Below are 71,707 nucleotides of genomic sequence, written 5' to 3'. Positions count from 1 at the left end.
AAACTTTGATATGCAAATAGTTTTTTTTACATTTTAAGTAAACAATTTATGTCAAGTTTGCTCTCAAAAATGGCAGGGAAAAATGCACAGCAAAACGAAAATATGAAGATGAACATCTTCGATTTTAACAGAGTGGGAAAGTTTATATTTTTTTGCTGAACGTAATGACAAGTCATTCTGCCTTATGTCAGGCATCATTAGTGCATTTCAAAGTTTCAAATCTTAAGCAAAACTTCAGCTCACTCCATGCTAACATCAACCAGGAATTTCCAAAAGGGACTGAACTTCACAAACACTGTTGTAAATTATTATATTTTTGTTTGTGGACTTGGTTAAACTGAGAGTTTGTGTGTGTGAGACAGTGCACAGAATGTTCATTGTTGAAATTGACTGGCCTGTGGTCTCAGTACTGTAGGAGTCAATTTCTGTCATTATCATGTTGGTGTGTGACATTTACAATAAATCTGGCTGAGCAGAGGTAGGGGTATGTGTGTGTGAGAGAGAGAGGAAGGGATGGGTGATGTTCGTATATGCTCATGTGTATGAAGTGGCTCTTTGCGGTAACACAGTAAAAAATGGTATCTTGACTTGTTGGCCACCCCTGACATTCACCAATAATACTCTGCCTATTTGCTTATGCACATTCTGGTAAATTCATAATTTTTCTTGGTAAATTTATCTCTTTTCTTGGAGCATTGTTTACCACCATACAATTCTAATTTACATGTATGAAAAATATTCTTTGATTGCACCTTTTTTTGTGGTTGCAAGGGAGAAAGAGAGCTAACACTAAATAACAGAACCACACATATCAAAGTAATATCTAATTGTGAATTTATATATTTTGTTGACTATGTCCATTACTTTTTTCCTAGTATTTCCCATTAAACACTCTTATGTATGCAATTGTCAGATACTACCTGTTGGACGATTCTAGGCCCCGCTCATCTGCAGTATTATTGTGCGTAGTCTTACAAGCCAATGAATACAAGGTTCTATACATTTGTTTTAGATGTGTCACATAATATGATATTCCAGTTTCAAGGTACTATAGTGCAACTTTCCTGCTGCCACATTGCTTTTTAACCATGGAGCCCTCTAATTTGTGTACGTGTTATGACAATGGCTAATATAGTTCTATATCAATAGCAGATCTGATATTGTTGGCCTGACATCTTTAGGCATACACCTTGTGTATGTTGTTCCCTTTTCCCCTACCAATAGTGCTGAGCATGGATGGAGTACAACTGTTTTAAATGAATCTGATCCACTTCATACTTAACATCTGTATAACCTGCTCTATCTCCTTTATTTTAATGATAACATAAGCACTCAATGAAAGTTGTGTCCCCAAAATCTTGAAGATACAGAAAACAAAATCTTGTTTTTAAGAATGTCTTAGCACTTGTGTAGGGTGTCTTCTGTACTGAAGTCTGCTCTATCTACTGAGTTTATCATGACACATCTTTTGATTGTTAGTTTTGGTTATGTGAGTATCACACCATAACCAGTTCTACTGGAATTTTACATGACAAGTGATTGACTGGCCAAAGTGAATTGAGGATGTATGATGTGTATAGGGAATGAAGGGATGAAGTGTGTGATTTTGGTGCTTTCTGAATAGTATCCACATGGGCTAGCTTTATTTTATGGCATTGTGCCTTAAGTACCATTCCTAAGTATTATATTTTTAGTTTACAGCATTGTAGCTTCTTTTTATCGACTTTATGCCCATTTGTGCGAATTATATTTAACACAATATAAATTAGTAAATTGTCAAAATACATTAGCAATGAGTTTGGAATTTGTAAATTTGCTAAGTCATGAACCAGTACTTCCGTGAATAATTCCCCATATCTTTGTAATAATTTAGTGTGTATTGTTCATGATATGTAAATGCAAACAGAAATTGTTACTCTGGCTGTAATGGTACACAGAAGAGGCAGATGTCAATTATGCTATACCACTTATACCACTAGTATTTTTGGAAACTAGTGGTATAAGTGGTATAGCATAATTGACATCTGCCTCTTATTATTAAATTTTTTAAGCTCTCTCTGTTTCTCACTCAACTGATTCTTTTAACTAACTCCACTGTCACCTGTAATTGTGTGTGCTTACTAATTATTACATGAGTTGCCACTGTTTGTTCAATTGCTTTGTGACATACTAAACATTGCCTATTAAGTGACAAGTGAATGTATGGATTATTTGTAGGCCTCCATTTCTGATCTTTTTTCCTGACCATTGGCTCTAAATCTTTAAAATTTTACAATTTTACTCGATCATTAGGGTAAAATATGGTAAAAGTATTTTGCACTTGATACCAGCCCTTGACTTTGTTAGGCAGCTCTACAGAAACTGCCAAAGCTTGTTGTTCAATATTATGTCTAATGTTTTGTTATTGTTTATATGTCCATTTAGCTGTTCAAGAGTGTTTCATACTGTTAATATATTCCAACTTCATTATATTTTATAGTGCAACGCCAAGGATCTTTTGCTTCTCGACAATCTAGGCACTATTATATGTTTTCCCACAATCCTGACCCATATATATATATATATATATATATATATATATATATATATATATATATATATATATATATATATATATACAGTGCCCTCCACAATTATTGACACCCCTGTTTAAGATGTGGTCGTGGACTTCTAAAAATTCTCCTTTTTTTTTAAAACAACATAGAACCCAAATGCAAAAAAAGAGAAAAATCCAACCTTTCATTTAAGTACATAACTTTGGTGGTAAAAAAAATCATACATTTAGGAAAAAAAAACTTGAAATCATGTGTGGCACAATTACTGGCACCCCTAACAATTCCTCTGAAAAAATTTTTTATATATTTTTCTGTAGTTGCTAAGGTTGGTCAGGGTATCTAGGGACTTTTAATAAGTAATTCATGATTTCCTGTTTCCCTGGGGTATAAATATGACGTGACACAGAGGCCTAATTCTCTTACCCATTTGTCAACATGGCAAAGACAAGAGAACACACCATTCAAGTAAGGCAGATGTGTGTCGACCTTCATAAGTCAGGCAATGGCTACAAGAAAATAGCCACCGCCTTAACTTGCCGGTATCTACAGTCAGAGGAATCATTAAGAAGTTTAAAACAACTGGAACAGTGACAAACAAGGCTGGAAGAGGTCCCAAGTTTATCTTGCCACAATGCACAGTGAGAAGGATGGTAAGAGAAGTAAAAAAATTTCCCAAGCTCACCGTCACAGAATTGCATCAAAGAGTGGCATCTTGGGGTCACAGAGTCTCCAAAACAACCATCAGACGCTCTCTACATGCCAACAAGCTGTTTGGGAGGCATGCAAGGAAAAAGCCTTTTCTCACTAACACTCACAAACGTAAATGTCTGGAGTTTGCTAAGCGGTACTGGGACTTCAACTGGGATCGTGTGCTTTGGTCAGATGAAACTAAGATTGAGCTTTTGGCAACAAACACTCTAAGTGGGTCTGGCGTAAAACAAAAGATGAGTATGCGAAAAGCACCTCATGCCCACTGTGAAGTATGGTGGAGGATCTGTGATGCTGTGGGCCTGTTTCTCTTCCAAAGGCCCTGGGAACCTTGTTAGGGTGCATGGCATTATGAACGCTTTGAAGTACCAGGATATTTTAAATAAAAACCTGATGGCCTCTGCCAGAAAGCTGAAGATGGGTCGTCATTGGGTCTTTCAGCAGGATAATGATCCAAAACATGTGGCAAAATCTACACAAAAGTGGTTCAGCAGTCACAAACTCAAGGTCCTCCCATGGCCATCTCAGTCCCCAGACCTCAACCCAATCGAAAACCTGTGGGGCGAGCTAAAGAGAAGAGTGCATAAGAGAGGACCCAGGACACTGGATGATCTAGAAAGATTGTGCAAAGAAGAATGGTCAAAATCCTCTCTCTGTGTTCTCCAATCTTGTGAAATGTTATAGGAGGAGATTAAGTGCTGTCTTGTTGGCAAAAGGAGGTTGTACAAAGTATTAACATCAGGGGTGCCAATAATTGTGGCACACATGATTTCAAGTTTTTCTCTTTTTCTAAATGTGTGATTTTTTACCACCAAAGTAATGTACTTAAATAAAGGTTGGATTTTTCTTTTTTGCATTTGGGTTCTATGTTGTTTTAAAAAGGAGAATTTTTGAAGTCCACGACCACATCTTAAACAGGGTGCCAATAATTGTGGAGGCACTGTATATATATATATATATATATACAGTGCCTCCACAATTATTGGCACCCTGTTTAAGATGTGGTCGTGGACTTCTAAAAATTCTCCTTTTTTTGTTCCCTTTGCAAAACCGAAATTTCGTACCACGGCAGCACAACTGCTTTGCACGAGCACCTCAAAAGAAAACATCCTGGCGCTCTCCGACCTCAAAAGGACAAGCCATCTTTGTAAGTGTTTATTATTAAAATTAGTTTTAAGAGTAATTGTTGTGTTCTTACCTGCTGTGTTTTGGTCAAGAATTAATTAATATATGCTTGGTAATAATGGTAATGCTAATCGCTAATGGTATAAACTGTAAGCATATACTGTATAGATTACTTTGGCAACAATAAAGCAAACTTTAACTTTCAATTTACATTTACTGGTTGTTGGAAGTTGTTTATGCACATAGACTTAAAATTAACTACTATATTTACATTAACAGTTCGCTGTAATCTAGTATTGTACGTGAAGATATAGATAAATAGGCTAATAGTGCATTTTTGTTTACTTTTGGCACAAGCCAATTAAATAAAACAATCACAAGTACATGATTAATAAATTCTCATTAGTTAAAAAGAGTTTAAAATGCTTTCTGTATTTCATAATAAAATGACAAATTCACAACACTTTCTGAAATACAATCAATATTGTAATCAAAGTAATCTAACATTGTAATTAATCACATTCAGTTCATTAAAAAATATGCAGATTTACTACCCTCTTTGAAATACAGTACAGTTTATATGTTGTTAGCATTCATAGATTTCATGTTTAAATTGGTTCCTTATGTTAATTATTGTGTTTGTTTTTTCTCAGGAAGAGGCAAAGCTGTGTACAAGATTTCTTTCATAAAAAGGATGTCACTGTTTGCACGCCCCAAATGGCCTTACACTTCATGAATTTTTGAACAGTGTTGAGCAGTGCTTTTGTTGAATTTATATGGCATTATTCATGCCTGATGCTAAAGTATTGTTTACATTTTATTTTTGGCACTTTATTTTTGTATACTGTAAAAACATTGAAGTATTTTTTAGAAAAAATGTAATAAAAGTTAAAATATTAAATTAGAAGTTGTACTTATCATTTTTTTGTAAAGTTATCCAAAGGATTAAACTGCTAATAAAAAAAGAACACTAGATTAAGCAAAAAATAAAAATAATCGTTAGAGTAGTCGACTAATCGAAAAAAATAATCGTTAGATTAGTCGACAGAAAAAATAATTGTTAGTTGCAGCTCTAATATATATATATATATATATATATATATATATATATATATATATATATATATATATATATATATACACAGTGAGGAAAATAAGTATTTGAACACCCTGCTATTTTGCAAGTTCTCCCACTTAGAAATCATGAAGGGGTCTGTAATTGTCATCATAGGTGCATGTCCACTGTGAGAGACATAATCTAAAAAAAAAATCCAGAAATCACAATATATGATTTTTAAACTATTTATTTGTATGATACAGCTGCAAATAAGTATTTGAACACCTGTCTATCAGCTAGAATTCTGACCCTCAAAGACCTGTTAGTCTGCCTTTAAAATGTCCACCTCCACTACATTTATTATCCTAAATTAGATGCACCTGTTTGAGGTCGTTAGCTGCATAAAGACACCTGTCCACCCTATACAATCAGTAAGAATCCAACTACTAACATGGCCAAGACCAAAGAGCTGTCCAAAGACACTAGAGACACTAGAGACACTAAATTGTACACCTCCACAAGGCTGGAAAGGGCTACGGGGAAATTGCCAAGCAGCTTGGTGAAAAAAGTTCCACTGTTGGAGCAATCATTAGAAAATGGAAGAAGCTAAACATGACTGTCAATCTCCCTCAGACTGGGGCTCCATGCAAGATCTCACCTCGTGGGGTCTCAATGATCCCAAGGAAGGTGAGAAATCAGCCCAGAACTACACGGGAGGAGCTGGTCAAAGACATAAAAAGAGCTGGGACCACCGTTTCCAAGGTTACTGTTGGTAATACACTAAGACAGGAGTGGCCAACCAGTCAGAGACCGAGAGCCACATTTTTTACTGTGTTACCGCAAAGAGCCACACACACACACACACACACACACACACACACACACACACACACACACACACACACACACACACACACACCTCTGCTCAGCCAGATTTATTGTAAATGTCACACACCAACATAATGACAGAAATTGACTCCTACAGTTCTAAGACCACAGGACAGTCATTTTCAACAATGAACATTGTGTGCACTGTCTCACACACACAAACTCAGTTTAACCAAGTCCACAAAAAAATATATAATAATTTACAATAGTGTTTTTCTTTTACTGTGCATGTTACTTAGTGGGACTTTTGGCATTCCTTGCCTTGAACAATCCCCTTCAAATCTGCTTCGTATTCCGTTGTTGCCACTCGAAGCAATTCTTTCACGTGTGTCAGTCAGAACAGATCGATGCTTTGATTTCACGTGTTTTCAGGGTAGAAAACACAGACTTTGTTTTTTTTTTTCATGTGCGTGTTCACTTCGCTTGAGTTCAATACGGTATTTTCGTCAAATGCGCATGTGCGTGAGATAAATATACCGCAGGGGTGGGCAATTAATTTTTACAAGGGGCCACATGAGAAACCTGAATTGTGTCAGAGGGCCACACCAACGATAATATTTTAGGGATGCACCCAAATAAAAAATTCAATTCAAACGGCAATGAAATCCATAATTTTTTGTGTTCTGCCTTTTGCCTTGGCACCATCACTGGAAAACTTTCCTGCCTTTTCAAAAACGTCCTCTACAGACGGAGTGCGCATGCTCAGATTGACTTTACTTTTCTGCGCCGCGTTCTTCTCATATTTAGAATGGCAATCGGGATGTTTGGATTTCAGGTGATAAACTAAACCCGACTTGGAGAAACTCTTTGCAGATACACCCCCCTCTTGAAACTTCAGCATTGCATGTTTTGCCAATCGCTCTCCGCACACCGCAGACACGTTGCTCTTATCCGTGTGCTGCTGCGCTTTTTTATTGCGTCATTACAATTGTGTTTCTGCCGTGTTGTTTCGGTGATTTAGGTATTTCCGAAAATTCTCGGTGCATCCCTGTAATTTATGATTGGCCTCATGCCAAGGTCTGATATACTGCAAAGTTTCCCAGTAGGGGCAAGCTCATTTAAGTCTTAAAAATACCGTATTGAACGTAAGCATAGCGAACACGCACATTAAAAATCAAACACACACAAACTTCGAAAGGAACGTAAGAGCCGCATGAAACCAGCCAAAGAGCCGCATGCGGCTCGCGAGCCGCGGGTTGGCCACCCCTGCACTAAGACATCATGGTTTGAAATCATGCATGGCAAGGAAGGTCCCCCTGCTTAAACCAGCACATGTCCAGGCACATCTTAAGTTTGCCAATGACCATTTGGATGATCCAGAGGAGTCATGGGAGAAAGTCATGTGGTCAGATGAGACCAAAATAGAACATTTGGGTCATAATTCCACTAAACGTGTTTGGAGTAAGAAGAATGATGAGTACCATCCCAAGAACACCATCCCTACTGTGAAGCATGGGGGTGGTAGCATCATGCTTTGGGGGTGTTTTTCTGCACATGGGACAGGGCGACTGCACTGTATTAAGGAGAGAATGACCGGGGCCATGTATTGCGAGATTTTGGGGAACAACCTCCTTCCCTCAGTTAGAGCATTGAAGATGGGTCGAGGCTGGGTCTTCCAACATGACAATGACCCGAAGCACACAGCCAGGAAAACCAAGGAGTGGCTTTGTAAGAAGCATATCAAGGTTCTCCATTAGGTCTCCAGACCTAAACCCAATAGAGAATCTTTAGAGGGAGCTCAAACTCTGTGTTTCTCAGCGACAGGCCTGAAACCTGACTGATCTAGAGAAGATCTATGAGGAGGAGTGGGCCAAAAACCCTCCTGCAGTGTGTGCAAACCTGGTGAAAAACTACAGGAAACGTTTGACCTCTGTAATTGCAAACAAAGGCTACTGTACCAAATATTAACATTGACTTTCTCAGGTGTTCAAATACTTATTTGCAGCTGTATCTTACAAATAAATAGTTAAAAAATCATACATTGTGATTTCTGGATTTTTTTTTTTAGATTATGTCTCTCACAGTGGACATGCACCTACGATGACAATTTCAGACCCCTCCATGATTTCGAAGTGGGAGAACTTGCAAAATAGCAGGGTGTTCAAATACTTATTTTCCTCACTGTATATATATCTATATATCTATATATATCTATCTATCTATATATCTATATATATCTATCTATCTATATATCTATATATATATATATATATATATATATATATATATATATATATATATATACATATATATATATATATATATATATATATATATATATATACACACACACACACACACACACACACACACACACACACACATACACAAAAAAATAATAATACGTACATTTAAAAAAGAGAGAGATAGAAAGAGAGAGAGATTCACCAGACCATAGGAAACAAAAACATAAATGAAAGAGACTTGAGACCTTGAGAAACCTAAAGGAAATTGACCATTAAAGACGTAGGCAGGTGAAAAGCATGTACAGTATTGTTCAAAATAATAGCAGTACAATGTGACTTACCAGAATAATCCAGGTTTTTAGTATATTTTTTATTGCTACGTGGCAAACAAGTTACCAGTAGGTGCAGTAGATTCTCAGAAAACAAACAAGACCCAGCATTAATGATATGCACGCTCGTAAGGCTGTGCAATTGGGCAATTAGTTGAAAGGGGTGTGTTAAAAAAAAAAAAAGTGTGGCATTCAATCACTGAGGTCATCAATTTTGTGAAAAAAACAGGTGTGAATCAGGTGGCCCCTATTTAAGGATGAAGCCAGCACTTGTTGAACATGCATTTGAAAGCCTGAGGAAAATGGGTCGTTCAAGACATTGTTCAGAAGAACAGCGTACTTTGATTAAAAAGTTGATTGGAGAGGGGAAAACCTATAAAGAGGTGCAAAAATTATGGGCTGTTCAGCTAAAATGATCTCCAGTGCCTCAAAATGGAGAGCAAAACCAGAGAGATGTGGAAGAAAACGGAAGACAACCATCAAAATGGATCGAAGAATAACCAGAATGGCAAAGGCTCAGCCAATGATCAGCTCCAGGATGATCAAAGACAGTCTGGAGTTACCTGTAAGTACTGTGACAGTTAGAAGACGTCTGTGTGAAGCTGATCTATTTTCAAGAATGCCCATAAAGTCCCTCTGTTAAAAAAGGCATGTGCAGAAGAGGTTATAATTTGCCAAAGATCACATCAACTGGCCTAAAGAGAAATGGAGGAACATTTTGTGGACTGATGAGAGTAAAATTGTTCTTTTTGGGTCCAAGGGCCACAGACAGTTTGTGAGACGACCCCCAAACTCTGAATTCAAGCCACAGTACACAGTGAAGACAGTGAAGCATGGTGGTGCAAGCATCATGATATGGGCATGTTTCTCCTACTATGGTGTTGGGCCTATTTATCGCATACCAGGGATCATGGATCAGTTTGCATATGTCAAAATACTTGAAGAGGTCATGTTGCCTTATGCTGAAGAGGACATGCCCTTGAAATGGTTGTTTCAACAAGACAATGACCCCAAACACACTAGTAAACGAGCAAAGTCTTGGTTCCAAACCAACAAAATTAATGTTATGGAGTGGCCAGCCCAATCCCCGGACCTTAATCCAATCGAGAACTTGTGGGGTGATATCAAAAATGCTGTTTCTGAAGCAAAACCAAGAAATGTAAATGAATTGTGGAATGTTGTTAAAGAATCATGGAGTGGAATAACAGCTGAGAGGTACCACAAGTTGGTTGACTCCATGCCACGCAGATGTGAAGCAGTTTTAAAAAACTGTGGTCATACAACTAAATATTAGTTTAGTGATTCACAGGATTGCTAAATCCTAGAAACAAAAATGTTTGTACAAAATAGTTTTGAGTTTGTTCAGTCAACGGCATACACTGCTATTTTTTTTAACACACATTTTTTAACTAATTGCCCAATTGCACAGCCTTACGAGCGTGCATATCATGAATGCTGGGTCTTGTTTGTTTTTTTGAAAATCTACTGCACCAACTGGTAACTTGTTTGCCAAGTAGCAATAAAAAAATATACTAAAAACCTGGATTATTCTGGTTAGTCACATTGTACTGCTATTATTTTGAATACTGTATAAATTTGTCCATTCCAGCAGTAAACCAACAAGGTATTCCTGTATACATTTTCTACATGAATTTTGATTTAAGGTACCAGGTTTTAAACTTAATCCTTTTATTTTTATTGTTCTGTTTGATTCTTAAAAATCCAAGCTTATTGTTATCCAGTATTACAGTATACTCTTAAAAACACATCTGGTGACAGGAATGACATTAATGTTGGCTTACTAAAACACACTGAATAGTGAAACAATGTTTTATAACTAATGTGTATAATACATTTGAATAACATTTTTGCTTTGTTGAATTGTATCGATGATAAAACCATTCTTACACCCACCCTGGAGTTACATATTGCTTTAGTATTTTAGTGTGTTTTGTAAAGTATGCAGTATCGGCATGTTGTTCTTGTTAAGGTTGTCTGCCATTAATGCACTGTATATTTAAAAAAATGTAGTTCAAAATTATTACAGTGAAACCCGGTTATCTTGCCCTCGGTTACCTCGACAACCCTATTAAGTCGACGTTTTTGAAGTGGAACCGCCAAATTCTCGCTTTTTCTAAGCATTTTTTATCGGTTATGTCGACTTTTTTTATGTCGCCGAACCCTAATATCTCGAACACAAGGGGGGAAAAATTCGCCATTTAACGTCGGTTATCTCGGTGCAGCCGCAGAAGAACTCGCGGAAGTGGCGGAATAATCAAGTCTTACAGCTGCTACAGGTGTTGTATTGTATACTGGTGTTAGGCGTGGTGTGGAGGCGGAAGCCGGAGTAACGGCAAACAAAAACTTTATTTAACAAAGGCAGAGCCAACACAAAATACCCGCGTAGATCGGGATAATCCGGCAAACGGCAGTCCAATAATAACATCAACGGTGCGTTATCGAGGAAGCGCGGCGCAGAGGAAGCGACGGGGGGAGCGTCGAAGGTCTGAGGTGCGCTGGGGAAGGAAAACGCAGCCGTGGAGTAAGCGAGGAGTCCGGGAGGAGATGGTATGTAGCGGGTGCAGCATACACACAACCACGCATGAATGCATATAATAATGGACCCCGAGTGTGGGTGAGTGAGCGGTTTATATGGGAGCCGGGAGTGAGTGAGTAACGCGCTTCAGCTGTGCATGATTTGCTCTGCGAGCTTGTTAGCGCGCGGAGGCAATGACAGCCTCTGAAGGAGGCATGGCAGGTGGATTCCTGACAACTGGTGAATCTCTGCTGTTAGTTAGTGCACATATGCCTTTTGTTGTTAAATGTTATGCGATGAACGGGAGGCGAAAGCCGCGCTTGGCAGCGCGGAACGTGGGATGAGCAAAAGCATAGAATGAACAACGGCAGGATCGGGGGGGAATCCGCGATGCGCTTTGGGAAGAAATGGCAAATCAAATGCAGCCGTTGAGAGAGTGCCGGTGGGAAGGCATGTACCGGGATACACATGAGCGATAACAACGGCCGCCGTGAACCAACATATACCAACAATAACGGACAGTGAGAGTGTGGAAGTTTAAATAGGAGCTGGTGATGATGATAAACGAGCACCATATGTGCGCGATTGAAGCGGAGCTTCAGAGAAAGCGGCCGAGAAAGCACCTGACACGCTGAAGGGGGCCGAAGGGGGCGTGGCAGGTGGATTCCTGACAGCTAAACATGTACTGTATGTATTTTTATAGCATGCCTTCATCAAACAAATCGCGGCAACGCTGTTGTGTAAAAAACCCCTTCAAAAACACGTGCATGCACATTCTCATTTATTAACGCACATCATGTACCTAAAGAAATTTCAAGCACATATATATATATAACCGCCATTTTGATTTTCGTTTATCTCGATCATCGGTTACCTCGATGCTTTTTGGCGACCCCCTAGGACATCGACATAACCGGGTTCCACTGTATTCGAAATAGCTCAAGTATAAATCAAACTAATCTAAGAGAAAATTATGTGCACATAAACTGCATGAATAATAATAATTTATAAAAAATTATAGCATCTTTCCATGTTGTTGTGTATTCATTAATATATTACTCTGATTACAAGTATAATTATTCTTCTGACTATCAGTTTCTAATTTCTTTAAATACAGGAAAAGAAAAAGAAAACAGTGCTTATATAATGATGTTATTCTGGGCACATTAATAATACAGGAGGGATTCACTAGTTGAACAGTTTTTTGACAATCATAAAGAGAGTCTGGAAGTCTGGAACAGGAACTTGTGTTATTCCATAAACTTGCAATATACTAATGCAATCCTGAAAAATTTGATTTGCCATTTCAAAATAATAATAGAAACCTTCTTCTGCCTCCTCCCTTGCTTCCTCTTCATGTTGCTGAGTTTTCTTCTTTTTTTCTATCTCAAATGTTTCTCCTTTAAACTTTTTCCTCAGATCTTCTATCTCATTTTGTCTCTCTGCTTCATTTTCTTTCAGGATTCGTTGTTTCTCTGCTTCTATTGCTCTCTCTGCCTCCTGAAGCATCTCTGTACTGTAATGTCCTCCACCGTTTACAGTGACCATTTTATCAATTTGGTCCAGGAGCTGGATGACTTGTTTTGGATTCTTATCTTCATTATTAAACACATGGTATCCACCATTGCATTCCCCAAGAAAACTCAAAAGCTTTGAATTGTTGCGTACGAATTTATGAATATTTTCCTCTTTCAGTTGATCTCCATAAGTGAAGAGAGCCATAGTGTACAGGGGGGACTTTTCCCCAAAAATTGCTTGAAATGTCTTAACTGTTTTTTTATCTTCATCTGTAAATCTGCCTATTTTATTCACAACTAAAAAGACATGAGGTCCTGGAGCAGAGAATGGAATGCACAGTTTAATCCGACTGATCACCTCATCTGCAGATAATTCAGTATCAAACAGACCTGGAGAGTCGATAACAGACACTTTTCTGCCATGAATAATTGTATGGGCTTTTTCACACCATGAGGTTACAGATGAAGAGGAGGTTTTAGATTTAAAAGCCTTTTTTCCAAGAATGGTGTTTCCTGTTGCACTCTTGCCCACACCGGTCTTTCCGATAAGCAGAATCCGAAGTTCATCACTGAATTCTTCTACTGTTAGAACATAACTTTACTTCATTTTTTTGTTGTGTTGCATGTTTGGGATATTTCATGTCATCTTACATTAATATACATACCTTGTTGACTTGAAGGGCTGCTCTGTTGCTTAAGGATCTGTTGGATTAAGGCATTTTGAGTGGTATGTTTTAGTTGTTCAATGCAAAAACTAGTGACAGACTGTAAGTACAATAATTATGAATGCAAATGTGGGCGCAAACATCAAACATGTGTTGGGCATTTATTATCTACAATGCTTCATTATCTAATTATAATAAAAGATTTATTATAATTAGTTAATGTGTATTAATGGAAACAACGCTAAAACTCCATGTGTGTGCCAATCCTGAGGTCAAATTACTTGGTTTTAGTTTCTGATCATGCTCTCCCTGTGCTTACATAATTTTGCTTTGACTTGACTGGTTTTCTGCTACCTCCTAAGAACATGCCAGTATTTAAACTGGTTATGAAAATTATAAATTAGCATGTGAAGCCTGGTGGGTGTGTGGGCAGGGTGTATTCCTAGTATAACCGAGCGTTTTCAAAAAGGGGCAAGTTCCCCTAAAATACTTTTCTCTAAGAAAATAATGGAAACGGAAGCAGGATTCTGTGAAACGACCAGTCCGACTTTTTATTGTGCTTCATGTTAAGAACAGCATCACTGTGCGCAGGTGTGGTAATATAATCTCTCTTGCTTACAGTCCCGAGGGAAAAAAAAAGAAAACTATAACAACTATAAAATGAACACAGCCCCCTCTTGAGCTATCACACACAATTACACCCAAAAAGTATTTTACACTAGCTTTAAGTATTTCTGGCTATCTGATTAGGTTTTAATTTTTTTTTTTAATTAATAAGCCAAATCAGTTCTTGGTCACGGTCTATGGTTCATGTTTTTTTTTATCTGTTCTCATTTTCACATTTCCCTTATTCACAGTTTTGTTCTTGTATTGATGTACATTAATTTTGTGACATTAGGTCACCTTCCTGCACATAATAAAACTTTAGGCTCAATAGGATTCTTACCTGAATTCAATGATGGTGCTACAGTGGCTTAGGGCTCCAATTGCCATGAACAGTTTTGCATTTAAGTGTCACTCAGTGAACAGCTGATAACCCCATCGCTGATAGAATATAATGTATGGACATTCTGGGTCACCCAGATGAGGATGGGTTCATTTTTCATGTTTCATGTTTGATTTTTCTCAAGGTGTTTTTCTCTTACTATCTCAGGGAGTTTGTCCTTGCCTCTGTCATCATTGGCTTGCTCATTATGGATACATTTATAGGAACTAATTTATATTGATAAAATTTATATTTGCAATCTATTTATTTATGTAAAGCTGCTTCAAGGCAATATTCATTAAAAGCAAACTAAAGAAAACCTAATTCGATTCTGTGCATGCTTTCCTTGTGTTTAAATAGGTTAGCTTTGGGATGTCTGGTGCTACTTTCAACAACATGCCCGTATGTACACCGGTTATGCAAAATTGCCCAAGATATAAATTAGCACGTAAAGGTGTGTGTAAATGTGTACTCCTAGCTGTAGCTAAGTATTCCTGGTCAGTCTGTTGTGTTCTTTGCTTTAACAGTTAATTATGATGGAGTATTTACTAACTTTAATGCACCTTTTAATGCTAGAATTTGGGCCCCCTTATTGCACATAATGTAACTTCAGGCTTAATAACAGAAGTGTTATATGAGTAATGATAATTTATCCTACCTGAAACTCAAAAGCTGAAACAAACACAAAACATGCCAACAGCCTTGTCTTGTACTTCTTTATGTGTCCTGTGAGCTTACTTTTGGAAACTGCATCAGATAAAAAACAATTATTTTTAGGCCTAAATAAATAAAAATAAAATGCAGCAATAAATGTACCTATGGTAATAAAAGCAACTTATTAAAAAAAAAAAAAACAAATCAATTACAATTAAACATAAATAATCATAAACTTGGCATACGACAAAATGACTTGCAATTTTTCTTCTCACCTGCCATTGTACTTGTGGATCTTAGAGACTCTCAGCTGTGTCTAACACACTGTCTCCCAGAGGCAGGTCTTGTTTTACCTGAATGATCATTTTCAGTTTCATTTATTGTCCAGCGCAATGTTTACACAAAACAGAAACTTATGTTACATTGGCCAAGCTGAAATTAGGTGTGGTCATATTTTTGCTTTATTGTGAGATTCAAATAACTTAAGACAATGACAAAAGAATCCAAGTTGGATTTGGGCAGGCATATTTAATGTTTTTTTATACTCTGACACACACACACACACACACACACACATAGAGAAGTCAAGGAGGCCAGACCTCGACCTCTTAAAAGCTGTGGAGGAAGGCAGTTCCTACAGTATGTCAAGTGAGGAGTTATCCTGGTTCTTGGAACACTGAACAAACATTTAAACGTCATACTTATCCTTAGTTTTACCTCATTTGGGATTAGTAAAACATATTCTACACCAAACACATTATGGGAAAAAATATGACATAGTGGTTATATGGTTCTATGCCACTCTCCTACAACAATCTATTTCATCCTGGTAAAATTTTACAATTACCAAATAGAATAAATCAGATTACAGACTTATCTGTCTGGTTATTAAGCATTTTCTAATTTATATAAGTAATTAGCTACATTTAGTAAACATGAATTTCAGTTGTGTTAATACTTTCTGTTTAGCTATAGTACAGTTACATAACAATTTTCTCAGTTTTTACCTCATACCGATATAAAGGCTGCTGTTTTTCCTTTAAAATATGATAAAAAGAATTGAAAGATAAATTCAAACAATTGTTCACATTTTCACAAGTGAGATCGCAGGTCAGCATTACATTTCTAATCCTGTTTCGTTGTGACTTAAAAGATGCTATATATAATGTCTAAAGTAATGTTGTTGTGTCTAAACATACATATTAATTTATCATTATTTTATGTTTTATTTACATAAAAAAAAAAAAAAAGATCCAGATCAGAGGAGTGATGTGGAACAATGTACAGAGGAGGTCTGCTGCTCTGGAGTGCCATAAAGCAGTGGTTCTCAAACATTTTCAGCAGTAGGCCCCTTGTGCTTGATGTATTCTTCTTTCTTTCTCTGGAAAAAATCCTTACTTTTATTCCCGGATGAGTTGTAATGAGATGTCGATTGAGTTCATATGGTTTTAGCACTTTAACTGGTAAAATATTCAAGCACAGTGTACAATGTGGTCTGCTGTCACAATAATACATATAAATAATACATATAAATACAATAATACATAAAGCTATATATTATGGACAAGATTTTAAATTTACACAGTTTCATTTTTTTTTTCATGCAAGGCTCTTCTGTATTAACCTTCTCAGCTGAGACACTGCATCGTCTATCTAAAAACGTATCCATTTCAAAGAGTCTTAACATTTATCAGCGTTTTCATGGCTAACTGTTCTGTGCACTAGTACATCAACTGAGGTTTTGGTGATGTTTCAGCATAGTGTGCTGCGTAAAATTTATATTATATTAGAATTTGTTCTATTTCTAATTAATTTTTATTTTTATTCATGATAGTTTACATAGGTTGACAATCCTGAAATAAAGGTAAAATAAATTTTTTTATAATTATAGATTCTAGAATTTCTATGCGGCCCCCTAGCGACATCTGGTGGACTGCCACGGGGCCGCAGCCCCCAGTTTGAGAATCACTGCCATAAGGATTTACCAGCAATTACAACATCTACTGAAATACTTTGTGCAGTGTAAGGGTTTATGTTTAGATTTAATGTTGTGGACAAGTTAGTATCTGTTTCTGCCTATGACACATCTTCGTGCCATTGTTCAGCCTTTGTCTCTCTCTTTTTCTATTTCACAAGCTTAACACCTGACTGTTGCATGTCCAGACTGAAGCAGAGGGTGGATCTGTGATGATTTGGATGCAATATCATGGCATTCCCTATGCACACTGCATATGCAAGATGGATGAGATAGACGAGACTACAGAGACATTCTGGAGGATTTTTACACCCAATGGTTTAAACATGATTATACTATGAAGGTGGTTCAGTGAAGGTACTTATAGGATGATAAGACACCAATACACACAGCAAGAGTGGTGACAGAGTGGTTTGATAAACATTAATCACCAGATCTGAATATTATTCAGGTACTTCAGGGTGTTTTGGAAGAGAAAATCCACCAGCATCATGTAGTGACCTGGCAACTGTTCTGCAAGAGGAATGACTCAAAGGCCCTCTGGTCATTGAACAGGACATATTCATCATTCTCAAGATGAACTGATGTTGTATTAGTTACAAAAGTACACTCTACACCATACCAAAAATTACTGTGATTTAAAACCATGTGCATTTAATTCTGAATACTTCAGAAATAAGCTTGTTTTTGTTGGTGCCTAAGTTACAAGCTATATGAACAATATGTGGAAAGATGAACCCAAATTTTAATCTAACAGAAGAACTTGTGTAATGGAGAACATGAAATGTTCTGGGCTGAATTGGGCTTTTTGGACTTGCTGCTGGTCCGAAAGAAAATATCTGTCGCAGGTACAATAAGTAAAATGTAAAACTAACAATTAGATTTGTTTTACACTATTATCTCTGTATGAGTTTAGTGAGTAATTTGTGGGATTAGTGAGACAGGTCTTTTCTAGGTGGTATTAGGTTCAGTAGGTGGTGCTATGCTTTAACAAATGAAATTTACTTCTCTCACACTGGCATGGTAAAGGTTGTGATAAACGTCATGTCATGTGTACTGAAACTTCTCCCCATAATATTTAGTTGACTTTAGGTTTTAAGTCAGTTTCCATTTGTCCGTAATTTTCCTTTTAATTTTCAAAATTTGTAAGGTTGTATTTACTTTTGTATAGGTTAGTTTAAGTTCTATTGTCTTTTAAAGGTTAGCCTTAATGTTAGACGTTTTAAAGCTTTAAAGAAGTGGACTGCCAGCTCAGATAAAAAATTTACCTTTTGACATTTTTCCTATTTTTGCATTTGAATAGCCAACAGAGAGAAAATGTCCAGAACTGGAGAACAAAGTAAAAGGTAAAACTTCCAATCTTTTACCTAATATTTTTTTATTGCCTTGTGAACATATGGGTCACAATACTGCCAGGGATACTATTATATTTCTTTTCGATTGTGTTCTCTAACTAGAGAACTGTTTTTAAGGCATGTATACTGCAGTAATACTCTTACCAACATTTTTATAATAGTTATCATATTTCAGCTAATATAGTCAACATACAGTACAATTACAACATTGTCAGCGATTGACAGTTAAAAAAAATATATTCTATAAACTGTATTAATCATTTATTTTCTGTTTTACTATATGATTCTTGTAATTTAGATAGAGATATAAATACAATACTTTAGTTTAAAATATCCCAGTATGCACCTACAGTCCCTGACAAAAGTCTTGTCGCTTGTGTACAAATTGACCTGAAGTGCCACTGAAATATATTTCCAATCAAGATTTTTTTTACAAGAAATGGCTCATTTTAATCTTAACAGCTTTTGTAATAATGTTTCAGTGCAAATCGAAACTGTCAAAAAGTATTCTAATATTCACAGCTTGGTAAAGCCCATTGAGTCAATTTTTGCAAAGACATAAGTGTTGTCGCCTTGTCATATGAGCTTCACCTGTGATCAATTAGGTCTCAGGTGTGTATAAAAAGAACCCCAGTACACTAAACCTTCACATCAAATGCAACTAGATTTAAAGTTTTGATTATCAAGAGGCTGAAGACCAGATCCACTGCTAAAGTTGCAGACACCGTCAATGTGTCTCAGCTTTAAGTACAGAGGATAAAAAAATTATTTGAAGAGACTGGAGACATTTTTCAGAAGCCCAGGTCAGGCAGACCCCGCAAGACAACTGCTCGAGGGGACTGTTTCTTGGCTCGAAAATCCAAGGCCAGCCCATTTTCCACTGCAGCAGAGCTTCATGAAACCTGGTCACCTGAAGTCCCTGTGTCAACCAGAACAGTTTGTCGGATTCGGTCTCGAAATGGCCTCCATGGTTGAATCAGTGCCCAGAAGCCAGCAGTAAACAAAAGACAATTGAAAAACCGTGTGGCATTCGCCAAGGCCCATAGCCTGCTAAAAGGATGGACGCTGGAAAAGTGGCAGAAGGTGGATTTTTCAGATGAATCTTTTGTTGAATTACACCACAGTCGCCGCAAATATTGCAGGAGACCTACTGGAGCCCGCATGGATCCGAGATTCACTCAGAAAACAGTGAAGTTTGGTGGCGGAAAAATCATGGTCTGGGGTTACATCCAGTATGGGGGTGTGCGAGAGATCTGCCAAAAGAGGCCAAAATCTGCAGCAGGATGGTGCCCCATCGCATACTTCCACCTCCACATCAAAGTTCCTCAAGGCGAAGAAGATCAAGATGCTAAAGGATTGGCCAGCCCAATCACCAGACATGAACATCATTGAGCATATGTGGGGTAGGATCAAAGAGGAGGCATGGAAGACGAAACCAAAAAATATTGATGAACTCTGGGAGGCATGCAAGACTGCTTTCTTTGCTATTCCTGATGACTTCACCAATAAGTTGTATGAATCCTTGCCAAACCGCATGGATGCAGTCCTTCAAGCTCATGGAAGTCATACAAGATATTACATTTAGATCTCACAGCACCACTACTTAATTTGCTGACATATTTTTGTATTTGCAGTAAATTTGTAAAATTTCTGTATAGGCGACAAAACTTTTGTCCTGCCAAAATTTGATCTTTCTGTCTTGATTAAATGATAAATCTTTTTTCAGTGAAACTAATTTATTTTAGTGCATTAAACATCATTTGGGAGGGTTTTAGCTTTTCATATGAGATAATTCTAACACCAAATGATTAATTAAAAGCAGAGGTGGCAAACGTACAAACATCCTTTACTTAAGTAGAAGTACAGATACTCATGTTTTAAAACACTCTGGTAAAAGTTGAAGTACTGATTACTTTGTACTTCGTTACATCCCACCTCTGGATAAATGTAGGTTAAAAAAATAAATTGAATGCAACTATTTTATCAAATTTGACTCAAACTCAAACCTTTATTCAACAGAATCAACAAATAACATGTTTGCATTAATGCGATGAGTGATACTGAGATCACTGAGGAGAGGAAAAAAGCGTGATCTCCTCTTCAATAGTTGCAAAATCCCTGAAACGCTGTTGAAACTCCTCAGCCAATGATGAGATGTTTGCGGCATACCTCCTCATTTGCGCATTGATATTGTGCGCTGGAAAACGGGTCATTATTTCTTGCAGAAATCGGAAATGTGTGGTAGTGGGTGGTTTTGAAAAAGTAGCAGCTTGGTCCGAAAGGCTTTGATATGTGAATACAGTTGGCTTACCACTAGGGCTGGGCGATAAATCGATTTAGGTTTACCCTAACCCTAACCCTAATCCGATCTGTTTTAATAAAAATCGGTTTTCTCTTTAATGTCCGCCGGCGCTCCCCTCTGGGCTCCCAGCAAACAGAGAAGAACTCGTTCCCAAGAAAGGCACAGTATCCTCTGTAATTTGGAATTGGTTCGGTGTTGTTGCGTCAGACGCAGCACAAACAACACCCCGCTGCAAAGTGTGTTTTAAGGCTGTTGCATGCAAAGGTAGCAGTACCACAAATTTTCTGCAGCACCTGAAACAGAGGCAGTGGGAGAGATGTAGTCCTAAGAAGTGAACAAGACAGCGGCAGCACAAGCACACCCGCCAAAATACAACCTACAGTCTTACAAACATTTACAAACTGTGTTCCGTATGATAAAAATGGGGCCCGGTGGAAAGCGATCACGGATGCAGTGGCAATGTATATCGCAAAAGATATGGTGCCCATATATACTGTGGAAAAGCCGGGGTTTATTCATATGCTAAAAGTTTTGGACCCCAGGTATGTGCTACCAAGCCGCAAATATTTTTCTGAAGTTGCCTTGCCTCAGCTATATAATAATACATGCCAAAGGATTGCTAAGGAGTTGGAAGCGGAGACATTTTATAATATCACCAGAATCGCCTTCTTTCACCTTAGAAATATTGCTAAGATTAGAAATATGATGTCGTTACAGGATGCAGAAAAACTGGTTCATGCTTTTGTTACTTCTAGATTAGACTACTGTAACGCTTTACTGTCTGGGTGTGCGAGTAAGTGCATCAATAAGCTTCAGTTAATCCAGAATGCAGCAGCAAGGGTCCTCACTAGATCTAGGAAATATGACCACATCACCCCTGTTTTAATCAGTCTACACTGGCTCCCAATCAAATCTCGCATTGACTATAAAATATTACTACTGACGTATAAAGCACTCAATGGTCTCGCACCGCAGTATCTGAGTGAACTTCTGTACCAGTATGATCCTCCACGCCTACTTAGATCAAAAGGTGCTGGCTATCTGTTGGTTCCTCAAATAATGAAGACTACAGCAGGGGGCAGATCTTTCTCTTATAAAGCCCCACAGTTATGGAACAGCCTTCCAATCAGTGTTCGGGACTCAGACACAGTCTCAGTGTTCAAGTCGAGGTTGAAAACGTATTTATTTAGTCAAGCCTTTTATCAGTAGATTTCTCTTAGGTAAAGGCACAGATCTGGAGGGAACATGGATATAGAGTGTTTGGTGAACTGGTATATTTGTATGCTGTCGCCCCTCACATTCACACGCTCACTCAGGTTTGTTGACGGTGGTGTGGTGGGTCGTCTCTTATCCCAGAGATCCCTCATGTCTGTGTTACCTTCTGGTTCTCCCTTTTAGTTATGCTGCCATAGCGAGTCTTGCCGGAGTCCAAACTGCACAGTGACATTAACTTTCGTACACCAATAGTTACACTTAATAATCCATATCCTTCTCTTCCCGTCACCCTCTCTCTCTCTCTCTCTCTCTCTCTCTCTCTCTCTTTCGGTCGAGTTAAACATGCTCCTGAGGCTCCAGTGACCACTGTTCCTGCCCCTCTCCCTCCTTGGATCTTCACACTTCTGTGCAGCTCGGACGGTCTCTTAATTCGGAGTAGAACGGGTGCTTTGAGGACGGATTGGACTGTAGTTGGTGTCGGCGGTCTGCTGCACTGACTCGGGAGTGCAGTTTGCTTCTGATCATCATCACTGTACCCCACAACATTGTATATCTGCTTCAAATGGACATTTGGTGCAACCCAGATGAGGATGGGTTCCCTCTTGAGTCTGGTTCCTCTCAAGGTTTCTTCCTTATGCCATCTCGGGGAGTTTTTCCTTGCCACAGTTGCTCATCAGGGACAAACATACTTACAAAGAACATATTTATGTTTAATCACCACATTATCTGTGTAAAGCTGCTTTGAGACAATGTTCATTGTTAAAAGCGCTATACAAATAAAAATGAATTGAATTGAATTGAATTTTACTCCGCCACAGCAAATTTATAGTTCAGTCGAACGATGCAGCCCTATATGAGTTTAATGGTGCACTTCGACGACTGGACTCTGCGTGGCGTCTGCCTCCAAACGGCGTACTTTTCTGACGACCACAAAGGGGAAATAATTGGCCAGGGGCTAAAAGATGCTCTGAGCTCTTGGAACCTCGTTGAAGACCGACTAACCTGTATGACTACAGACAGCGGCACCAACATGATCAAAGCTCTGAATGACAACGAGTGGCCCAACCTCCAGTGCTTTGGACGCAGATTGCACAATGCTATAGGTAAGAGTCTAATGGCTATGCATTCAAGTGATGTACATTCACAAAAGACACGTGAACAACAGCCAAATTAATGCATGATGTCGTTAATCCATTGTATTAAACCAATATATATTTCCACAAATCTGTTCAAAACCAGTCTCCTACAGCCAGAGGAGGAAGACACAGAGCTCACTAAAACAATAAAAAGAAACATGATGCAGTACCTTGACGACAAATACAGCGACCCTGTGAAGGATGAACTCTTGGACCTTGTCCTCACTGAGGGCCCAAGGTTCCGCACAACCTACATTGACCAGGACAAAGTGGGACAAGTCAAAAAAAGGGCTGTCGCTAAGGCTGAGCTCATGTCTCTACCTGCTACTGCCAACAGCAGTACACCACAGCAGCCTGGCCCAGCAGTGCAGGTGCGCCAAGTAGAAGCACAGCCTCCACCCAAGAAAAAGATGACTTTAGCAGCCTTCTTCAAAAAGAATACACCAGTGGCATCTCCCCACCAGTTAGAGGCAGTAAAGATAGAGACTGAGTTGACGACTTACTTATTTACCCCTGAGGTAGACCCAGACACAGATCCCCTTGAGTGGTGGAAGCGCCACCAACCGAATTTTCCAAAACTAAGTAGACTGGCAAAAAAAAACCTCTCTGTCCCAGCAACGAGTGCCCCCTTTAGAGAGAGTTTTTAGTGTGGGGGTGGCATTGTTACATGCCAACGTGCATGCCTCAAGCCAGAGTTAGTAGACAGGCTTGTATTCCTAGCTAAGAATGTTTAAAAGAAAAAAAAGTATGTTCAAACTGCAAAACAAATATGCACCTTGTGCTATCATGCACTGATATTTAATGCTGTTGAATGTTTTGTTTGCACTTTGTTAAAACTACCTCCGATCTTCTGAATAGCAAGATGTTAAACTTGTGCTTAAAGAAAACTTAATTTTTGTATGATGACAAAGATTTATGTTGTTACATTTTATGTTGTTATGTTCTATTTTCACAATTTACAACTTTGCAAAGTTGTTTCTAATTGCACTTTAACCCAAAGTGGGTTGAAATCCCAGAAGGGTAATTAAAGTTAATTTAATAAAGTTAAAACTTTTTTTGAACATTTTCTTTGTCATATGCAGATCGATTTTAAGCAGGGAAAAAAAATCGATTTAAATCGCAAATCGGATTTTTTTGTGAAAAAATCTGGGATTTTTTTTTAGGCCATATACCCCAGCCCTACTTACCACTTCATTTTGCCTCTGAAGGCTCGAGTTCAGGGCGTTCAGATGTCGGGTTATGTCGAATCCAAAATCAGCCAGCCAAACAGGATCGGTTAGTTCTGGCATCGGTTGTCCCTTTTTGCCAAGAATTGTCTAATTTCCTCTTAAAGAGAGTATAAACTATGCAGTTCAGACCCCCGACTGAGCCATCTTACATCAGTGTGATACACAACATCTCCGTATTCAGTGTGAATGTCAAGTAGAAACTGACAGTGGCACAGGGCTTTGGAGCGTATATAATTAATAGCCTTTATCACCAGTTTTATAACGTGATCATATTTCAGATGTTTGGCACATAGAACTTGTTGGTGAACAATGGAGTTTTATAGCTTGACTTCCTTCTTCGCTGACTTTGTTACACACCAGAGTTGATAATCCACTGTGCTCACCAACCATGGCAGGTGCGCCATCCGTAATAATCCCTGTGATTTTATTCCACTGTAGTTTTATGTCATCTACGGCGGAACAAACAGAATCAAATAAATCCGTCCCTCTTGTTTGGTCCTTAAGGCTCTGGAGGTCAAGTAGCTCTTCACTCACATTCATTTCACTGTACAGTCTCAAAAAAATCAGTAACTGAGCGGTGTCGGATGCATCCGTGCGAAAAAAAATTCAAACTCCACTCCTTTTGCCTCCAACTGTCTCTTAATATCAGATGAAACTTCTTCACTCGCTGTCAAATTTCCTTTTCTTACTTCCAGTTGCCATATTGAACTTAAGCGAAGCGAACACGCATATAAAAAAAAAAAAAAACAGAAACACAAACTTCAATATGAACGTAAGAGCCGCATGAAACCAGGCAAAGAGCCGCATGCGGGTTGGCCACCCCTGCAACTGGAGAATGAAGTGACTGATGGGAGTGGTAAGACTAATAAATAAATAATTTGCTGCTGATATAAGCAGTCCATTATTCCACAGTATTGTTTGTTCGTTTATTGGAAAACTCTAGGTGAGTCTTTTTTACATTTGGTCAAAATTATTTACAGTTTTGTATTGTGTATGTTCCATTTACATTTCAAATGTATATTTACAGTTTTTCTCGATTGCTAAGACACATTTCTTGAAAGCTGCTCTCCTTTTCTCTAAACTGTGAACACAAAACCCAATTCTTAAGCTACATTCACAAAACCGCAGACTCTTCTTGCAAAACCAAACTTTCACCTCAAAACAGTTCCATCTGTGCTCAAAACTGAACAATGTTGTCAAATCATGGTTCACTGTAGGCTAAATGCATGTTGCAAAACAAAAAAAAACTGTTCATTTTGCACTTGTACAAAAAAACAATACAGAAATCTTATGCGTTTGCCACCTGTGTACAGTAAGCCCATGTAAAAATAAAGTACAAAAATATACAAATAAGTGCATTACTCAGCCACAGCATCATGTCTCCGTACTGGGTCAGGCCACAGGACTTTATCCACATCACAGGCCACATTTTGTCTGGCCAGGCAACGGGGGAAAAAAACCCTGGCATGCTGTATTCAGGCTTGGCATGCCTCCACACCTATGTCACCACAGGCAAGTCCCATGGCTTGCAGGAGATGTACCCTGGTGTAAGGTTGGCGTTCATATACCTTCCACCGCCATGAGGAGAAGAATTCCTCAATGGGGTTTAGGAAAGGGGAGTACGGTGGAAGGCAAAGATTGATAAAACCTTGGTTCATATTGAACCACTCTCTAACCTGGAGGGCTCTGTGAAAACTCACATTGTCCCAAACAACAACAACATAGATGGGATGCTCATCCTGCTGCCCTAACAGAGAATCTCGCGTGTGATTGAGTGAGATTTGGTGAGATTAAACGCAGCTTCATCCATGTACACGTATTCATGGGGTCTTTCCATTGCATCCAGTTGAAGAACCCTCTGTAGAAATAGATATAGTTTTGTAAGTGATACGGAAAAAGTGATTTAGGCCACTACAGTAAATCACTACTTAGAGTAATCAACATTGAATGTGTCTGGATATATGCCAAACTGTACATACTGGAATCTTTGCTCTTTGACTCTGTCTGAGTCGCGATCAAAGGGCACTCTATATAGCTGTTCTCATGCGCAGTCTGTTGCGGTTGAGGACACGATCAACAGTAGAGAGGCTTACACTGTTGATACCCTCAAAATGTACATGGTCCTCAATGATCTTGTGCTGAATTTCACTCAGTTTAATAGTATTGTTCTCACGGACCATATCTCTTGGTGTGGGGAGAACATACCTGTTCTCCCACCCCCATGTGGCAGTCTTTCAATTCTACAAAAAGAGAACATGGAGTTACAAAACATATACATGGAATACTAGGCCTACAAACAGTTAGACCAACCCTCCATGACACTACTACAGTAGATTGGTACAGTGATGTACTGAAACATATATTTACTTACAGTATACTGTGGTACAGTATATAGTATGTCATACAGTAATTGCTGTCAATATTTATATACTGTAATATAATGTCAAAAAAGGTAATTACCTGTTCGCTTCTCTAAATCTTCGGATTATGGTGGACACAGTGAATCTACTGATGTTTGGTTGTACCCTTTGTCCAGCCTCCCTCATGCTCACACCATGGACAAGAACATGGTCAGAAGAACTGAGCATTTGGTTCCGACAATAGGGATTAGTGTTTTAGCAATTGAGAAAAACTGTAATGTAACTTCAATGTTAGACTTCCACTACAAAAAAGTAAATTGGATTTTTTAAATATGGAGCAACTACAGGAAGTGTTTACATTTGATTTATTGTGTTTGAAGCACCTCTAAGAGAGACAATGTCTGGGACAAGTGTGCAAAGTGAAAGGTAAAACTAATACATTTATTATATAGTGTGTGTTTGTGTGCATGTTTGTGTGATATTACCATGAACGCTATGCTGTTTCTCTCTAATTACACTGTAGTGGGCTGTTGTATAGTCTACTTTGGTGAATGTAGTATGATAATGGTTACTAATGATGGATGGATAATATATATAATTATTTATAATTTATTTATTAATTAAACAATTTTGTATTAAAAAAATAGTATATTCTTTTAATTTCCAGCAAACTTGACGAGTACAAGATGAACCAGAAGAGGCGTGGCTTGGCACTAATCTTCAACCAAAAAACTTTTGAAAAATCTGAACGTTTATCAGAGCGCAGAGGTACCGATATAGACAGAGACAACCTCACACAAAGGTGCGCACTCACAAACATTTAAAACAGTTATCTATTCTAGATCTCTAAATTCTGCTATACTGACTAGATATCTGCTTTTGGTGTGTGTGTGTGTGTGTGTGTGTGTGTTTACATAGATATTTTTAGCCTCCTGTATGTCTCTGTTCACTTTACCCATAACCACTTTCCATTTTTATTTTTTAGATTTCCAGAATTAGGGTTTGAAGTACAATCTTACAATGACAAAAAAGTGGCAGTGGTGCAAGAGAAACTACGTGAAGGTATAATCTTGAAAGGTTTTTAGAGAATTGACTTGTTTACTATACATTTTGTTGCAGAAACTTTATTAACCTATTTAACCATAGCTGCTGCAGCCAACCACAAAAATGCGGATTGCTTTGTCTGCATATTCCTATCTCATGGGAAAGAAGGGAAAATTGAAGCATTTGATAATCAGATTGAAATTAAGGAAATAACAGATTTATTCAGAGGGGATGAGTGTAAGAGCCTTGTTGGGACGTCCAAGATCTTCATCTTTCAGGTGACTGTGAACAACAACACTGCTCTTCCTTTAGTACATTACAGTATATCAATAAAACATTAAATATATAGAAAAATGAAGATTTAACTTATAGAGATATACTCATGCTTGCTCTCTACTTGAATAATGTAGCTGAGGTTGAGGAATTGTCATGCTTTAAATGCATGCTGACACTGATAACATTTTACTTATGGATTTTTTTTTTTTAAATAAATGTATTTAATTTAATTTACTTAGATTAATATATAAATGTAAATAATTTAGAAGATAAGAAAAACATTTATAGTAAAGATTTGAAGCTCAAGCCATAATTATATTTAAAATTTAATCAGAAAGTTAAGTATAATATAAAGCCTCTAAATAAACTGCTCTATTTTCACAAAATTCCCTAAAGATTTTAATGAATATGTCATGAACTCTTAGTGTAGGAACATTTACATTTATGGTATTTTACAGACAGCATTATCCATAGCAACTTCCAATTATCTTATTCATACAAGTTGAGGGCTATGAGCTTTTAGCAGTTCTCAGCAGTGGCAGCTTGGTTGTTCTGATCACTGAGCTACATCTTCCCCAAACCTCAAATAAAAAAATATATATAATAAGACTTGAACACAACAGTTATAGCAATTCGATCTTGTATCTACATAAGTCTGTTTATACTTTATATTACCATGTAAATGTAATGATGGTTACATTTATACACTAATTTTCTTTTCTTCTCTGAACAGGAATCTTTTCATATCGCGATCCAAACTCTGGAACGTTCTATATTCAGGATTTATGTAAAACGCTGAAGCAGCATGGCCCAACTATGGAGTTCACTGAGATCTTGTTTCTGTTTTTAGAATGTAGCTGAAAATATGAAAGACGTGACAGCAGTGCAGGGGAATGCATTAGATGAGTTGGACGCTGCTGATCCAAGAGAAGAGTCAGAAAAGGTAATTTATAAAAATCATATTCTGATTAATTATTCCCAAAATGTTGCAGGTACTTGGCATTGTTTCAGTAAGTTTTTATCAGAAGGTATTGTCTCTTTAGTCACTGGGAGGGATTCACTGCAAGGGTGAACACTGTGAACTGCTCCTTGCACTGAAACCATGTCTTGAGATCAAAATGACTGAGATTTTATGTGCAGTTTAGGTGCTGTGATTAGGATTGAGTAAGTCTGCGTGTATGACTGAGAACTGTTTTATGAGAACACTGTGTCTAATAAGGACATTCATGGACTATCATGTAAGAGTCCTCCACCAAAGGAGTGTTAGTGTGTGTGTCAGTGTGTTTAACAAATACATGGTATATCAGGGCTTTAGTGAGTTACTGTACATGTTTTGTGTTTATCGGTGTGTGTATGTAACAGACATGGTTTAGCAGTGCACTGGGTATATGGGGACCTTGTTGTAATGTGATAGGCAATGTACATCAGCAGCTGTGTGTATTGTGTCTGACAGAAACATGGTCTCGAGGGACTTCACTTTTATTTATTTATTTATTTATTTATTTATTTTGCACAAATATAAACAATATACAAGAATACAATCCAAATATTGTGCAGGGAGAGGCAAAAAACCCGAGGGGCTTATTTAAAGCCTCCACCTAAAAGGCAACAACAAAACTAAACTAAATATAAAATTAAAAAGAAGAAGGAAAAAAAAATAATAATAATAATATACTTCAAAAACTATATAGAATACATAAAGTTCATAAAAAAAATCAATAAACAAAAGCACAATTACAAAGCAGCAATAAAATAATTTTTTATATATCTTTTATAACTTTTTAAAAAAGAATATTTTTCTACTAAATGAGAGAAATTATTCCATAATTTAATACCCCTAAATCGTATAGAGTATTGACCTCTACAAGTTAGAATTTCTGGGAAATGAAAATCTGCACATTGACGAGTTTTTTTTACTTTAAAGAGAATTTACTTTAAAATACCCTGTAAATTGCTCTGAAATGTTACCTTCACCCGAATATATTTTATAAATAAAAACACAAATTTGAGAAATGTTGATATCACAAACAGTAAGAATCTAAAGTTTTTTAAATAGAGAAGCCGATGAAGTATATACATTAGATCGGGTTGCAATCCTAACAAAGCGTTTCTGAAGGGAAAACATTTTATGAAGATTAATATGAAAAGTGCTCGGCCAAACTATAATAGAGAGTAAAAAGACACTCCTAACCCTGCTTATTATGCCAGTAGATGTATGTATCTTCCTACTTACATAATCAGCTTGTTCCTTCCAACTCAAATTCTCATCAACGAAAACTCCCAAGAATTTTGCAGTTGACACTTGATGCAACTCAATAGACTCAATTGTAATTTTTGCTAAGTCCTTCGGGTAAAAAATTTTTCCACTAAAAATAATAGTTAGATTTTTTTAAGTTTAGAGATAATTTATTTAAATTAAACCAATTAGCATAAGCAATTAAACTATCATTTACACTCTTAATCAATACATTTAAATTTGAGTGAGAGAAAATGAAGGTTGTATCATCTGGAAACATTACTGGAAACATTACTATTTGAAACATTCGATAAATCATATATATATATATATATATATATATATATATATATATATATATATATATATATATATATATATATATATATATAAGAAATAGTAAGGGTCCAAGAATGGACCCCTGGGGAACCCCACAGAGTAATCCTGCTGTATTTGAATAGCAACCATTAATGCAAACAAACTGTCTTCTATTAGCTATATAATTTTTCAACCACTTACATGAAAAATCATGAAAGCCATATTTGACCTGTTTGACAAGAAATACAGAAATATCATGTCCAGCTAAAGATATCTTTAATTCGTCAATAATTTCACTTATTTCTACAATTTAAGGTGGCTTAAAGATAGAAATAATAGGAAAATATCCTGATTAATAATCCAAAGGTTTGCCACTACCAGCAGGAATATTATTAGCCAATGTTTGACCAATGTCAACAAAAAATTCATAAAATTTTTGAGCTTTATCAAATGGATTATAAAAAAACTGTCACCATCCACAAAATCTGAAGGTAGCTTTGAAGTAATCTTCTCTTTTTGCAGCACCTGGTTTCTTTCCATGTGGTTTTAATATCATTTGAACACCTCTTAAATTTTTCACTAAAATATAGTTTTTTTGCACATCTACTAGAATAATTATATTTATTTCTGTAGGATTTATAAACCCCAAAGGTGAGAGGTGTAGGATTTAAAACATATTTTTTATGGAGTTTGTTCTTAGGCCTCAACATCTTTTGTAAGCTAACTGTATACCAAGGCTTATAAAGTGCTAATTGATTTTCTTTACAGAGCTACTAACTGGAAAACATTTATTAAAACTAGAGCTAATAATAATATTCATACTCTTTCAGCATCATGTTGCTCATACAGATCATCCCAGGAAAAACTAGCACTCAAATCTTTAAATTTAGAAATATTTATGAGCAGTTCTGCTTCACTGGACGATGTCCGATTCTGAAGTGGTATGGCTGGCAAGGAGAAGTACCACCTGGTCACTCGAGCATTGTGGTCATCATGGTGTGGATCCAAGTTAATGCTTTGTGGTCTGTTTCCAGGATGAATTATCTTCCTAGCAGGTAATACTTCAGGCTCTCCAGGGCCCATTTTATTGCCAGGCATTCTTTCTCAATGGTGGAGTACTGGGTTTCACGTGGCAGTTTCCGACTCAGGAAGGCGACTGGCCTCTGGTTGCCTTCCTCACCCTGGGACAAGACTGCTCCAATGTCCACCGAAGATGCATCAACCTGGACGGTGAACTGCTTTAAGTCTGGATTGCGTAAGACCCAGGTAGTCTGCCTCAGCCTTGGCCCACGCACATTTGGCCACGTTCAGTGTCAGGCCCGCCTCCTGGATCCTCCTCAGGGTCTGTTCTAGGTGGCTCAGGTGATCAGCCCAGGTCTCGCTATGGACCACCACATCGTCCAGATACGCGGCCGACCATTCTTTCCCGCCTTGCAGCACCTGGTCCATCAACCTTTGGAATGTTGCTGGTGCCCCGTGTAGGCCGAAGGGAAGAACCGTGAACTGGAAAAGTCCTAGTTGGGTCCTGAACGCTGTGTAAGGTCTGGAAGTCTTTTCCAGAGGCACCTGCCAATAGGCCTTACACAGGTCTAAGGTGGTCAAGTATTTGGCTCCCCTGATCTTTTCCAGCAGATCGTCAATGCGTGGCATCGGGTACGCGTCGAACTGGGACTGGGAGTTTATTCGACGGAAGTCAATGCAGATGCAGAGGGTGTTGTCCTTCTTCGGTATGATGACTACTCCATTCACTACTTGACGGCCCGATTACTCCCATCTCCAGCATAGTCTTGACTTCTGCTTTCAGCGGTGCCACCAGCCTCTCATGTACCCAATACGGTCTCTGTCGAGATGGGGTTTTATTTGTCAGGCAGATCTTGTGGTGTACCAGGTCGGTCCATCCAGGCCTCTGACGAAACAACGCCGGTTATCGACCAAAAAACGCTTGCAGCTCAGCTTGTTTGGGTGCCTCCAGGTGGCCCGGGTCTACTTCTGCTGGTTGTGCCTTCACACTAGACTGTCCGGGTGATCCTCCTCCTGATTTTCCTCCACCTTTTGAATGAGCAGTACTGGTTCTGCCTTTTCGCTGGGAGGCTCTTTCCACTCCTTCAGCAGGTTAATATGGTATGTTTGTGTCGCCTTGCCTTTGTCAGGATGATAGATTTCGTACGTCATCTGCCCCATCCATCGTACCACACTGTAGGGCACCTGCCACTTCATAAGGAGCTTACTCGTGGACGTTGGCAGCAACAACAGTACCTATTGACCTGGTCGTAGCTCTCTGGAACAGGTTTGCTGGTCATACCACGTCTTCTGGGCCTTTTGGTGGTTCTCCTCTGCCAGCTTCCTGTAGTTCTCAAGTCGATCCCTCATCTCTAGGATGTACTTGACTATGCCCTTCTCAGCCTTCTTTTCTGAACAAGGGTCCTCCCAGTTTCTCCGGATGAGATCCAGAGGTCCTTGGACCTGCCAACCATACAGGAGCTCGAAAGGTGAGAAGCCAGTCGATGCTTGTGGCACCTCCCGGTAGGCAAATAGCAAGAAGGGTAGCCATTTATCCCAGTCCCTTCCAGTTTCCGACACAAATTTCCGCAGCATGCTTTTGAGCGTTTTATTGAAGCGCTCCACCAGTCCATCTATCTGCGGGTGGTATGGACTGGTCTTGATAGCGGTGATACCCAGCTGTCGGTGTAACTGTCTTATCAGCTTTAAGGTGAAGTTGGTCCCTTGGTCCATGAGGATCTCTTCCGGGATTTCCACCTGAGAGAACAGCTGAATGAGAGCATTTATGATCTTAGGGATGGTGATGGAGCGGAGAGGAAATCCCTCCGGGCCCGAGTGACAACTGGACATGCTAGCTGGACGTTAGCTGGACTTGATCGTTCTTCCTTTCAGATTGCTTGTACCAGTTCTGGTAATACCGGTACGTCACGTCCCAAAATCACATCCACCGGTAGAGTTTCAACAATGGCCACAGTGAGTAAGTATGTCTGTCCATTAATGTTCACATTCACCTCTATTTGGGGGTATTGTTTCACCTCTCCATGCACACATTGTAGTTTTGTGTGATTTGTGACACATTGGTGCAGATGTGTTGTACCTTGTTGTAATGTGATAGGCAATGTACATCAGCAGCTGTGTGTATAGTGTCTGTCTCGATGGACTTCAATTTATAAAGTTATTGTATGAGCACCATATACTTTATTAAATCAATTTCTCTTAAATTTGCATCTGATAGATGTAGACTTACTTACTATTGTACATTCTCATCCCTCTGAGGTAAGGGTTTGTTATAGAAGCACCACATAGCAGATATGACCTGGGTGATTGTATATTATGAGTACAAAAGTGACCCAAATATTATAGTATAGTTAAGCCATTATTGTTATTGCTGGGTGTTAATTATATTGTTGTAAATCAATAAAGAGGCAGAAAAGATTATGTAAAAAAAAATATATACATATTTTTAATTATGTCGAAATGATAGTCCTTAAATGTGTTAACCTGGCTAAGAAGACACTACAGCCATGTTTTACACTGATTTTTGGAATACTTCAATATTTTGCTGCTGTCTATACATCAGATAGTCAGTAGAATGTGAGGGTAAATTTTAAACATTAGTTAAGCTAAATGTATGTTTAAACCAAAAATGGTTTGAATATCTTATTTGTTTGTGTCCAGCCTAAAGGGAGGTATTAGCCATTAAAATATCCCTGGACAGGTCTTTATAAAAGCACTTTGTTTTGCCTATTTTCAGATTACCATCATAAAGGACCAATCTAAGCCTAAGGAACAGGATTCAAAAGAACTTTGTGAAATGACAGTAAGGTTGCCTGATAGACATTATTTTTGTCATAAGAAGTTCTGTTAAATATTATTATTGGTTTATATTTTTAGGTATGTACTGTATCTTACAATAAGCAAAACAGTTCTTAAACAAAAAGAAAATTACAGGTTTATATTGCTTGCTATTTCATCACCTCAGCTTTCAGTGCTTACACATACCTCTTATAGTCAAGAGTAAACCCTGTGAATTAAGAATGAGGTTTTTTTTTTAACTATATTTGTGTTTAATTTGTGAATATGTTCTTAAACATATAGATTTGATTATGATGTTAATTGGCTGTTCTGGTAACACTTTTCACAGAATTGTAAACATAAAATGGTACTTGCAACTGTTTCGAGCATTAACAAGTGTGCTGCCTGTGTTGGATCTGTGTCACACAAATAGATTGGCCCAAGATGCAAAGGTCAGTAATAAACCTTATATTTTAATATGGTAATTTATTTATAACTGGTATGGTTTGTCCAAATAGTTCACTGTTTCAAGGTAGTGGTTCTGGCCTCCAGTGTTTTCATTTTATTTTATGTCTAAGAATCTTGCATTCTAGCTTATTTAGTTCACTCTCTCTTGTAGTCTGCTCTGCTTTGCTAAACTTGGAGGAACGAATCACTAACACGGGTAAGCACATTTATACATTGTTTCATAAACTTTAGTCAATTTGAAAGAGAAATTTATAATAATTTGTTTTCTGGTACTAGGGCATAAGTTCTGATGAAGATGAGTCACTGTCAGATGAGGAGTATGTACCAGATTCAGGCAGGGAATCTGAGAGTTCAGTAGAGTTGGCTATCCATCCCAAGATTCCTGATGTTGCAAACAAGGGCAAAGTGTGTTTAAAGACCAGAAAAGGATCTTGTGAAGATGCTGATTTACTCTATGAGGAACAGTTGACTGATTCAGAGTCTGATGAAGCAAGCTTTGCACGATGCTCAGATAAATTTTCAGGGAAAGTTCTGGTTAAGCAAGTGTCAGAAGCCCAAAGAAAATCAAATGTTGCAGGATCAGACAGCTTAAATCTTCCAAATGCAGTCCCTGGTACACCTTCAAGCAAAACTCTTTTGGAAGTAGAAAAGGCAGTTGGTGAAAGTGTTCTATATGGAGATATTGAGGAATCATTAATGGTAGCTAAAGTGGCTATAGCTGATGAGTGTCTGCAGTCATTTGTAATTTCTTGTTCAGAAAATAGGAAAACTACTGTTACATATGTGGGAAACCACAGTCAAAAATCTCTCGCCATTTGAAAACACATATGGCAGAAGGTGAAGTTGCAAAAGCACTGTCATTGCCAAAGAACTCAAAAGAACGTAAAGTACTTCCCGAGAAACTTAGAAACAAGGGCAACTATCAGCATAATTTTGATGTGGTAAAGAAAGAAACTGGGATGCTCAAAGTAAGAAGAAGAGAGAGTTTACGCATTGCATGTACTGCAAAACGATGTTTGTTCGTAAAGACCTATGGCGGCATGTAAGATGATGTTCTTTAAAGCCAGGAAATCTCAGGAAACACCAGGGTAGGACCAGGGTTTTGGGTTTGGCAGCCATGGCATTTCCACAACAGATATCTCCAGGGGTATGGAAGCTCCTCAGTGTAATGAAGTACGATGGGGTTGCCTCTTTAGTACGAAATGACTTTTGCATCCTTCAACTAGCACAGTCTTTTTTCCATAAGCATGGAAATGACACCACCAAGCATGAATATATTCGTCAGAAGCTTCATGAAATTGGAAGATTTTTATTAACTCTGCGCAGTGAGTCTTGCATACAAAGCCTTGAGGAAGCTGTAAAACCTGCCAACTTTCCAAATGTTGTTCAAGCTGTCAAGACTCTGTCTGGCTATGAGAAAGAAAGGAACTGTTACCAAAATCCAAGCCTAGCATTAAAATTGGGGCATACTTTACAAAAGCTTTGTGAGATCTTGCATTGTAGAGCTTTAATGGCGAAGGATGAAGAGCTAATCAAGTCAACAGAGACATTTAAAAAACTGTATACCAGAAAGTGGTCAGAGCTCATTTCCCACAATGCTTTAAGCACACTAAATGAAGCAAAATTTAACAAGCCATTGTCTCAGGTTCTTCACAAACACCTTGAGACAACTGCTGATGCATCATTTGAAAACATGAGCAAAGAGCCATCAACACAAAGTTATGCAGAGCTTGCTAAAACCACCCTTGCAAGAATAATTTTGTTTAATCAAAGACGTGCTGGGGAAGTATCAAAAATGCTAGTAAAAAGTCGTTGTCCTTCTTACACCACACATGGTGGATGCACTGACACTGTTGCTCAGTAAAAGAAAGGAATGTAAGGTACTGAATGAAAACTGCTTCTTGTTTGCTAGACCTAAGTGCCAAAGTCATTACAGGGGCCAGGACTGCCTAAGACTCTATGCATCCCAGTGTTGCTCAAAATCCAGAACATCTTAGATCAACACATTTGCGTAAACATGTTGCAACTCTCTCTCAAATTCTTAACTTGAAAAATAATGAATTGGACCAAGTTGCTGACTTCTTGGGACATGATATTCGTGTACACCGTGAATACTACAGACTCCCAGAAGCTACAACCCAGCTTGCTAAAGTTTCAAAGACAAAGATGCGGATTGCTTTGTCTGCATATTCCTATCTCATGGGAAAGAAGGGAAAATTGAAGCATTTGATAATCAGATTGAAATTAAGGAAATAACACATTTATTCAGAGGGGATGAGTGTAAGAGCCTTGTTGGGAAACCCAAGATCTTCATCTTCCAGGTGACTGTGAACAACAACACTGCTCTTCCTTTAGTACATTAAAGTATATCAATAAAACATTACATATATAGAAAAATGAAGATTTACCTTATAGAGATATACTCATGCTTGCTGTATGTCTGAACCTACAGGCATGTGCTGGTGAGAAACATGAAAATGCTGTGACCGGCATGATGGCAGTGGATGGTGATGACGACGAAGTGGTGGAGGAAGCAGCTAACATCTGCACTATCCCTGCAGGGTCAGATTTCATCATGTGCTACTCTGTAGCACCGGGTGGGTATAAATGAAATGAAATAAAAATAACCTAATAATAAGTTAATGATATATAAGTAAATAATAAGTCAAAATACCAACTAAACAATTAGAAAAAAAGCACTCATCTCTAGTAGAGTACTCTTTACTTGAATAATCTAGCTGAGGTTGAGGAATTGTCAAATGTCTTCAAATGCATGCTGACACTGATAACATTTTACTTAATTTTTTCTCAAAATAAATTATTTTAGTTTATTTTTTTGGATTAATATATAAATGTAAATAATTTAGAAGAGAAGAAAAACATTTAAAGGAAAGATTTAAAGCTTAAACCATAATTATATTTATGATTTAGTCAGAAAGTTAAGTATAATATAAAGCCTCTAAATAAACTGCTCTATTGTCACAAAATTCCCTAAAAATTCTAATGAATATGTCATGAACTCTTAGTTTAGGAACATTTACAATTATGGTATTTTACAGACAGCATTATCCATAGCAACTTTCAATTACCTTATTCATACAAGTTGAGGGCTATGAGCTTTCAGCAGTTCCCAGCAGTGGCAGCTTGGTTGTTCTGATCACTGAGCTACATCAAATAAAAAAAATATATAATAATACTTAAACACAACAGTTATAGCAATTCAATCTTGTATCTACATAAGTCTGTTTATAATTTATATTACCATGTAAATGTAATCATGGTCACATTTATACACTAATTTTCTTTTGTACTCTGAACAGGATTCTTTTCATATCGCGATCCAAACTCTGGAACGTTCTATATTCAGGATTTATGTGAAACGCTGAAGCAGCATGGCCCAACTATGGAGTTCACTGAGATCTTAACACTGGTCAACATGAAGGTTTCCAGACTTGGGAGAGATTTTAATAATATAAAACAGATGCCCTGCTTCACCTCCATGCTGACTAAAAAACTCTACTTTAGGTCCAAGAAACAGTAAAGTGCCAAATTTTAGTGTATAACTGTTCACCAATATTCATTTGGTGATCAATAAACATATTTGGTCATATAAGTGTTTTTTTGTTGTTGTTTTTTTTAACAGCGGAACAAACAGAATCAAATAAATCTGTCCCTTTTGTTTGGTCCTTAAGGCTCTGGAGGTCAAGTAGCTCTTCACTCACGTTCATTTCACTGTCCACTCCTCTCAAAATAATCAGTAACTGAGTGGTTTCGGATGAATCCGTGCTTTCGTCGCAGGCTAACGAAAAAAATTAAAACTCCACTCCTTTTGCCTCCAACTGTCTCTAAATATCAGATGAAACTTCTTCAATCCTCAGTGACACAGTGCTACGAGCCGGCAAACATTGGCGAACTGTTGCTTTTTCTCAGGACAAATGTTCTCTACCATTTTCATCACACAGTCTTTAATAAATTCACCGTCAGTAAAAGGGTTGCAGTGTTTGGCAATCAGCGTTCCCACCTCATAGCTTGCCTTTGTGGTATTTTCATTCGTTAAACCTGCTTCAAGTTGCTTCAGTTTTTCACCAGTTAGCTTGTCGTAATTAGCATGTTTCGTCTGGTAGTGCCTCTTTATATTGAACTCCTTGAACACAGCCACAGTCTCTTAGCAAATTAGGCAGACACAGTGGTTTCGTAACTCAGTAAAAAAAAAAGATTCCGATTTCCACTTGTCCTGGAAACGGCGGCACTCGCTGCCAACTTTCCTTTTCTTACTTCCAGTTACCATTTTAGAAATGGGCAAGAAACAGATCAGGCGCAAAACGGGGTCGCGAGAGTTTGGCCACAAGTTTACTGCCATCTTGTGGTGAAATATAAAATTGCTTTTTTTTACGCGTGTATTATACTGTGGACAACAGTACTGGCGGACCATATATTATTGATTTTATAACAGAGGCTTCGGCACAGTGGAAATATGAACAGGGGCCGCATTTGCCTGGACTTTGGGCATGTCTGCCCTACACCATACCAAAAATAACTGTGATTTAAAACCAGGTCGATTTAATTCATGGAATATTTGAGAAATAACCTAGTTCTTGTTAATGCCTAAATCATAGTCTATATGAACAATCTGTGGAAGATTAATCCAAATTTTAATCTAACAGAAGAATTTATGTAATCGAGAACATGAAATGTTCTGGGCTGAATTGGGCTTTTTGGACTTACCACTGGTCCAAAAGCAAATATATGTTGCAGGTACAATAAGTAAAATTTAAAACTAACAATTAGATTTTTTTTTTTTACACTATTATCTCTGTATGAGTTTAGTGAGTAATTTGTGGGATTAGTGAGACAGGTCTTTTCTAGGTGGTATTAGGTTCAGTAGGTGGTGCTATGCTTTAACAAATGAAATTCACTTCTCTCACACTGGCATGGTAAAGGTTGTGATAAACATGTCATGTCATGTGTACTGGAGCTCCTCCCCATAAAATTTAGTTGACTTGAGGTTTCAAGTCAGTTTCCATTTGTTCGTAATTTTCCTCTTCAGTTTCACATTTTTTGAGGTTGTATTTACTTTTGTATAGTTTAATTTAAGTTCTATTGTCTTTTAAAGGTTAGCCTTAACGTTAGACGTTTTAAAGCTTTAAAGAAGTGGACTGCCAGCTCAGATAAGACTTTTACCTTTTCATATTTTTCTTATTTTTGCATTTAAATAGCCAACAGAGAGAAAATGTCCAGAACTGGAGAACAAAGTAAAAGGTAAAACTTCCATTCTTTTACCTAATGTTTTTTTTTTGCCTTGTGAACATATGGGTCACAATACTGCCAGGATACTATTATATTTCTTTTCGATTGTGTTCTCTAACTAGAGAACTGTTTTTAAGGCATGTATACTGCAGTCATACTCTTACCAACATTTTTATAATCATATTTCAGCTAATATAGTCAACATACAGTGCAATTACAACATATAAGAATAGTCTATTGTGTCAGCTATTCAGGTTATAAGTAATTGTATATTTAATGTATGAATATACATGATTTATATAATGCATATATGTTTATAAACTCATCATCCACTTTAATCGAAACACCTGCTTAATTATCCATATTGAATAATTCAGTATTTTAGAAAAGTATTTAATCTTCCAAAATTTCACATGTGCAAACTCTTGTTTTTTGTAAGTGAAAAAAACAGATGATTGACCGTTTAAAAAAAATATATTCTATAAACTGTATTATTCATTTATTTTCTGTTTCACTATATGATTCTTGTAATTTAGATGGAGATACAAATACAATGCAATACTTACAGTATCCCAGTATGCACCTAGTGTTCTTTAGATTTGCTCCAAGTGTTCCACAAACATGACCTGGATTAATTACTTAATGATGGTAAAGAAAATAATGAAATATTGTAATATATTTCTGTTTGTATGCATCAACATGGTGTGGCAGTTTCAGCTTGCAAAGTTAGTTAGTGTGTCTAACCAGTAGATAAACATTATTCATATTTTTTATTACAACTTCTATCATCGTCCAAGAATCAGTTGCCTGAAGTGTATTTTATACAACTGCATACATCTGTATTATTATAACTGACATCCTTAAATATTATCTATTCATCGAAAAAATAAACAATTAAGCATCATTTAATAGTTTTAAGCTCTTGTATCAGTGTTGTATAGATGAAAATTATTTTATGTTCTTTTACGTTTCATTAGACTTGAGGAGTACATGATGAACCACACGAGGCGAGGCAAGGCGCTCATCTTCAATCACGAAACATTTGTAAAATCTAAGGATCGCTATGGCACAAATAAAGACAGAGACAATATCATAAAAAGGTGCACAGTCACAAATATTTTGAGTAATATGATTGATTTATCTCTGGAACATTTTATACTGAATATCTGTTTTCTCTTTGCACATAAACATTTTGAGCATCCTGTGCTGTAAGTGTGTTCTCAGTTGTATCCTGAGAGCAAAGTATACTTTCAAATACTCAATTTTATTTTATTAATATTTGGGTTCAGCTTTAAAGGCCAAACTACCTGGAATTACAAGCAAAATTAACTATAAAATAAACACAATTTTGTGCTTGTATTTCAGATTTCAAGCTTTAGGGTTTGAAGTGAACTCTTACAATGACCAAAGGAAAGCGGAGGTGCTAGAGGAAATACGTAAAGGTACAATCTCGTTAAAGACCAACACGTTCTTAGATCTGATTTATTAATTATTATTAATGTTGCATCAACGTTGTAAACTTTTTTCACCACAGCTGCCTCAGACAACCACGCAGATGCCGACTGCTTTGCCTGCATTTTCCTAACTCGTGGGGATGAAGGAGAAATTAAAGCCTATGATGATTAGATTGAAATTAAGAAAATAACGGATTACTTTAGAGGGGATAAGTGCAGGAGCCTTGTAGGGAAACCCAAGATTTTCATCTTCCTGGTGACTGTGATGTTATTTAACAACACTAACACTACTTGTTGTTTAATATAATACATTATATCAATAAGAGACAAGTCATTTGATTACATATGCCAGAAAATCAAGATTTAACTTTATATTTTCAGAGATGTACACATACTTACTTTATGCATAAACCTACAGACAATCACTGGCAGCGAATCTGAAAATGCTGCGACCGGAATGATGGCAGAGGACAGCGATGCTAAGAGCTACACCATTCCGGCAGGGGCAGATTTCCTTGTGTGCTACTCTGTAGCACCGGGTGAGTGTGAAAAAAAATGAAAGGAAGAGACTTTGTTGAAAAACATTGAACAAATTTTACCTTGCAAAAAACTAGAAAACAGTCTAAACACATTTTTATTCAGCTCTACTATCAATTTTGTTTTAAATGTGTTGCAGATTATCAACTGTTCTTCTGTCCAACATGTTTCTTTCCTTCCTGTGCTCTAGATAATTTTATAATAGTGGTATAAAATCAGCTCATTTGTTTTCTTAAGACATTCATTTTAACTTCTGACTGGCCCAATCTTTTAACAAAAATTCACCCCTAATTGTTATTTGCTGGAAAAATTAATACCTGAATCCTAAATTCTCAAATCTTTTCAGGCTGTTCTGCTCCTTTCATTGGGACAGATTTGTCTCATCCAACCAACAAAAGCTGAATCTCCCTGAAAGATCTGCTCCCATTTATTTTCTGAAAAAACTGCAGGAATAATAACTATAAATACCTTTATATAAGGATATGTGAAATGCATATTAATGTGTTATGAAGGCCCAGACATTCCAAAACATTATCATTTATATGTACATTTTTAGTCATTTATATGTAGCCCTGTTTGTAAGTTTTTTTAATCATTGGTGATTTATTGGTGATCGCATTTAAACACTGATCTTAATGTCTTTTTTTCTGAATAGGATCCCATTCCTCTCAGGATGTCGAATGCAGATCGTTTTACATTCAGAAGTTATGTGAAACATTGAAAGAGCATGCCACAACTATGGAATTCACCAAGCTCCTGACACTGGTCAACCTGAAGGTTTCACAGTGCAACATCAATATGAAAAATGAGATGCCCTGCTTCACCTCTATGCTGAGTAAATCACTGTACTTTAGGTGCAATAATTAGTAAAGCACCCAGTTCTACTGGGTAGTAGATGGAAAAGCTATGCTCTATTGCCTATATTTATGGATGAATGTGTGAATGTGTATATTGTGCCCTGTTTTGGACTGGTGTCCCATCTACTGTGGGGAACATTTTCTGGTCATTTCTAGTCTGACTCCCGATTAATAGTTAATAAATTATTAAATGAATGAATAAATTTTCATTAAAACATTCATTAGATCTGCTTGTTTACTATAGCTGAAAGATTCAAACACTGTGCCATCCAAACAGATTTGTAAATGCAACATGCAAGTAAAAGTGATAGGAAAAAAAATTCTACATATTTTGACTCCTATGGATATTGAAATAGATACTTAAATAAAAATGTTTTTTAAAAGTTGATCAAGTGCTGTGATTAAATCATTTACTGATATACATTATTATTTGACTAATACACACTTTCAATGTCAGTTACTATTAAACAGGTATTTCAAGGAATCTATTTGCTGAATGTTGTTCAACAAGTTCACAAGGTGTGTTGTGTGCTTTAGGTGGCAAATACTTTCTTTCCACTTCATTTCCAACCAAAAGTAAACAGCAGGCAAGAGGTGTGGACAATATAAACGTGGCATTGTTTATAACAGATAGATAGCAAACAATGAACAGGCTTGGTACGCATGGAAATCAGCAATACTTTGGACTCTGGATGTTAGCATGAGCATGGTTTATGAAGGCTGTAAGAGGAAGTGTAACTAAACCCGGAAATGTTCCATATTCGGGCGACGACGCCATCGGTTATGGTGGCGGTGACATTGCAGTGGGGGTTGTTACAATTGTGAACAACACTGAAACAACAACACTAAATAATTGTTAATATTCCATCTAAATGAAATTACATAATAATATTTGCTTAACAATTACATATAAATATCTGCTTAACAATTACATATATATGTTTGCTATTGTGAGAGCGAATTTTATTCACTCCACTAATAATCATGTAGACGGAACCTATGAACACATTCACAAAATATATAGAAACTAGTCAGGTAATATTTATTCAATACAAGTATTATTAGCAAATCATTAAAGTGTAAGTGATTGGTGGAATTACTGGTTTTTTTTTCCCATTACCTAATCCTTTGTTTGTTTTTTACGTCCTGATCATGTGGTTGTCATGCAAGTTCTCCCTGTATTTGATTGAAGTGGTCAATGGGAGTTGTAAATCTTGTTCAGTAGGTGGTGCCATTCCTGTAGTAAATGTACAATGTTGTCATAAACCCTGCATAAGACACGCAGAAGATCCACCCAAATCTTTATTTGTTCATTGGCAGGCTTCAGGTGAGTTTCGTTTTCATGTGTTGTCAAAATGCTATTAGTTTTTTATTTTGTATTGTATATATTCTTATTAAAGTTTTCTGGTAGAGGTGCACAAAGGAAAAGGTGAGACTTGTGCTACTTTTAGATACCTTTAAATAATTTACATTTACATTTGCGGCATTTAGCAGACGCCCTTGTGCAGAGCGACGTACAAAAGTGCTTTGGGATACTATCAATGAATAAATCTACACTGGTATGCTAGATTACAAACAAGATAAATCAGCCTACAACTCTGCTGAGAGTTTTTTTTTTTAAACAAAGTAAACTTGGAAAGTGTTAGTTTAAGTGTTTCAGGAAGAGTTAGGTCTGCACCCGTCAGTTGAAGAGTTATGAGGTATCTAAGGTAAGAGGGTGCTGGTCCATTTTTGGTTTTGTAGGCAAGCGTTTTGAATCTGATACATTCAGCTACTAAAAGCTAGTGGCAGGAGCACAGCAGAGGGGTAATGTGGGAAAACTTGGGCAGGTTAAACAGAAGTTGCGCAGCTGCATTTTGAATCATTTGCAGTGGACAAATAGCGTTCATAGGAAGATCTACTAGCAGAGACTTGCAGTAGTCCAGTTTCTAAATGACAAAAGACTAAACAAGCACCTGGGCTGCCTGTATGGACAGAAATGTTTGAATGCTTCAAATGTTGTAGAGAAGGAACTGACAGGAATGAGCCACATTAGCAACTTGTGAGGAGAAGGACAGTTGATTGTACATAATTACCCCAAGGTTGTGAGCAGTGGCTGAAGGGGAGAGCAGAGAGTAATAAAGAGTTATTCTGAGATCCTGACTTGGAGATGAATCACCTGGGACAATCAGCAGTTCGGTTTTGCTGGGGTTGAGTTTTTGTTGCTGAGCACTCATCTATGAAGATATGTCCGCCAATCTGTGGCATCTTGGGAAGGAAAAAAAAGACGAGTTGAGTGTCATCAGCATAGGAGTGGTAAGAAAACCCATTCGAGGACATGACTTCACCAAGAGATGGTATAGAGGACGAAAAGGTGGAACTTGTGGGACACCAGTGGAGAGTTTGCTTGGGGCAGATGTGGACCCCCTTAATGTTACCTGGTATGAGTGACATTCCAGGTAAAAAGCAACCATACCCAAGCTGCTTCATGGATACCAAGGCTCCTGAGGGTAGACAAGAGAGTCTTGTGGTTGACTGAATGCTGCTGAAAGCTCAAGGAGGATTAGAACAGATGCCAACTTGGCTGATAGAGCAGCATGTAGTTTTTTATTTAGAAGGGCCATCTCTGTGGAATATGCTGATTCGAAGCCAGACTGATTTGGATCATGGAGGTTGTTCTGTGAAAGATAGCCTGACAGTTGGTTAAAAACCAAGTGCGTTCCAGAGATTTCAAAAGAAGGAGAGAAGTGATACCAGTCTGTAATTGTTTATGTCCGATGGATCCAAAACAGGTTTCTTTAAAATGGGAATTACCCTTGCTTGCTTGAAGGTAGTTGGCACATGGCCAGAGGCTAAGGAGATGAAGGGCAGGAGGTCTTGTGAGATGGTTGAAGCGCAGTTCAAGGGATTGGATCCAAAGGGCAGGTGGTGGGATTGCAAGATTGGATGACTTGCAGTATCTCTTCTTCTGTTATGGTTGAGAAGCTTGACAACTAAAGGAGTAGGGGATTCCTGGGTGTGAAGTGAATGCATTGTTGGGAAGGAAGTAAAAGTCCGGCAGATTTCCTTTATCTTCTTAATATAAGGAAACATAGTCTTTTTTAGCAGTCATGGAGGATGGAGCAGGTGGAGCAAGTGGGTTGAGTAGTGAAGAGAAGATGTTGTTAAACTTACGAGGATCTTGTGCAGAGGCCTTTAGCTTTTACTTGTAGAAGGCAGTCTTAGAAGAAGTCACATCCGAAAAAAATTTGCAGGTTTTTTTAAACAATTAAAGTTCCATTGAACTTTCATTGATTGAGATAATTCAGTCTTTTATTAAAAAATACATTATATTATATTATATTATATTATATTATATTATATTATAATATATTATATTATATTATATTATATTATATTATATTATATTATATTCATGCTTTTACTTTTTCAGTAAAACTGGTCCACCAATGGAGTACCAGATGAACCACGATCGGCGTGGCTTGGCATTAATCTTCAACCATGAAGATTTTGCGAATCCTGATAAGAAGCGCCGTGGCACAAATAAAGACAGAGACATCCTCAGAGACAGGTGCATACCCACAAACATAAACACAGAAAAAAAATAGATACCTACTTGGTATAGCAGAATTAGGTGATTGTGTACATAAAGAGTATTGTCACCTGTATAATGTATGTCTGTATGTATTTTTTTAATTATTATATGAATTACTGTATAGAAGAAATCTCACAAAACCTCTTTCTTTCAAAAAAATGTAAGATCTTTTCAGTCCAGCCTAATTTTTATTCATTTATAATCTTTGTCACTTACATTTATTTTCTTTCAGTTTTCAAGACTTAGGGTTTGAGGTACGCTGTCATGATAATAAAAAAAAGGCAGAAGTCCTAGAGGAAATATCTAAAGGTACTGTCTTTGAACTTCCACATGTTTCTGAAATTGTGTATTGTAAATTCTGTTGTATTAAAATTATCAACTTTTTTTTTTTTTTAACACAGCTGCCGCAGCCAACCACGCAGATGCTGACTGCTTTGTCTGCATTTTCCTATCTCATGGGGATGAAGGGGAAATTGAAGCCTATGATAAGAAGATTCAAATAAAAAAAATAACAGATGCCTTCAGAGGTGATGAGTGCAAGAGCCTTATAGGGAAGCCCAAAATCTTCATCTTCCAGGTGACTGTGATGTCATTTTTATATAGTATGGTATAGTTCTTTAATATATTTCTTTATATAATATATATTACAATATAGTACATTATATCAATAAAACATCAGTCATTGTATTACATATGTAAGAAAATACAGGTATAACTATAAAAATGTAGAAATACTTTGTGTATGCCTAAACTTACGGGCAGTGGTGGGAATTAATGAAGTACAAATACTTTGTTAATGTACTTAAGTAGATTTTTCTGGTAACTTTTCTTTACTATTTATTTTTTAGACCACTTTCTGTTCTTCCTACTTCTTACATTTTTAAACCAGGCTTGTTACATTAGTTTCAATCTATTTGGTGCATGATCAAAATATTTCCTCTCATTGCACACCATTTTCAGCCGATCAACCTTTATTTTGTCATTGTGTGGCTTTTACAATCTACTACTGGTTTATCATTTCCTGGCACCACAGACGAAGGTGAGCCTACAAAGCTAACACCCAGCAAGGCAAAAGGCAACAAGATGTATGGCTAACATGAATGAGACAGAGGGAGTTAGTGATGTAAACACGACTGAGAACAGAGACATTCCTGATCAACTGATCATCATCATCATCTTTTCTCTGCTTGTGTTTTATTTGGTGAATGTTCAGCCTATTACCAGTGTGACATTAAAACAGGTAGTAGTAATGACTAATTTTTACTTAAGTACATGTCAGAGACTAAACTTCTTTACTTTAACTTAAAAAAGTATAAACAGTAATTCAGGTTTTACCAGAATCTTTTAAAACATGAGAACTTCTACTTGAGTAAAGGATGTGCATACTTTTGCTATCTCTGTCTACTCTGTCACATGTCTAGGCATGTGCCGGTGATAAATCCGAAGATCCTGTGACCGGTATGATGGCAGAGGACAGTGATGAAGAGGAAGTGATGGAAGAAGCAGCTAACATCTACACTATCCCAGCCGGGGCAGATTTCCTAATGTGCTACTCTGTAGCACCGGGTGAGTAAGAAAAACATTAATGTAAAGTCTGTTTTTTACTTTATCTATTTGGCCAGTCATTTAAACATTGTTATTTTTTTTCTCTAAACAGGATTCAAGGCATTTCGCCATACAGAGACTGGATCATTTTATATTCAGGATTTATGTAAATTGCTGCAGGTTGATGGTTCAACTATGGAGTTCACTGAGCTCCTAACACAGGTCAACCTGGCTGTTTCCAGAAGGACCTTTAATACATTTAAAAAACAGATGCCCTGCTTCACCTCCTTGTTGACTAAAAATCTCTATTTTAGACCAAAGAAATAGTCAGGTTTGGGTCTCAAAGTTCAAGTGAAGGGAAGATTTTATGCTATCACATATCCAAAGACATCCAATACAACGGTGTGTCTCCAATTATGTCCACAATATTTGTGTATATATTGTACAGTAAATGTACTATATATGTAGTTATATGTCATGGAGTGAAGCAGGATGATTGTGCACCAAAAAGTAATGGTAATAAAGAGATCTCTTTAAAGTCTTTCATAGCCCAAAGCCCCTCATGCTGCCCAATGCCACAGTCAGTTTGTTTTTTTATTTCACCTTTTAAGCCAAATTGCATATTATCAGTGAAAAATAATGAACACAAATACAATTGTCACAGGCTTGTTTTCTAAAGCTAAAATTTATTTTCACTTTTACTTGTATTGTGAAAGGTTTACCTTTACCTAACTTATGAATGCTAAAGAAAGTAAAAAAAAAAATAGACTTATTTATTAGTTGTTTGGAGCTATTTGTCAGGGCTCTCTTTCAGCCGCTCCCGGTGCTAATCGCCGACACCTGTTCCGCATTACCCGGTCCCCTCTATTCCTGCTCTGACCTCACTCGCTGTCAGATCTACATGACTGCCACAGTGATCTACAGAATTCCCCGCTGGTTCCTGCTCCTGGTTTTGATTCTAAGGATTCTTATCATATTATGTGTGCTGATTAGTAATAAAGCATGATTGTGTTACTTCCGCTTCCTCTGTATTGTCACTGTCCTGACACTATTAGTGAAAAAATGAAAATGTTGGCACAGATATCTTTCATTTCATTCACACAAAGTTAAAGTTTAAACAAAAAGGTTATAGTAGGAATATTAAAACATGACAGTCAGCTTTCCACATTTGCAGGGATTAGGAATCAGGAATATGGAAAAATCTCAAGGCCTTATAATTAACACACAAAGAAGTAAAACAATTCACTGTACTACAAACATATGTTTTATTAAGCATAAAAAGTGTGGATTAACACACACACACACACACACACACACACACACACACACACACTACACTGGTACATTAGCTATTAGAATTCCCAAAGTTATTTAAATAACTGCTTTGTTATGTTTAACATTTAGCTGAATTGTGAATGTTAAAATAACGAAAAAGCTGATGCATAGTTACTGTATCATTTACCAGGAGTAATAAGTAACTAAAATCATTAGCTTATAGGTTATCTTATTAATTATTTACTAGAGTTACCTCATACCAAAGCCTTCACTTTCATTTTTACTTACTTAGCCCTAGAAACAATAGTTTAAAAGCAAAAAAAGTAGTCTAAAGGAATGTATATACTGCATAATATAATTCCAAAAGTACTAGTAAAGTCCCACTTAATTCAAGTTTGTCGGATGTATACAAAACTGTATGACAAAAATGTATACGGTTGTACACAAAACCGTAGATGTCCACAAACAATTATGTATCTCAAGTCAGTGGACATATTCTGGAAACCAGGACATTTGACAGAAAATAACATAAAATACAGCCAGTTGTGAGGGCTGCTGGCTGCCATTTCTATGTTTATGTTTGGCTGTTGTGAGTGAAAGGTGTAAGATGTCTGCTGTGATCCTAACATGAGGGAAAAAGTTGGGTGTATATTGTAAATCAAACAAACTATTCTATTACAGAAAGAATCTGTTAGTTATTTAAAAACATTTAGAGTTATTTAATCGTAATGTAAAAATTTACCATTCAGTGGTAATATAATAACTGCATAAGTAAATAGCTATTTTTGACAACCACACAAAATATCCTTGATTTGATTTTTTTTTTAACTCTGCCTGGATGAAGGTGCAACAAGGTTCCTTTGCAACAAAGTGCTGAAAAATACAAGTCTGTGTTTTTACATTTATTACAAGTAACTTTTTTATAATCCCAGGACGTAGCTCTGCATTTGAACTGGTTCCTCAAAGCTGGACTCACTAAAACACCACTTAGCAGAAACACAGGCAGAACTTTCTCTCCTGCAATTACTACTAGAAAGAGTTACTCCTAGACTCCTTGCTTTAGTGCAAATCCTGGATAAAGAGCCCACTGACAAAGTGGGTGACAAAGTTGTTCGGATATATTTTATGGTACATTGACATTAGTATATCACTGTCAAATTCTTCTAGAACAATGTTCTGGAAAGGTGGCAGTGGCTCCACTTTGTTGAAATGCTCAAAAATAATTATTTCAGATGAGATCTGACCATAATTTGTTATATACAGTACATCATGTCAGTAGTACCGTTAAGTGACAAAGAGCCTGCACTTCAGCACTATAATCACAAGCCACTGACATATAAAACTGCTGGTTTTGTTGAAAATGCCTCATGACTTGAACTTTAATGTTTATGTTGTTATGAGGATATTGCCCTAACATTCCATTGAACCTCTCAAAAGAAAAGCACCAAAATTAATAGACAGTTCCATAATCTAAAACACAGTCTTTTAAATTTAAATGTTGGGCGTAGAGTTCATTGGCCCATAGAGATTAACAAACTTTGTCAGAAATGTTTGCAGATACCTTTCACCTACAGTATTTCTAGTCTGTCTTTGGAGGTAACCCTTGAGCACCTGATAATGGATGCTTGTACAAAGTTAAACCATACATAATAGTGTTTCTTACCAATCAGTCTTTCTAACCAAAAAAAACAATATATGGTTGACCAATATTTATAATACCAGATCTCAACCCCATAGAAATCCGTGTTGCCCAGCAACAGCCCCAAAACATCACTGCTCTAGAGGAGATCTGCATGGAGGCATGGGCCAAATTACCAGCAACAGTGTGTAAAAAACTTGTGGAGACTTACAGAAAACGTTTGATCTCCGTCATTGCCAACAAAGGGTATATAACAAAGTATTGAGATTAACTTTTGTTATTGAACAAATACTTATTTTCCACCATAATTTGCAAATAAATTCTTTAAAAATCAGATAATGTAATTTTCTGGATTTTTTTTTTTTCTTATTTTGTCTCTCATATTTGAAGGCTGAAACCTATTACAGGCCTCGCTCATCTTTTTAAGTGGGAGAACCTGCACAATTGGTGGCTGACTAAATACTTGTTTGCCCCACTGTACATATTACATCATAAAACCTTATAATTATATAACTATAACAGTCAGTTTTGGTAAAGTTACTTTAAAATAGTAATTAATTACAAGCTACCAATTACAGTAATTAATGCACTATTTACCCTGTCTAAAAAGCATTACCTTACTAATTACTAATTATTATTGTAATTAAGTTGTTAGGTAGACAATACAAGCATAGATGTGAATCTGCATGTTAAATTGTTTCAAATAATATACAACTGCATAACTTATTCTTGGACTGATACTGAAAAAAATCATATAGTGAAATACAAAAGTTGTGGCAACATATTAACACCCATATGAATAATGAATTATAAGTAAAATAATTCATTCCACCAATAATTTTGGACATCAAACATATGACCAATACTTTGCCAGATTACTCATAATTAGTTATAATAGTTGGAACTAGTGTTTGTAAAATGCTGTAGTCATTTGTTTAGGAAAAAAAGGAAACTGTAAATGATTGGTGCACAGAAAAGGAAAACTACCAGTATTTTTTTTTTATTAAACAAGTTCTTCCAGGAGGAGATAGGAGTGACAGATAGAAGTGGTAAGACTTGTTCAGTAGGTGGTGCTATACCTATTATAAATAAATAATTTGCTGCTGATATGAGCAGTCCATAATTCCACCGTATTGTTTATTCGTTTATTGGAAAGCTCTAGGTGAGTCTTTTTCACATCTGGTCAAAATTCCTTACAGTTTTGTATTGTGTATGTTTTATTTACATTTCAAATGTATATTTAATGCAACTTTAATATTAGACTTCCACCAGAGATTTTTGAAGTATTGAGCAACTACAGGAAGTGTTTACATTTGATTCATTGTGTTTGAAGCACCTCTACGAGAGACAATGTCGGAGAAAAGTGTGCAAAGTGAAAGGTAAAACTAATACATTTATTATGTAGTGTGTGGTTGTGTGTGTGTGTGTGTGTGTGTGTGTGTTTGTGTGATATTACCATGAATGCTATGCTGTTTCTCTCTTATTGTATCTCTCTAATATACACTGTAGTGGGCTGTTGTATAGTCTACTTTGGTGAATGTAGTATGATAATGGTTACTAATGATGGATGGATAATATATATAATTTATTATAATTTATTTATGAATTTATATAATTATTTGCCTTTTTATCTTATTTGCCACATTAACACTATAGACAGTGTCCAAGAATCTGAGGCTGTCTATAATGTTTCAGCACTTTCTGAAGTCTTCTATTCACTAGGTTTAATCTATTCCGTGAAAATAAACAATTTTGTATTTAAAATATATTATTTTAATTTCCAGCAAACTTGACGAGTACAAGATGAACCACAAGAGGCGTGGCTTGGCACTAATCTTCAATCAAAAATTTGAAAAATCTGAACGTTTATCAGAGCGGAGAGGTACAGATATAGACAGAGACAACCTCACACAAAGGTGCGCACTCACAAACATTCAAAACAGTCATCTAGTCTAGATCTCTAAATTCTGCTATACTGACTAGATATTAGCTTTTGGTGTGTGTGTGTGTGTGTGTGTGTGTGTGTGTGTGTGTGTGTATGTGTGTGTGTGTGTGTGTGTGTGTGTGTGTGTGTTTACATAGATATTTTTAGCCTCCTGTATGTCTGTTTACTTTACCCATAACCACTTTCCATTTTTATTTTCAGATTTCAAGAATTAGGGTTTGAAGTACAATCTTACAATGACAAAAAAGTGGCAGTGATGCAAGAGAAACTACGTGAAGGTATAATCTTGATATGTTTTTTTGAGAATTGACTTGTTTACTATACATTTTGTTGCAGAAACATTATAAACCTATTTAACCATAGCTGCTGCAGCCAACCACAAAGATGCGGATTGCTTTGTTTGCATATTCCTATCTCATGGGAAAGAAGGGAAAATTGAAGCATTTGATAATCAGATTGGAATTAAGGAAATAACAGATTTATTCAGAGGGGATGAGTGTAAGAGCCTTGTTGGGAAGCCCAAGATCTTCATCTTCCAGGTGACTGTGAACAACAACACTGCTCTTCCTTTAGTACATTACAGTATATCAATAAAACATTACATATATAGAAAAATGAAGATTTAACTTATAGAGATATACTCATGCTTGCTGTATGTCTGAACCTACAGGCATGCGCTGGTGAGAAACATGAAAATGCTGTGACCGGCATGATGGCAGGGGATAGTGATGATGACGAAATGGTGGAGGAAGCAGCTAACATCTACACTATCCCTGCAGGGTCAGATTTCATCATGTGCTACTCTGTGGCACCGGGTGGGTATAAATGAGATAAATGAAAATAACCTAATAATAAGTTAATAATAAATAAGTAAATAATAAGTCAAAATAACAACTAAACAATTAGAAAAAAAGTTCTGCACTCATCTCTAGTAGAGTACTCTTTACTTAAATAATGTAGCTGAGGTTGAGGAATTGTCATGCTTCAAATGCATGCTGACACTGATAACATTTTACTTATGGATTTTTCTTAAAATAAATTTATTTTAGTTTATTTATTTAGATTAATATATAAATGTAAATAATTTAGAAGAGAAGAAAAACATTTAAAGTAAAGATTTGAAGCTCAAACCATAATTATATTTATGATTTAGTCAGAAAGTTAAGTATAATATAAAGCCTCTAAATTAACTGCTCTATTGTCACAAAATTCCCTAAAAATTCTAATGAACATGTCATGAACTCTTAGTGTAGGAACATTTACATTTATGGTATTTTACAGACAGCATTATCCATAGCAACTTTCAATTACCTTATTCATACAAGTTGAGGGCTATGAGCTTTCAGCAGTTCCCAGCAGTGGCAGCTTGGTTGTTCTGATCACTGAGCTACATCAAATAAAAAAAATATATAATAATACTTAAACACAACAGTTATATCAATTCGATCTTGTATCTACATAAGTCTGTTTATAATTTATATTACCATGTAAATGTAATGATGGTCACATTTATACACTAATTTTCTTTTGTACTCTGAACAGGATTCTTTTCATATCGTGATCCAAACTCTGGAACGTTCTATATTCAGGATTTATGTGAAACGCTGAAGCAGCATGGCCCAACTATGGAGTTCACTGAGATCTTAACACTGGTCAACATGAAGGTTTCCAGGCGTAATGCAGACGGGAAAGATTTTAAAAATAAAAAACAGATGCCCTGCTTCACCTCCATGCTGACTAAAAAACTCTACTTTAGGTCCAAGAAACAGTAAAATGCCAACTTTTAGTGTATTACTGTTCACCAATATTCATTTGATGATCAATAAACATAATCGGTCTTATAAGTGTTTTTTTTTGCTTCCACACAATCTATTTATAAGATATTAGTACGCCAGGACTGAACTACTAAACAAGCATTAAACATACGATATATGTATATATAAATATATATAAGACTAGCAGCGATTGTAAATATACTTTAAAAAAAACCTTTTATATTATTTATCAGGACTCTGTTTTTTTCGTTTTTTAACGCCAATGCCTTTTCTTCTTAATAAATTCTGCAAAGTGATGAGTGTTTTCAGGCACAAACTAAACTCAAACTTAATTTGATTTGTAATTTGTTTGTTTAATGCTGTTTAACTTTATTTTAACACAAGTTAAAATTAACATTAACTTACGACTGGTTGTCTGGCTGCTGTGAACTAAGTAACTGAGTCTTACTTTTACTGACACACCTTCAAATAATGATTAGAGCAATGACTATAAGAGCAATGACTATGTGACATTTATTCCATATACTACACTGAAATGCAATATTTATTTACACCCAATTAAAGCACTTTGATTAACATTAATATGGTTGCTGGTAAATTCATCAGCAATTCATCAAAATTATAAAAAAATGAAGGAAATCGTTTTTCTGGAAGTGGCTATTATACTTACTTCGCATCTGTATTCGTCCTTTATCGTGGTGTAATGCATGTCTAAATAGGCATTCCAAGAATTGTACAACTTAAAAAAGATATTTACAATATCATTTGATATTGTATTATCAAGTAAAGGAAATGAAATGAAATTGTTAATGTGGGTAAGCTAAAGTTATAAATAATTATAAAGTTATAACTTTACTTTTGAAATTTCATATAAAAACAGCCAACTTTAATTATTAAAAAAAAATTTTATTAAAATTTAAGTGTACAGTATATAGCACTTAGCTTCATGTCTAATTCATATTTAGATAGAAACAGATGAGAAGATTAAGAAAATCTGCCAGACCTTCACGTCCTCTCCAACAATGATTACACAACACAGCCAACAATCCACTACGTCTCTGTCAAGCTTCTCAACCTTAACAGAAGATGAGATACTGCAAGTCATCCGATCTTGCAATCCCACCACCTGTCCTCTGGATCCAATCCCTTCAACTACGCTCCAGACCATCACGCAAGATCTCCTGCCCTTCATCTCCACAATCATCAATGGGTCATTAACATCTGACTATGTACCAACTACCTTCAAGCAAGCAAGGGTCATTCCTATCTTGAAGAAACCTGCAGATGACACTCAACTCATCTTTTCTTTCCCTCCATCAGATACCACAGCTTCCACTCGGATCTCAGCATGCTTGTCAGACATATCTTTATGGATGAGTGCTCACCAACTTAAACTCTACCCCAGCAAAACAGAACTGCTGGTCATCCCAGGTGATTCATCTTCAGGTCAAGATCTCCAAATAACACTTCATGACTGTCTGCTCTCCCCTTCAGCCACTGCTCGTAACCTTGGGGTAACTATGGACAATGAACTGTCTTTTGTCCCACATGTCGCTAATGTTGCTCGTTCTTGTCGATTTCTTCTCTATAACATCCGAAGGATTCGACCATTTCTGTCCATACAGGCTGCCCAGGTGCTTGTTCAGTCTCTTGTCATTTCAAGACTTGACTACTGCAACTCTCTGCTGGCAGGTCTCCCCCTGAACGCTATTCGTCCACTGCAAATGATCCAAAACGCAGCAGCACGACTTGTGTCCAATCAACCCAAGTTTTCCCACACCACCCAACTGCTGCGCTCCCTTCACTGGCTTTCAGTAGCTGCACGTATCAGATTTAAAACACTGATGCTTGCCTACAAGGCCAAAAATGGACCAGCACCATCTTACCTCAGTGACCTCATCACATCTCGCACTGCACCACGCTGTCTGAGATCCTCCAGCACTGCTCGACTGGTACCACCTTCTCAGAATGAGAGGTAAGTACACTTCAAGGCTCTTCTCTGTTCTGGCACCAAAGTGGTGGAATGAACTTCCCCTAGATGTCCGTACAGCAGAGTCCCTGATTATCTTTAAGCGACGACTGAAGACCTACCTCTTCCTGAAATACCTAAATTAGCACTTTACAAGTTTGTAGAATTCGAGGTATATTTATATTAAGTGTGTAATCTTGCGTACCAGTGTAGATTTATTCATTACTAGAGATTTAAAGCACTTTTGTACGTCGCTCTGGATAAGGGCGTCTGCTAAATGCCGCAAATGTAAATGTAAATGTAAACATGGACATTTTACAAAACTTCACACCCCCAGAGATGCAGCCGTCAGGACAAGTTATGTAATTTCTTACAAAATCGTGAGAACTTTCCATACCTGAGGAGGATTCTAGTCCTCTTTGGATCTACCTATGTATGTGAACAGACATTCTCAGTGATGAAGTTCAACAAATCCAAACACGGATCCTCTATCACTGATGACCACCTCTCAGCTGTCCTTCGCATAGCCACCTCAGACATTCAGACAGATTTCAATGCCCTTGTTCAAGCCCAGAACAGACTGGATTACTCTCACTGAAGAGGTAAAATGAGGTGGAAAACATTACAAGTTATTGTTTGTTGTATTACTGTATTTCTATAAACTTGTTAAGTTGTTTGTTGTTTTTCATTGTTTGTGGAGATTAACAAGTTAAAAATAAATTGCACTGATTCTATAATTGTTTTTGTTTTCTTATTTGACCTATACGCCACAATTTCACATTGCCTAATATAAATAATTACAGAATAGTTTTATTCTTCCGATTATTCAAAATATATAATTCGGTGCATTTTACAATAGAAGAAAGTTGAGCAGAATTAAGTTCAAGTTATCATTGGTTTGGCCCTGAACACAATTTAGGTTTCTCATGTGGCCCCTTGTAAAAATTAATTGCCCACCCCTGACTTAGCACATAATAAAATAAGGCTTATATGAGGCTTCATAGAAAGTGTTAATACTTGTTCTTTAAAGTGGCACCTTTTATATTTAAATTATTTGATAGATTTTTTTTCCTCCACCACTTGGCTGTGCAGTTTCCACTCCCCCTGTTCCGCTCTACAGGGGGTTTCCCCGAGACAGTAAATCCGCTCCCCTGTTCAACATGCCTGGAACATGAGTCTCTCTGATGGATAAAATCTTTGTGTTGCACTACGTTATCAGCTTTCTTCCCAAGTGATGTAGCTGAAGGGAGCATACACCTTTATATAAGCGACCACAATGGAATTGTTGGTCTTCACTGGAACATGCTGGTCCTTTATGAAGGTCAGAAAATGTTTTAGCCTTAAAAACAATGCCAACAACTCCAAGAAGTTTATATGCTTTCGGATCAGCTGTGGAGACCAAAAGCCATTCATAGCTCTGCCCATTAGAGTCATTCCTATAAAGTCACAGCATTCAGCAAGCGCACTGACTGGGCCCCAATTTGTACATCCTCTGATAGATGGACATCTTCTTCGGTTGTATTGCTGCCATTTGAGCAGGCAGCTGCCGTTTGAGCAGGCAGCAGCCATTTCCTTTGCAGCTCCTTCCACGTACCTCTTGCGTTTCAACTCTTGGGCCAGGAAGGGACAACTATCGTCCACAGACATGGGTCTTGTTGGTTAGCCACCGCCACTTTTATCCGTTGACATGGCTGAGTGCAGAATAATCAAGACTCCTCACGTCACGTTGGTCTATTGATTTCCACAGGGTAGCTAGCCCTTCGAAAGGCTCGCCTTGACGTGTGAAGCCCTTAGTTGACTTGATGCCACTAATTCCCTACCATTGTAATTTTATACTCGATAGGTCAAAGAGAATAGCATGCCTTGATGCAGACACTATTCGTAATTTTGCAATGTCACTCAGCACAATCCCATATGACTGAATTCGCGTTTGGGAGAATCCAATGCTGGCATGCTCCTTTAACAGTTTAGCAAAAACCAGCAGAAAACTGGATGTGCTGAGAAAGCTTGATGTAGTCCCTCATGGGAAGAAAGCACGAATGACGTTGTAAGGGGTCGGCCTGCGTAATAAAGGTGGGTCGAAGCCTGGTCTTAGTCAAGTCAAGACAGACATGGTGGCATAGGAGCTTCTGTAGTTGGTCATGCCCAAAGCGATTCCCATAGTGAAAAAAAGAGGGAAGTTAGAAAAATAACTTTTGTTTTTATTTAAATATTAAAGCATTGTTAACTGTCATTTGCTTTTGGTTTAGATAAGGGCATATAATTTAAAGTTCAGTTGAAATCCAGCTTCATTATCTTGTATTTCATGTAAGTTTTAACATCATAATAAAACACCTTATATGGGTAGAATCAGGAGAAGTTGTCTGTTTGTACCCTAAAGGGATAAAAAGCTTTTCTTGCTTTTCAAAGAAATACATAGTTTAATTACAAAGTACATTCCAATTTAAAGTACATAGAAACACATTTATTTTACTTAGTGATTTCTTAAGTAATGCATTTAATTTGCTTAGTGAAACTACTGTAAATAGCCAGTAATATTAAGTAGTGTTATCAGCAGATTCTTATCAGCATCTCAGGCGATGTATAATGTGTAAATCATCTACAAATAATCAACCACCATAAACTGGAAGACACAATAAAAAGGGGACAAGTAACTGTTAACCTTAATAATCTGCCCAACTGGTTCCTGGAAGTCTTCAAACAGGATCCTGTTGGTTGTTTTGGACTTTTATTCCTCTATAAAGTGGATTGTTCAAAACCACCATAGCCAAGGTTATATGATATAATATAGGTGCAAGGATGAACAGGTGGTAGCTCAGTGGTTAAGGCATTGGTCTTTGGAACGGAAGGTCATAGGTTCAAATCCCACCACCATGCCACCACCATGCTGCCACTGCTAGGCCCGAAATACCCTCCCCTGCTTAGTTGTAAGTCACTCTGGGTATCACACAAGGGCATCTGCCAAATGCTGAAAAGTTTTAATGTAAATGATCAAGTTGGATCATGACATGACTGTGGAGCAAGAATAGTGAGTCATACAAAGATGACTTACAAATGTTAACGGACTATTGCAAAGCCAACAAACAGTCCCCAAATGTGGATAAAACAAAAGAGATGGATGATGACTTCAGGAGGGGTTGTACATCTGGCATTAAAATGACTAAGATTTAAGCTGAAGTAGTGTTTATTGACCTGTGAAAGAAATCCCACATTATACGTTTTTATTATCATATATTTTATATATAATACATAAGAAATCTAGCTCTAGTTTACTCCTCACCCTGACCCTAAACTTCTCTATCTTGCATATATACGTGTGTCAGTATGTTTACAGTCTCTTTGTATTACGTCTTTACAAATAATAGTTCTCAGTAATTCAGTTTTTATACTTCCTTCAAATTTATTTTTTTTTTAGTAAAAAAAAAGTTTTTTAAATACTAGTGAGCATATTAATATATACATTAACCACATTTTGGAAGGTGAACTGCTCAATTACAATCGTATCCAGATGTTTGTGAGCATAAATAAGATTATCATAAAATGTTACGCCACATAAAAGTAAATAAGAGACTGCTTCTGAACATAATCTGAACATAACAGTTTTATAATCAAAGTATCTGTAAAAATTCCACACACTTTATTTTTTAAGAGGTGGAAGTATTGTTGAATAATCTTATGACTTGTGAATACTGTATTATGTTAAACATCAATTGCTCATCCTTGGAGATTGTTCACCTTGCGGAGAACCTCAACTGGCCATGCAATACTAGGTCCATAAGAAGAAAAGTGTTGAATATAATTGGTCATATTACAATATACATGAAACACTTATGTTTAATATGCTCACTCACAAGGCCGATATACATTTGTTAGTGTAAATGTGCAGTTTATTATACAATGTTATAAAACGCACCTATTATATTCTACACACACCAATTTTTTGAGAAAGTGTTGTTTATTATTGCAATAAATATGTTGTTTTTTAATGCAGGCCATGAAAAAATATTTGTAAACAAAATTACAAAGAACACCAGTATTAAAGGTATAATATTTAGGGAAGTGCAGCATGACTTTTGGGTTTGATTTGTCACACTCTCATTTGAAGTTGATTCATATTTTGCAAACGCCTCATGTATTCCTCTACTAATAAAAAAGAGAACAAAAAAAACTATGAAAAATGATTTATTAGCTGATGAAATTTAAAATAGCTGATAAATCCATGTACTGAAGCCAGTTCATCTTTGAGCATATTATATTTCTCACGTTGAATTTCTGTTAAAAAAATTTTTGGTGCCTTTGTAGAAGTACATTTACATTTACATTTGCGGCATTTAGAGTCTCTAGTAATGAATAAATCTACACTGGTACGCCAGATTACAAACTTAATATAAATATAACCCTTGAATTCTACAAGCATGGAAGTGCTAGTTTAAGTATTTTAGGAAAAGGTAGGTATTCAGTCGTCGCTTGAAGATAGTCAGGGACTCTGCTGTACGGACATATAGGGAAAGTTCATTCCACCACCTCGGTGCCAGAACAGAGAAGAGCCTTGAAGTGTACTTACCTCTCGTTGTAATGGACATTGTAATGTACATTGTAATGTACTTACCTAGAAGTAATGCACTGTCTGTTTTTTACATCTGGGTAAAGACCTTTAGGAGAGAATCCCATATCATACATTTTAACCTTCATTCATTAAATTGAATTTAGATTTAAGCATGAAGTAGTGTTTATTGACCTGTGAAAGAAACCCCACATTAAAAGTTTATATTATCATACACTGTAAAAAATGATTTTGGTGGGTGGTAAATATTACCCTTGCCAATAGTGTACCATTTACTTAATATGTAAGTCAGCACGTTTAATTATATAAAAATGAGTAAAATTAACCCACACTACCTAATTATTTATAGTAATAACTGCAAATTAAAAAAACTTTGTTATATATACCCAAAAACGTTGGCCTGTCTGTTAGAGCAAGAGCTATTTGGGGCACATGTTCGTTGGGTGAGCTGGATTGTGGAAGTTGACTACATTGTCAAGCTTCAGTGCTGACGGTAAGATAACTTTTTAGCCTGCATATTTATCATGTAATAAAAGAAAACGAGCACTTAGAACAATGACCACAATTTTATGACAGATAAAATTAACTATGTTAGACGAGAAGTTCATGTATAGCTTCGGATATCGGTCATAACGAGCTAGCTAAAAACACATTTTCTCTTGTACTAATGTTAAAAATGTGCTTTTTCCGCATTATTGAAGCGATAATGGTACTGCAAGAACGCGATTTCGAAACTTTTACCCGTGCTATTATATTCTAATCTAAGTTTTATTAAGTTACCGAAAGGTAGATAGTAACATAGCTAACTCATATAGCTAGCTGTGTGTGACTTAATTAGCCAATGGTTAGGCTCACGGAAAGTTTACCAGAAAGCACGTTTAAATGTTAAAATGTAAGTGTTGTGGGTAAGACTAAAAATGGTGTTAAGCTTTAGCTACAGCATTTAAAATATAATTTTAAAATTGTGCTTAGGAAATGACGGTCATCTTGACAACAAATGTTATTTTAATGTTAAAAAAAGAGACATATGGATGTGAATGTCAGTTATTTAATGTCATAGCAGTTTAATTTTAAATTCAGCAATTGTGCATAAATTAAGCCTACAATTGTCCACTCCATTAATCAACAATCCTGAGTAGGCTTAATTTATGCACAATTGCTGAATACACTATAGTGTTGAAATCTTAAACATTGTTTTGTTTTGTTTTGTTTTTTAATTATGTCCATATCCCCTTGTTGAAAAGCACTAATTTATATTAGTACAAACTACCTACCTAATTGTAGGTAGTTTGTACTTATATAAATTAGTGCTTTTCAACAAGGGGCTATGGACTCATTTGCACACATTTTTCGGTTGTGACATAAATATGACTGACTTGATTAATTCATAATCTGAGATGTGCAGCCATGAATTATTAGTTCAATGCCATATATGTGTCAATAATTAAGAATTGTTATAATGTTATGTTGAAATGTTAAATGGAATGTTGCAAATGTAAATGTTTATACCAGTCTGCATGTGTCTGTCTATACTTTTTCAATTCGAAGAGAGGAGGTGGTGACTCTCTGCCAAGCTATCAGTGTCTTTAAAGAGAGGTGGCCAGCTTTATTCACTGAGACTCAAGTAAGAATAATTATATTTGTTATTCTTTTTCACTAATGTATTTATAAACGCCAATAGTTTCCAACCTTTATTCCTACATACACCTATCATACCCCTAAATGTGTAAATAAAGCAAATTAGAAATATTACTAATTTATTTCATATATAAATCTTTAGAATTTGAAAAGTGAATTTGGAAAGTGACTCGTCATTGGAAGAGTTGTCATTATTTTGTCCGTTTACTTATTTACTAGATCAAAGAGGAGTTCCGTCGGATAACAACTATTTCCCTGGAAGAAACATTCATGTTTAAGCTTGACAGTTACACACCCCGTCTTCTGCAGCTGATGTGTCCCAAAAGAGGTGCTGTTGGTACCAGGATGCGCCCTCTCCTTAACACTGTAAATTAGGTATGTTTTTTGTTCAAATAGTTTCAAAAGTGCAAACACTAATTTGTAGAAAAAATACTGGTCATTAAAATGCATCTCTTTACAGTCTCAGAGTATTGAGAATAAAAGGGATGCAGTGCTCTCCTGCCTCATTGAGTACCTAGGGGAGCCGCAAGGAGAGCTCTTCCAAGACTCCCAGGTAAGTTACAAAATAACCAATGTACACAAGGTGTTTACAGACAGCCTCATAAACGAACAATTTTCTCATTTACAGATTGATAAATGTTATTGGGTTCAAGCATTAAATTTTTTCTCTTAACTTATTGCTTGCATTAAAGTTTATTGTTGTTTATTTCTGCCAGTTAAACATGAAAAATGACCAGGAGGGCCAAACAGAACAAACTATGAAGGTGCTTTTCATCCATAATCCCATGGCTGAGGACGATCTAGTAGACGTATCTATTGTGATCGAGGGCATCCAAGTGATCAGTGGGTGTGGATACAAAACCAAGCCATGCATGTTGTTGATAGGATTAATCTATGCCCTCAACCTTGAATATCCCAAGAAGTTCAAGAATACTTTTGAAGTATTTAAAAAAAAATTTTTTGGAGCTAGATGGAGGCAAGTGTCTCAAGAAGGTTCACATCCTCAAAATTAAACTCATAGAATAGACTGCTTCTTGCCTTTTTGTTGTTGTTGTTAATGTCAAAATGTTTTGAAATGTATCTCATTGTATACATAAAAAATACATCTATTCAAGTATTAGTGTCTCAGGATACAGTAATTGGTAAATTTCAAATAGATGTTTGTTATTTGAACAAATAGGCGTCCTAAGTTTAATTAATGAACAAGTAGACACACTATTTGAGCAATGTTAGTCTAATTTTTTTTATTTGTATTTTTATAATGCTGTTTGAAGGAAAAAACTCAATTTCTTGTGATCAAGATTTGAATATGTTTTTGTTGAATATGCAAAGAATCATTTGTTTGATTTTTGGTTGTTTATTAAAAAATTCATGATCTACTGTGTCTGATAACTTTTTAATGTTATTAGTAAGTTTACCTTCCTGATTCAATAATGGTTAGTCATATTGATTAATTAATAACAGCAATTATTAAATAAATTGAAAAAATACAATGGTGTTAATAATACTCACTTTTAATAAGTAATTCATTGTCTAATATTATGAATAGATTTTACCTAATTTCAATTGCCATGTTACAGCTGATTTATTTAGGTACTCTTTACGAACATTATAGGGTGAAATTTACCCAAACAGACTGAATGCAAATTGATAGATTCTATAGGTAATTTTTTACAGTGTATATTTCATATATTACATAAGAAATCTAGCTCCAGTTTACTCCTAGCCTTGACCCTAAACTTCTCTATCTTGCATATATACATTTATGTGTGTCACTATGTTTACAGTCTCTTTGTCTTATGTCTTTTCTTGCACTAAATATTGCATGCGTGTACTTTATGTAGTTAGTTTTGAGCTTTGTGTTAATTTATGTAGTCTTATGAAGGATTTTGGTCCTGGGTGAGCGTTGTTGTGTCTCACTGTGTACTACATTGAATGTGATTGGAATGACAATAAAAGCCTACTTGACTTGACTTGTTTGCTGACATGGAAAAACAAACCTCAAAGCCCAGTTACACAGAAGAAATGTGTTTTTTGAAATAGTTTTGTGGTAAGTAAAAAGAAAAAAAGTTTTGCTGCTTCAAATAGATTTTTTTCTGCTCAAAAAAAAAGTTATTTGAATACTAGTTAGCATATTAATATATACATTAGCCACATTTTTGAAGGTGGACTGCTCATTTACAAGCGTATCCAGATATATGTTTGTGAGCATAAATAAGTTTATCATAAACTGTTACACCACATAAAAAGTAAATAAGAGACTGCTGTTGATAATTAACTGAACATAACAGTTACATAATCAAAGCATCTGTTAAATTGGACACACTTTTTTTTTTAGAGGTGGAAGTATTGTTGAATAATCCTATGACTTGTGAATACTGTATTATGTTGACTAAATTTGCTCCAGTGAACACCTTGTGTAATCCATGCCATGAAATCTTGAAGCTGTTTTGTATGATGTTTATGAAATGTGCCTGTGAGTATTTAGTAATGAAATATTTTGTCTAGATTCATGATGTCAGGGATCCACCTGCCACGCCCCACTCTGAGATATTCACGCTGCCTCTCTCTGCTGCTCTCGGCGTTAATCACCGTCCACCTGTTCCCCTTCATAAGCTCCTGTTCCGGCCTCACTCGCTGTCGGATCTAAAACAGTCATGCTAATTATCTCCTGGATTCCCAACTGCCAGCATTCCCTGCTGGTCCATGCTCCTGGTGTCGATTGCACGGATTATCTTCACCGTACTGATTATACCTGTTCTGTTGAGTATACTCGCGTTAAGGATTATCCCTGCCTCTCGGATTTCTCTCACTGTACGGATTATACCCGCTGTACAGATAATACCCATCTTCCCTTACCCTTGCAGTAGATCCAACCTAAACTAAAGGAGCAGGAATTGCCTTACCGCAATTGATCGGCAGCCAAACTCCGCTTTAGATTTCACCCGGAAGCCCCATTGCTTGCATGCACCGCAGAGAGCCCGATGGAATTCCCAGCTCGCTTTTCCGGCAAAGCAGCCAAGTGGGGCAGATTCCTATGGAGCGTCGGCATGTACATGGAAGCATAATCATCCCAATTCCCCACCAAACAAGCCAAAATCATGTTCTTTATTTTCCTCCTGTCTGGGGAGGCTCTCTCTAGTGCATGGAAGCTGTGGAGCGTGAACAGGGGTAATTTTTGGTTTGTTTGCCCTTTTCACCAGGCAATTCACGGAGATGTTTGGGATAATAGTGGCGGACCTCCACTAAAGCCCCCTCTGTTCTGAGAAGGCCTATCAGCTTCTTTGTTTTACTGAGCGCGCCGCTCTGCTCCAGAGCTCCGCCGAGGGTGCCGCTCCGCTTCAGTGTTCCGCCAAGGGTGCTGCTCTGCTCCGGCTTCAAGACACCTCCAAAGGCGGTGCCACGCCTCAAAGTTTCCCCGAAGGTGATGCCGCGCCTCAAAGCCTAGCAGCAAGCACCGTCGCAGACCCAGACTCCTCTGAAGGCGCCGTTGCACTCCAAGGTCCCGCTGAAAGCGCAGTCGCACCCCAAGGTCTCTCTGAGGGCGACAACACAATCCAAAATCCCTCCCAGGGCGCTGTCGCACTTCAAAACCTCCAAGTCCTCTGAAAGGGCAGAGTCTCTCCGAAGGTGGTGTCACGGTCCCAAGTTCCTCCAAGGACACCATCGTGCTTCAAAATCCCTCCGAAGGTGACAGTGTGGTTCAAAGTCCTTCTGAAGGCAACGTCGCAGTACAAAGTTCCTCCGGAAGTGCCGTCGCACCACAAAGCTCCTCCAAATGCGCCGTCACACTTCACAGTCCCGCCAGACGCACCGTCGCGACTTAAAACCCCTTTGAAGGGGACGTAGCATTCCAGACACCCACAGTAGACACCTTCATGCCTCAGACATACACAGAGGGCGCCGATCTTGGCGATACGGACCAGTCCAAGTCTTTCTTCTTCCAGGCCTCCTCCTTCAACCCTGGACAGATGGCGAGGCCCTCCCCGGAGTGCCCTGGCCCACCTGGTGCCACCCTTGGAGGGGTATTGTCATGGATCCACCTGCCACGCCCCCTCGGTGGTTCTCATGCTGCCTCTCTCTGCTGCTCTCTGCGTTAACCACCGGCACCTGTTCCTCATTCCCGTTCCCCTTCATAAGCTCCTGTTCCGGCCCCACTTGCTGTCGGATCTAAAACAGTCATGCTAATGATCTCCTGGATTCCCGACTGCCAGTATTCCCCGCTAGTCCCTGCTCCCGGTGCCGATTGCATGGCTTATCTTCACCGTACGGGTTTCTCCCACTGTATGGAATATACCCTCTGTATGGATCATACCCTTCTTCCGGATTAAACCAGTGTCTCGGTTCATGACTCTCCTGGACTCTGGTTAGTGTGCAAAGCTGAATAATCTATGATAGAGTTACTTCTGCTTCCTATGCGTGGTCATTACCCTGAAACATGACACATAAATATGGTGTTTTTCAATGCAGGCCTTGAAACATCATCTGTAAACAGAATTACAAAGAATACCAGAATTATGGTATAATGTTTAGGGAAATGCAGAACGACTGTTGGGGTTGATTTGCTCCACTGGTATGTGAACTTAATTCAGGTTTTACAGATGCCTCAGGTCTTCCTCTATTTGATCAAATTTGTGATAAAAAAAAAAAAAGACAATCCTCTACTGATATTAAAGTGCACAAAAAAACAATGAAAATGTATTTATGCTGAAAATTAAAATAGCTGATAAATCCATGTACTGAAGCCAGTTTATCTTTGAGCATATTATATTTTTCAACATTTGAATTTCTGTTTTAATTTTTTTGGTGCCTTTATAGAAGTAATGCACTGTCTGTCTTTTACATCTGGGTAAACATAGTCCTGTAGGAGAGAATCACATATAAAACATTTTAACCTTCATTCATTAAAATTACTTTAAGCTGAAGTAGTATTTATTGACCTGTGAAAGAAATCCAACGTTTAATGTTTCTATTATCATATATTTCATATATTAAATAAAAAATCTAGCTCCAGTTTACTCCTAACTCTGACCCTAAACTTCTCTATCTTGCATATTTTCATGTATGTGTGTCACTATGTTTACAGTCTCTTTGTATTATGTATTTTCTTGCACTAAATATTGCATGCGTGTACTTTATGTAGTTAGTTTTGAGTTTTGTGTTAATTTATGTAGTCTTATGAAGGATTTTGGTCCTGGGTGAGCTTTGTTTTGTCTCACTGTGTACTGCACTGAATGTGTTTGGAATGACAATAAAAGCCTACTTGACTTGACTTGTTTGCTGACAAGCCCAGTTCCACAGAAGAAATGTGTTTTTAATAAATAGTTTTGAGGAAAGTAAAAAAAAAAAAAAGTTTTTTAAATACTAGTGAGCATATTAATATATATACATTAACCACATATTTGAAGGTGGACTGCTCAATTACTAGCGTATCCAGATATATGTCTAAATTCATGACACATAAACCTGGAAACGAATAATTTCAAGGGGGTGAATACTTATGCAAAGACACTTTACTGACTAAAAGTGGTAACTCCATGTAAATAATATTAGATGCAAATGTAAAGTAAAGGACAATTGGTACACCTGAAGAGTAGAAGTGGAATGCTTTATTTCAATATCTAGTTGTTCCAAATAATATATAATACTGCAATAAATATGGTGTTTTTCAATGCACTCCATGAAACATCATCTCTAAACAGAAATACAAAGAATACCAGAATTATGGTATAATGTTTAGGGAAGTGCAGAATAACTGTTGGGGTTGATTTGCTCCACTGGCATTTGAATTTGATTCAGGTTTCACAGACACCTCAGGTTTTCCCCTATTTGATTAAACCTGTGATAAAAAAAAATGCAATATAACAACGCGTGGCATTACAGAGAGAAAGGCATTTCACATATGGATGGTGAATACCATTTTACTAAAGCAAAAAACCCAGTTAAGACTCCAAACATCTACACGACAACTGCAACTGTGCCACCTACATCATCTGGAGCAGTTCAGAATCACTATTTGTCTAAAACCATGACAAAACATAAACATTTTTATAAAATACAACCTACTCACCAGAGATTCATAATCATGATTTGCACCACTCCTCGGAGGCTGTAAGCCAGTACGAAATACGAAATGAAGAGAATAAACTTTTGGAAATAAATTAATACAATTTCATGGAACAAATATTAGAATTTAGGTTGTAAATGTAGGTCAGTGCTTCTCATAGTGTTTAGGCCAGCAGAGAAGGCCGCCCGCCACTGGTATTTCTAATATACACTCATTGAACAACTGACCAAGGAACAGATAAAAGCCAACTTAGGAATAGCTAACTTTCCCCTGCAAATTTATTTTATGAATCATCAAAATAGGTAGTAGTAGTTTAAGCTTTATTTTAACAACAACACCATCTAGGGTCACAAAATAAGATGGTCACAGAATCTGGTGTAACATCTGCAGCAGAGTAGTTATCTTCAGTTGTTATCATCATTTAGCATATTTGCATATATAGCAATGAAATAGACCATTTTATAACAAGTATTAACATGCCAGAGAATGTTTTGGAAAGAAAAGCACTCTGGCCGATACATTCACGCATGTGCTCCCAACCAAACAAAACATGAATATAGATTCTAACTAAAAAATAGGCCCAAAATGTTGTTTATTTTAAAAACATTTCTATTATAGCAACTAAACCTTTTTAACACAATTACAAACAAAAATAGTTTCAAATAATACATTTGCATCAGTTACAAATGCGCTGTGTTTCAGTCCGACAATGCCAAAAAAAGGCGTGTATTTTGCAGTTAATTTAATATTGATAATGACTGCTATTAAAATACACTATAAAATCACTCACATAAAAATATTTCATTGAAAGATAGGTATCGGTATCGATATCAACGATACTTGTTTAGAAAGCACTTATTATGGGATTAAAAAGAAAATAATTGGTATCACCCATCCATAGTGGGCCCCAGCTTGAGTACTGAAAAGGAGAAGTGCTAGGGCAGAGTGTAAGTAAATATAGTAATCTCTGCTTGGTAAACTATGGCCTGTCTTTCTTTCAGAGTAGAACCAGAGTGAACTCTGAAAGAAATTTTAACTTTTTAAACACATTTAACTTTACTGGAAAAAAATGTAATTGGTATATTAACAATTTTTTATTTTTATTAAAGTGGCAAAAAAATGGCTATATAATGTTCTGATACTGTCTTAGGTAGCTAGGTTCTTCTCCTTGGTCACAAGCATCTCATTTTCCTATGAAACTGAAAGTTCTGATGGTCACCTAGGTTTGACCTGCTTAGTGAGAACATAGGCATAAACCCCAATGCTGGTGGAGTAGGTGATCAAGTAGGTGACAGGCCCCATGATGTCCCAGGAGTAAACCCACCATGTGAACCAGGCCTGAGCACCACCATGCACTGAGAGCAGAGACAAGCCCACCCAGGAAGCTTGTGAAGAACTGTGCTCAGCTCTAATGACAAGATGAGTCTTCATCCAAACACACAAAATGTACAAAAATATTTTGGAGAGCACTGTAAATGTTTATAATTTATAACTTAATCAGCTGAGCCGAAAATGAGATGTGTGAAAGACAAGTGAGTTTAATCTTCAGTGATGCCACAGATATTTTAACCAATGAAAGCAGAACTGCCTGTACTTTCATGAGGTGTAAGAAATAATGCAGACTAAATAAAAAAAGTCAATTGTTTTGGCATCAATAACACAAATATAGAAAGTGATAAAGTATATAAAGTATATATTTATTTTTTATTTCTGTCTTTTTAGAGAGCTGTGCAGTGAAACTGCAATGGTCAATTTATGGCATTTTGGCAGATGTGCTTATTCAGAGCAACTTAAATTTATTTCATTCATACAACTAAGCAGCTATAGGGTTAAAGGCCTTGCACACAAGCCCAGGAGTGGCAGCCTGATGCAAATGGGTTTAAACTAATGACCTTTGGATTGAAAGTCTAATGAGTTAATCACTAAGCTAACACCTTCCCTTGTATACAATACATATAATTTAAATATAACCTAGAAGGATTGGTTCTTGTTTCTGAATGTCCAGTTTCTAGCATAGTTACCTTTTCTTTCAACAGGTTGTGCTCAGGTAGGTTCAGAGCTGTGTGTAACCGGTGTGTCACTTATCTGTGCCTGTATACACAGTTCAAGTTTAAAACAAAAAAATACAGAAAATCAACCAGTTTGCAACCTTCAAAATTCTAACGCTTTTTGCCAGAAAAGATATCAGGCGCTTCAGATGTATACCTCTTGGTGCTGCTGGACATAGATGACTTTATAAATGCCCAGCTGAAAGTCCTTGTTTGGAGAATGTACATAGATTTAGTGGTGTTAATATCCACCCTATATGTTTCCAGAGAAAATAAAAAAATTATAATTTATAACCATACAAGTTTCTATGATATATCACGAACCATAGACATCTCATTGGCCTCTGGATTGTACTGTACATTACCATGTCTGCCATCATGGTCCTGGTAAGTTCCCTGTTTACAAGTTTACAGTTCCCTGTAAAAAAAATGGAACTAAAATCTGGATAGTTAGACTAGTTAGAAAATTATATAATAAGGAGTTGCAAAAGCTCACACTTGTCAAGTATATTTTTGACTTTTATATTTTTGGTTTAGAATTGTGGAGTAATGTAATATAACTAAATTCACAATAAATGAAATGAACTCTTGTCAATGAGGATAAAGCTTTTCTGTGTTTAACCTCACCATTTTAGTTTTCCTTGTGCTTCATTTGAAAA

The 71,707-nt window shown here is 36.9% G+C and overlaps 6 protein-coding genes and 1 pseudogene across 10 annotated transcripts in view; 6 read left to right on the top strand and 1 right to left on the bottom strand.

The window, feature by feature from the left end:
• The window catches only part of LOC124397380, a 22,684-nt gene extending 7,131 nt beyond the window's left edge, over positions 1-15,553 (bottom strand). The window contains exons 1-5 of the mRNA XM_046866975.1: positions 15,481-15,553; positions 15,210-15,298; positions 13,567-13,603; positions 12,574-13,483; positions 11,276-11,364 (exon numbers count right to left, since the gene is read on the bottom strand). Coding sequence (XP_046722931.1) covers positions 11,276-11,364; positions 12,574-13,483; positions 13,567-13,603; positions 15,210-15,298; positions 15,481-15,487 — 1,132 coding nt within the window. The 5' untranslated portion in view covers positions 15,488-15,553. The remainder of the gene's footprint in view (positions 1-11,275; positions 11,365-12,573; positions 13,484-13,566; positions 13,604-15,209; positions 15,299-15,480) is intronic.
• A 7,265-nt stretch (positions 15,554-22,818) lies between these two features.
• On the top strand, positions 22,819-24,097 carry LOC124398485 (transposable element Hobo transposase). 2 transcript variants are annotated; one of them, XM_046868740.1, is made up of 2 exons: positions 22,819-23,155; positions 23,292-24,097. In XM_046868740.1, the coding sequence occupies exon 2, from the start codon at positions 23,347-23,349 to the stop codon at positions 23,833-23,835; it is 489 nt and encodes a 162-aa protein (XP_046724696.1). In that variant the 5' UTR covers positions 22,819-23,155; positions 23,292-23,346; the 3' UTR covers positions 23,836-24,097. Both variants share the same exon structure in this region, with proteins under 2 accessions (XP_046724696.1, XP_046724705.1).
• Positions 24,098-26,736: 2,639 nt separating this feature from the next.
• LOC124398482 (caspase-6-like) lies at positions 26,737-29,335 on the top strand. Its single transcript, XM_046868724.1, has 5 exons — positions 26,737-27,203; positions 27,445-27,579; positions 27,763-27,839; positions 27,924-28,099; positions 28,948-29,335. Exons 1-5 carry the CDS (start codon positions 27,175-27,177, stop codon positions 29,167-29,169), a joined length of 639 nt encoding a protein of 212 aa, XP_046724680.1. The 5' UTR covers positions 26,737-27,174; the 3' UTR covers positions 29,170-29,335.
• An 8,004-nt stretch (positions 29,336-37,339) lies between these two features.
• On the top strand, positions 37,340-38,630 carry LOC124398494 (caspase-6-like). The gene is made up of 2 exons (XM_046868763.1): positions 37,340-37,511; positions 38,235-38,630. The coding sequence occupies exons 1-2, from the start codon at positions 37,340-37,342 to the stop codon at positions 38,453-38,455; spliced, it is 393 nt and encodes a 130-aa protein (XP_046724719.1). The 3' UTR covers positions 38,456-38,630.
• A 777-nt stretch (positions 38,631-39,407) lies between these two features.
• On the top strand, positions 39,408-43,397 carry LOC124398446 (annotated as a pseudogene).
• An 870-nt stretch (positions 43,398-44,267) lies between these two features.
• On the top strand, positions 44,268-49,142 carry LOC124398470 (caspase-6-like). 2 transcript variants are annotated; one of them, XM_046868712.1, is made up of 6 exons: positions 44,268-44,336; positions 46,422-46,559; positions 46,816-46,892; positions 46,985-47,160; positions 48,005-48,149; positions 48,241-49,142. In XM_046868712.1, the coding sequence occupies exons 2-6, from the start codon at positions 46,438-46,440 to the stop codon at positions 48,453-48,455; spliced, it is 735 nt and encodes a 244-aa protein (XP_046724668.1). In that variant the 5' UTR covers positions 44,268-44,336; positions 46,422-46,437; the 3' UTR covers positions 48,456-49,142. The 2 variants fall into 2 exon arrangements, with proteins under 2 accessions (XP_046724668.1, XP_046724659.1); XM_046868703.1 differs by lacking the exon at positions 44,268-44,336 and adding an exon at positions 44,690-44,718.
• A 2,933-nt stretch (positions 49,143-52,075) lies between these two features.
• LOC124398452 (caspase-6-like) lies at positions 52,076-54,828 on the top strand. Of its 3 annotated transcripts, none has more exons than XM_046868683.1 (7): positions 52,076-52,204; positions 52,376-52,421; positions 52,827-52,958; positions 53,189-53,265; positions 53,351-53,526; positions 53,658-53,802; positions 54,530-54,828. In XM_046868683.1, exons 2-7 carry the CDS (start codon positions 52,393-52,395, stop codon positions 54,757-54,759), a joined length of 789 nt encoding a protein of 262 aa, XP_046724639.1. In that variant the 5' UTR covers positions 52,076-52,204; positions 52,376-52,392; the 3' UTR covers positions 54,760-54,828. The 3 variants fall into 3 exon arrangements, with proteins under 3 accessions (XP_046724639.1, XP_046724633.1, XP_046724648.1); XM_046868677.1 differs by having other exon boundaries at positions 52,304-52,421; XM_046868692.1 differs by lacking the exon at positions 52,076-52,204 and having other exon boundaries at positions 52,306-52,421; positions 53,414-53,526.
• The last annotated feature ends 16,879 nt before the right edge of the window (positions 54,829-71,707 follow it).

The sequence above is a fragment of the Silurus meridionalis genome, chromosome 2, assembly GCF_014805685.1.
Source record: "Silurus meridionalis isolate SWU-2019-XX chromosome 2, ASM1480568v1, whole genome shotgun sequence".
Taxonomy (NCBI): domain Eukaryota; kingdom Metazoa; phylum Chordata; class Actinopteri; order Siluriformes; family Siluridae; genus Silurus; species Silurus meridionalis.
The sequence above is the reverse complement of the archived record's forward strand: the minus strand, read 5'-3'. Positions and strand labels throughout refer to the sequence as shown.

Excerpts from the sequence above, each read along its gene's own strand:
- LOC124398485 (XM_046868740.1), top strand. The coding sequence starts at position 23,347 with ATGATGCAGTACCTTGACGACAAATACAGCGACCCTGTGAAGGATGAA.
- LOC124398482 (XM_046868724.1), top strand. The coding sequence starts at position 27,175 with ATGTCTGGGACAAGTGTGCAAAGTGAAAG. Across the intron at positions 27,580-27,762 it reads AGAGACAACCTCACACAAAG|ATTTCCAGAATTAGGGTTTG; the intron begins GTGCGCACTCAC and ends TTTATTTTTTAG. Across the intron at positions 27,840-27,923 it reads GCAAGAGAAACTACGTGAAG|CTGCTGCAGCCAACCACAAA; the intron begins GTATAATCTTGA and ends ATTTAACCATAG.
- LOC124398494 (XM_046868763.1), top strand. The coding sequence starts at position 37,340 with ATGCTTGCTGTATGTCTGAACCTACAGGCATGTGCTGGTGAGAAACAT. Across the intron at positions 37,512-38,234 it reads GTGCTACTCTGTAGCACCGG|GATTCTTTTCATATCGCGAT; the intron begins GTGGGTATAAAT and ends TACTCTGAACAG.
- LOC124398470 (XM_046868703.1), top strand. Across the intron at positions 46,893-46,984 it reads CCTAGAGGAAATATCTAAAG|CTGCCGCAGCCAACCACGCA; the intron begins GTACTGTCTTTG and ends TTTTTAACACAG. Across the intron at positions 48,150-48,240 it reads GTGCTACTCTGTAGCACCGG|GATTCAAGGCATTTCGCCAT; the intron begins GTGAGTAAGAAA and ends TTCTCTAAACAG.
- LOC124398452 (XM_046868683.1), top strand. The coding sequence starts at position 52,393 with ATGTCGGAGAAAAGTGTGCAAAGTGAAAG. Across the intron at positions 52,422-52,826 it reads AAAAGTGTGCAAAGTGAAAG|CAAACTTGACGAGTACAAGA; the intron begins GTAAAACTAATA and ends TTTAATTTCCAG. Across the intron at positions 53,527-53,657 it reads CCAAGATCTTCATCTTCCAG|GCATGCGCTGGTGAGAAACA; the intron begins GTGACTGTGAAC and ends CTGAACCTACAG.